Source organism: Lotus japonicus, chromosome 3 (genome assembly GCF_012489685.1).
Source record: "Lotus japonicus ecotype B-129 chromosome 3, LjGifu_v1.2".
NCBI classification, from domain to species: Eukaryota; Viridiplantae; Streptophyta; class Magnoliopsida; order Fabales; family Fabaceae; genus Lotus; species Lotus japonicus.
Window position 1 is genome coordinate 69,421,750 of NC_080043.1, and position 72,089 is coordinate 69,493,838.

A 72,089-nucleotide genomic window follows, 5' to 3' on the forward strand; every position below is an offset into this window, starting at 1 on the left:
ATGTGTCGGACAATGTGAAGAATATTGAATTTCAACTCAAAGACAAACATGAGAATGATACAACCAAGGCTATTCATGTAAAGGCTCTCATTGGGAAGTGCTATTCTGATGCTGAGTCAAGTGATGGTGATGAGGAAGAACTAGTTGAAACCTACAAATTGTTGCTGGCTAAGTGGGAGGAATCATGTACGTATGGTGAGAAAATGAGAAAAGAAGTCAAGGATTTGATTGCTGAGAAGAAGCAACTTCAGAGTAATAACTCCAGTTTGCAAGAAGAAGTAAAGACCATCAGCAAGTTGCGTGAGGAGAATGAGAAACTTCAGATCACTAATGCAAAACTGCAGGAGGAGGTAACATTACTGAACTCAAAGCTTGAAGGTATGAAAAAGTCTATTCGTATGATGAATAAAAGTACTAATGTGTTAGAGGAGATTCTGGAAGTTGGGAAAACAGTTGGAGATATGGAGGGGATAGGCTTCAGCTACAAGAGTGCAAATAAGTCTGCTTCATCTGAAAAGCAAACTAAGCAACCAATGTCAGACCCAATGTCGCATCACTCTGTACGACATGTATACCCTAAGTTCAGAAAATCCAAGAAATCTACTTGGAGATGTCATCACTGTGGCAAACTTGGTCATATAAGGCCCTACTGTTACAAGCTATATGGATATCCTCAGTCTCATGATCAACCAAGGACTAATCCACAAGTAGCTTCATCAAGGAAAGAGTGGAAACCTAAAGAAGGAGCAAGAGTCAAGTTCTTCGGCGAGGAAGAGATGTCTCCACAACCATCTAGGGTGAATAGATCATATTCAAAGGATGTTGCTCTTCTTAAATCTCAGAGTTCTGGTGTAGATGTTATGAAGGAATGGAGGAAGAAATTTGTTGCTGCAAGTTCTCTTGAAGTCTCAAATGCACCAGCAACTGTTCATGCAAGCATAGGTGAATCTGTAAGTGCAGATCCTAATGTTATTGTGCCTAATGTGATTCATGAGATATCAGTTGAATCTATTTCTGTTCCCAATGTTGAACCTCATGTTGAGACATTAGTTAAGACTACTTCAGATGTGAATATGGAAACCTCTGCTGGAAATCCAAACCCCATTGTTGACACATCTGAACTTGATCTCCAAATCCATCAATCTGCCTTGGGTTCTGAACCATCTACCGTTTGTAAGAAGTCAGTTATTGAAAGTGTTCATGAATTGTTGTCATTCTGGTCTTAGAAGTGATGGTTTGTTTATGTTGTGCTACCTTTGCCAAATTTGTGTTAAAAAGGGGGAGTAGTTTGGTGAAGAATCTGTGTTTTTTCTGTTGCTGTGAAGATTATGTGTGATTTGCAAGTGTTAGCTTTGGTCTGTAATAAGTTGAAGACTCTTTCAAGACAAGGCAAGTAACTGGTTTATGTTCAAGCTGCTACTGTTCAAGTTGCTACTGGTTTTCTAGTTTACACTTGTTGGATAGTTAGTATGTTCTGTTGCTATGTTCTATGTTCCAACTATGCAAGTTGTTGGTATGGGTTCATAATTTGAGGGGGAGTTCTGCTGCTAAGGGGGAGCTTTGGTTCTCTATGTTTACCCTCTCTGATCTGTGAGTTGTTTTAGACAAAATTTGACAAAGGGGGAGATTGTTGGTACATTTTGTCATGCATTTTGTCAAAAACAACTGATTGTCGAAGCAGATGTCGTGGCATCTGGTTTCGTGAAGGTAGGACATTAGTCCTTTGCTTAAGTTTGATTTTGTGGGCCCTTGAAGATTTTATAAAGATATGTTTTTATAGTTACTTGAGGATCAAGTAGCTGTTCCAGAAGGGTTTTGATTTGTGGGTTGTTATTTGTTGAAACAATCTTTATTAAAAGATTGGTTTCTATCTTTACGTTTGAATTTTGCAACAATATCTTGGAGATTCAGTTTAGATTTGTTGTTGCAATCTGTTACTTCAGCCCAAGCAAACCCTAGTGCCTACCTGCTGCTGTTGAAGTCTATAAAAAGGATGAAGACCTAAAGCTTGAAGACCACTGAAGCTAATAGAGAGAGATCAAGTGTTTTAGGGTTGTTCATTGTTCTTTATCCTTGTTTCTTGTGAACAAACTTTGCTCCCTGATTCTATAAAGCAAAGTTGTGTTCTGTGTTCTTTAATTCTTCAAACTCTGATTGTTGATTGTTTGTTACCAATCACTGTGGCAGTGATTGAGAGAAAGGGAGAGAGGCTCTCATACTTAGGTTGAGATACTAAGTAGAAATACACTTGGGTAGATTAGGAAGTGAACTATGAACTGTGGTGTTCATGAGTGTCTGTAATTCCTGAATCTTGAGATAGTGGATTTCCTTTCTTTGGGTGCAAACCCTCCAGACGTAGGTGAAGTTTCACCGAACTGGGTTACCAATCTTCTGTGTTCTACTTTATTATTTTTCTGGTTTTGTTACTGTTAGTCAGTTGTCGAAACGGTTGTCCCAGCATCGTGTTCGACATCTGTTCTGTGCGAGAACCGTATTTACAGAATCATTAGGAAGTTTGATGATAGCCTCATATCGGGCGGTCCAGTAGAAAGGGAACTTTGGGCTTCCATCGTTGAAATAAAATACATCCTTGCACTTCTCGGTTTCGTTTAGCCTAAAGAATTTCCCTTTGAACTGTTTGTAGTGGCTTCTAAACAAGGTAAATAGGCCTTTTCCCCTAGCGGCGGCTAAAGAAAGATATTCGCCTTTTATGCTTCTACCGCTAGTTTCAAAGAAGTAGAAAAACTTATTGCTAGTGGGTTCGATACCTAACACTTGACACAGAAGTTCGAACGCCCTGAGGTATGCCCAACTATTACAATGGAGTTGTGTCGGGGCTACATTTAGTAAAGTTAAAACGGAGCAAGTGAAATCTGAGAGAGGGAGTTTATATTTTAGGTCAGAGAAGATATTTTCAAAGAAATAGGTGTGGTTTTTGCCATTAAGGTCAGGAGCCCCAAAACAACAAGGTTCAGTAGGTAAACAGGGGACTATGTCAAGGTACACATCTTGGCCATCAGAACGAAAAGTGTTTTCAGTGATTAAATCCATTACAGTTTTAACATTGCAGAATTTAGTAAACCTAGTTTTAACTTTGCTAGTAACCCATGTATCGACTGCAATGGTAGAAGTTTTAGAAGCCTTAGAGACTTTACGGGTGTGTTTTGCATCCATTTTGAAAAGAATTCCTGAAATTATAAAGGATCCAGGGTTATGAAATATAAAGGGGTAAAATTTAAGTTAGAATTGTGGGGGATAATAGATTTTAAGTAAAGATCGGTTTGGATAAGCAAGAAGATGAAGAAGGAAAAGTCTCTAGATGAGATATTTAGTGTAGAAAGAAGTAAAATTTCACGAATAGACTGAGTGAGGAGTGCTTACCAGTGAAAAAAGGATGTGATGAACTTGGTTAATCTGAAAGAGTTCTGGTAATGCGGAAGAACACTTGGAGGTAAATGCAAGAAATTTTGTAATTGCAGAGGAATGGTAGAAATTTTGAAATGCAAGAGTGAAATGGTTTGGGGGTAAGAAGGACTGCTATATATAGAGAAAGGGTAGAAGATGGAAAGGTGTGTCGAAAGGGTGTGGTTAAAAGTATTTAAGGTAAACGGCGAGCATGCGTGTGGTTTGTGTGAATCCACGCGTTCATTCAGACCACACATTTGAATTCATTGAGGCGGTGAACCAGCGCGCCATTAAGAGGCGACGCTTGGTAAAAAGTAACGCTTGAGCAGAGAGTGATGTCAGTTGGCAGGTAAAAACGTCGTTTCGAAGGGGTAGAGTCGTTTCAGAGAAAAGCTACCCTATGAGTGGGTTTTAAATGCACATCTCAATTAATGCGAATAGCATAGCTTAGGTAGACTTTATGCATTGCAAGTTTCAAGATATCTGTAGTATATTTGTGATGATTGCAGCAGGTACAAAAATCCGGAAGGGGATTGATCTGGTGCACAGTGATTGAGGTGATGGGCAAAGTGTCATTTAAACATCACGTGTCACACAGAAAGAATTGTTCTTACAATGATTAGCCTAATATATTTTTACTTTGTGGTTAGCCTTATTTCGTTGAAGCCTGCGTGCTCACAAATTTGTTCACATTGTACACGGGCGCACCAAAAGTTGTGGGCCTGAATAAGACACTATCGTTTTAATTCTAAAACATCAGTGTCTTGTGGGCCTGTGGACTGATATGGGCGGACCGAATCATTTTACTTTGGGCTTATCATTATCATGTAACAAATGGGCCGGGCAACCCATGGTCCAGCCGGGCCAAAACCCAAGCTATAAATAAAAGAGGACCGCCCAAGCGGCAGGGACCTATCATTTTATGCAATTTTCTTAGTTTTCTGCTGACTTTGTTCGTTCTCAGTTTGATTAGCCCACGTTAAGGTTCTATACCGGAACAAAGGCGGTCTCTAAAACGTCGCAGTTACGAGTGTCGACGATCATTTTATAGTGGTTTTGGCCAACTGTTGGAATAACTGTCAGTAGACATGTCGAAGCAGTTGATAACCGTTGTAGAATGTATATACTTCATTTCACTTCTATTGTGCGGCAATTTTAACCGCTGCAATATGCTAAAGTAAATTTTTTTTGCCCCTAAACAGTTCAAAACACGTAAGGTGAATACGACTTAGGGTTCGCATTGTCCCCTTCAAAATTTTAAAATCAAAACACTCAAGATGAACCGCCTCAAGTAGTTTACGAACTGCCTTTCATGTTCAAAACTTACTTCCTCTAATTGTACGCAATTTGCAGCTGTTGAGAAAAGCGTCGCCACAACCGCCTCAATATTACACTTTGCAACAATTTTTATAGAATCGTCTTGAAATGTCCGCCTCTAAATGTTATGTTCTAACTGTTACTGTTGTTCTCCGATAAAATATGAGATAGAATCGTCTTGAAGTAACAAACTAATTGATTAAAAGATAAAATTGAATTAATGATGTGCTCTTTCCACATGTAATAACAAAAAAATTTCTCTATGTGTCATATTTTTGTTGGAGAAAGAGTACCAACAAGTTAAGTAGTTATTGTATTTAAGTTCTTCTCCTGCAAAATTACTATATTACTCCCTCTGTTCCCAAATGGTTGTTGCTTTAGCTTTTCATATATATTCCAAAATAATTGCTGTTTTAGAAATTCAAGACTATTTGTTACATCTTCTTCCATATATACCACCATTTAATATTGTATCTCTCACCTACTATCTTCAATTTTCACCAATCACAATTCTCACAAATCACTTAACCAATAATCATTATTCTCTATCTTTAATAAAACTCAACTTTAAGTAGGAGTGCTTTAGTCAAATATTATATCAATTAATGAACTCTTAAACTGTGTGCATTACCTTAAACAACAACTATTTTGGAAAGGAGGAAGTTGTATAATTTCACTGTTGATTTGTGTCCCACTTTATAGTGTATTCTAGGATACCATTTTTTTCTTTCTATTTCTCTTTTGGTCACATCATCTCATATGTCACGTCAGTCGCTTATCTTTCCTATTCATATCTCTCTAGTGTTATGCACTCTAAAATAGTACACAAATCGGTGGTGTGAATATTGTGGAAAACCCTGTAGACACGAGTTGTTAGAATAACCATCAATACATTGAAATTGCAAGGAATAATAGTTCTGTCATGCTTTATTTACCATTACACTTTAGTAAAATGTGAAGAAATGAGAGAGAAATAAGTAATATATTAGATGGTGTGATAAAAAATGCAGATAAAAAGAAAAAAGAGTGAAAATGATGTAGGAAATAATTGCATACAATCCTTTGATGGAGAAGACCAGACATTGGAGGGGTAAAAACAGATTCCAACAATTTATATAAAGATAAAATGGCAATAGAACAAAAAAAGGGATATGGAAAAGGAGAAGCAGAAAGAATTATCCTCCCTCTTTTATCGTCTAAGTATTAATGTAGAGACCAGCACGTTTAGGTTTTAAGTGCTTAGTATTTTGCATGTAATTGTGTTAACTTTTGAGAGCAAATCCAACACTGAATTGCACTAGAGGTTTGACATAATTTTTGCTTTCAAGACAGTGATTCGTACACGCAATTTTTCACTCCAATAAATAAAATGAAAGAGAAATAGAAGTATGAATGAATCAGTACTTAATTGCAAGTAATATAATCACAAAGAGTAGTTATTGCCATGATAGAGTTACACAGTTATTATTGGAAACGAGAAATAGAAAATGAAGTCATAATAGAAGATTCACATTGTTTTACACTTTATTAACACCGGATGCAGTGGACCTCCCATCCATCAAAGTTGGACTCAACCTAAACATGAGAATGCAGAACTCCATTTGGTTGAGAGCACCATCTCCATCCAAATCACCTTCCATTAACATGCAAACAATTTCATCGTCCTTCACCTCCAAACCCAGCAACAAACTGTTCATCTTCAAGCTCTCGAACGTTATGAGGCCGTAGTTCACATCCATGAGCAAACGGAACCCATTGCAGAGTTCCCCGATGAACCCTTCTGCTCCTAAGCTCGCAATCATGGACGGGAAATGGTCCTCGAAGTCCAAACCGTAATCTAGTTCCATCACAAAATGTAAATGAACGAGAAGAAGAAGAAGAAGAAGAAGAAGAAGAAGAAGAAGAAGAAGAAGAAGAAGAAGAAGAAGAAGAAGGGTTGAGTTGAGGTAGCTTGTGGTAGAAGAGTGTGAACAGGAGGGGTTGAGGTGAGGGTGTTATATAAGGTTTAAGGAAGATAAGGAACCGACAAAATGTACGATAAATGATTTCTGGTGTTTCTGTAACGTAGCTTCTTGCGGCTTTCAGCACTATAAGATTCTTTTTTATTTTGCAGGAGAGTTTGAAAGATCCATTTCCTTCCTGAAACATGTGATTGCCTTTTTTGAATAATGACAAGCCAGCATCGGGATGATCAAGAGATGGAAAGTGAAGTGAGACACTAAAAAATTATCATGTGAGATATGATTTAAAAGGAAGTGGAATAAGAAACATGAAGTGAACAAAAAAAACAGGAAAATGAGGATTAGACCGTTACAAATATTTTGTAAAAGGAATGGTCTAAATTAGCATGCCAGTATAACAGAGACATTCAAGATCAATAGGTTTACTATGATGATGTTAAGATAACGCACAGTGACAGAGACATGAATTAGGACTAAAGAAGCCGATAAGATTAAAGAATATAATAGGTCTACACTCTACAGTGATTTATGCAGCTCACATTTATATGTATAACATGTAATAAGAAAATCAAAATTGAAAGGGGAGCCATGACTTGCCTATAGCTGTCAATATAGGTTCCAACTCGCGGGTCAGCTCGATAGGTTGGCTAAATGAGTCGGGTTGGGTTGGTTAAATTCCAACTCGAAAAAAACATGAGTTAGTGCAACTCGGCTCGTTTTACCCGCGGGTTAGACGGGCCAACCCGCGGGTCAAGCGAGCTAACCCCGCGGGTTAGAGTTAATTTTTATTAAAAAATTTATTTTATTTGTCTATAATTCAAGGTTAGTTTTATGGATTATTTTTAGTTAGAAAAATGGAAATTTTCATTTCTTTTAATTTTAGACTATTTTTTGCGTTTTATTTATCGTTATCCTATTATTTATCTCATTTTAAATGTGACAGTAAAATAATTGTGTTCTTAAATCTTGTAAATTAAATTCTTTTACTATATTTCAAATGTGACATAAAAATAATTGCGTTGACAAACCTCTTTCTTATGAGTTGATACCAATTTCTATAAGTATTTTTTTTGAAATTATTTTTATGTTGGAGGTCCCTCTAAAATAGGAGTCATTTGGTTAAGGCCCCTACAAAATTTTTAGGGTGGAATAAGTCCCTAATGTGAAAATAATTTATAGTGATAAGCCCCTGCCGTGAGGTTCCGTTTAATTTTTGATGATTCTGCAAACGGCGATGACGTGGATTATATTTTGTGAAAATTATTCGGGTGCCACGTAAGTAAATTAGGGTTGAAAAAAATAAAAAAATAAAAACTCAAAGTAAAAAACTCAAGTAAAATCCTTAAACGTACTTGGGTTTTTTACTTTGGATTTTTATTTTTATTTTTTTCAACCCTCATTTACTTACGTAACACCCTCTTTAATTGAATAATTTTCACAAAATATAATCCACGTCAGCGTCGTTTGCAGAATCATCAGAAATTAAACAGAAACTCACGGCAGGGGCTTATCGATCAGTATATATTATTTTCACATTAAGAGCTTATTTCACCCAAAACATTTTGTAGGGGCCTTAACCAAAGGACCCCTATTTTAAAGGGACCTCCAACATATTTAAGCCTATTTTTTATATTTATTTCACTCAACCCGCGAGCCAGCCCGCCAACCCGCGAGCTCGTAGCGAGCCGGATTGGGTACATATTTTCCTGGCTCGTTAAGACCCCGGGTTGACACAACTCAACCCGTTTTCAACTCAACCCATACGGGCTGACTCATATGGACCGGGCTGGCTCATATTAACAGCTATACGCATGAGTGTTAATTAGACAATCCTTTAATAAAATGTTTCTATCACATCCATTCTACCTCCACTTTTATGCTATATTTCTTATGGTAGAAAAAGAACCGAGAGAGATAAAAGAGAAAGAGAATGTCGGGAGAGAGGAGAACTTCTTATGTTTGGTTAGAAAGAGAGAAATTGGAAAAGGAGATAAGGGTGGTCCCGATTTATCTGATATGCCACACTTAATTATATGCTCTGTTTGGATGATAATTGAAAATGAGAGAAAAGGAAATTGAAGGAAGAAACAATAAATTAAAAGAGAAAATGAAATGATTTTATAGTTATGTGAATTTTATAATTCTTATTGAAATATCCCACAAGAGTGACATTTTTTATAGGCCAATTTAATTGTTAATTGTTAGGAAATTAGTTCATTCGTCAGGATTCGAATCTTGACTCTTCACCCTGCAAATCCCTTCATTCCCGTAGCTCACTAACCCCCTCCCCCCCAAACAAATGTTGTTAAAGAGATTCGAACACGGGACTAGAGGGGCACATTTTCAAAGGTCGACCACTACACCAGCGTGTGGTAAAACATGAAGAATAAAATGGGCGACGTACAAAATTGAACGACCCATATTAAGTGAGATATGAAGATGAATTTACAATTATTTCTCTTGTTGTGCGCATCTCCAATTGTCCTTCTTCCTCACGCCTCTGTGCTAAGTTGGACCGTCATATGAGCATATGGCTGAGCTCGTCGTTGTTGGTGTGACCTCAGCTCCTCCCATGACACAGACAAACAATATGCATCACCAACGCATTATGAGAATAAGGATTCCTATTAATGTAATATCATCATGTATTACCTGAAAATATATGTTATATGGACGTATATATTTACACATGATTCCTTTTAGGTTTGTTACAACCTTACAACTATAAGTATATATTCGTAATGAGGATGCATATCTCATATACTGATATACACATTATCTATCTAACTCTAATAACAATTCTCTATTAGCCTTATCGACTTGATGAGCGTCAGAATTCCTTTGCAAGTACCCAACTCTAGGTGCACATTTGATCGCTCGATATGAGAATAAGGAGACGTTTCATAAAGAGCGTGAAAGAACACACTGGACATATAAATAACCTTTCTCGGGAAAGTAATTTGTTGAAAGAGAGTCAACTACAAAAAGTTAGTATGTTAAACTTATAAGAGCATCTGCAATGCTAGGTACTTAGTTCTTAGCACTATTCATGTGGGCCACATGTGCTTAAGCAACTCTTAAACAAATTTTGCAGATTTTGCTCAAATCATGAGTTCTTAGTTCTTAGCACTATCCATCTGGTCCCACCATACCACATTAATTATACTTTTTATTTTCGTAAAGCAATAAAACAAAAGGCATACAGTAATAAAGCAATTTGAATGAGAGAATTTTTTTTAATGCAAATAACTCATATAGCAAAGTTGCTTAAAATGTGAGTTCTTAAGTTAAGAACTAAGAACTGAGTTCTTAAGCATTGGAGATGGATGGCGTGGAGTTCTTAGTTCTTAAAAGAAAGAACAAGTTCTTATATAAGAATATCTCCAATGCTAGGTTCTTATTTCTTAGTTCTTAGCACTATTCATGTGGACCCGTACTGCCACATGTGCTTAAGCAACTCTTTGCAGATTTGGACCAACCATGAGTTCTTAGTTCTTAGCATTATTCATTTGGTCCCACAATACCATTATATTAATATTTTTTCCATATAATTTGATTTAAATTTAAATGCTAATTCAATACATAGATTATGTACCCAAAAAAAAATACTTAAATTAAATATTAGTTGATGAATGAGAGAGAAAAAAATAATTTTTTATGCTGAGAATTTAAAAAGTAAAACTTCTTACATAAGAACTAGTTTTTATTTTTAAGAACTAAGAACTCCACGTCAGCACCCTCCAATGGTTAAGAACTCAGTTCTTAGTTTTCTTAGCTCAGAAATAAGAACTAAGAATCTTGCATTGGAGATGCTCGAGTATCTCCAATGGTAGGTTCTTGGTTTTTAGTTCTTAGCACTATTCATGTGGGCCTGTACTGCCACATGTGTTTAAGCAACTATTTGCAGATTTTGCTCCAAACAAGAGTTCTTAGTTCTTAGTTCTTAGCACTATTCTTCTGATCTTACAATACCATTATATTAATATTTTTTATTTTCATATAATTTTGATTTGAATTTAAATGCTAATTCAATATTTAAATTAAATGAAAGAGAGAAAAAAAATTAATTTGTTATGCTAAGAACTCAAAAAGTAAAACTCCTTAGAGCATCTCCAATGCTAGGTTCTTAGTTCTTAGCACTATTCATGTGGGCCCGTACTGCCACATGTGCTTAAGCAACTCTTAAGTAATTTTTGCAGATGTTGCTACAACCAGGAGTTCTTAGTTCTTAGCAACTCTCAAGGAATTTTGCTCCAACCATAGTTCTTAGTACTATTCATTTGGTCTCACAAACCACATTATTTATACTTTTTATTTTCATAAAGCAATAAATTAAAACTCATAAAGTGATAAAGAAATTTGGATGAGAGAGAAAAAAATATTTTTTTATGCTAAGAACCCAAAAGTAAAACTCCTTATATAGGAACTGAGTTCTTATTTTTAAGAACTAAGAACTTCACGTCAGCCCCCCTAATGGTTAAGAACTCAGTTCTTAGTTCTTAACTAAAAAATAAGAATTAAGAACCTTGCATTGGAGATGCTCTTATATAAGAACTAGTTCTTATTTTTAAGAATTAAGAACTTCACGTCATCCCCCTCAAACATCTCCAATGCGAGGTTTTTAATTCTTATTTCTGAGCTAAGAACTAAGAACTGAGTTCTTAACCATTGGAGGGGGCTGACGTGGAGTTATTAGTTCTTAAAAATAAGAACTAGTTCTTATATAAGGAGTTTTACTTTTTGAGTTCTTAGCATAAAAAATTAATTTTTTTCTCGCTCATTTATCAACTAATGTTTAATTTAAGTATTGAATTAGCATTTAAATTTAAATCAAAATTATATGAAAATAAAAAATATTAATATAATGCTATTGTGAGACCAGATGAATAGTGCTAAGAACTAAGAACTCGTGGTTGGAGCAAAATTTGCAAAGAGTTGCTTAAGCACATGTGGCAGTACGGGTCCACATGAATAGTGCTAAGAACTAAGAACTAAAAATCTAGCATTGGAGCTCTAAGAACTAGCATTGGAGATGCTCTGAACTTGGTCTTTTTTTTTAAGTAAACGAGCCTTTAAAAATTCTAAACGTATTTTGTTTGTTTATTAATTTGGCATTTCCTATCTCAAGTATTGATCATATTTTTCTATGTGAGACCCAAATTTTTAAGCTTAGAATAAACCGAATAAAATTCCTATTCACGATTAGTTTCGATGTAACGTGAAGGAAAAACCTGAACAAGTGTTTATCAAATGGAATGAATTTATGAAGGAGAAAGTTCAGGAAAAGGCTAAGGATTGTATTAAAGTCAATATAAGTTATAGTACAAGTAGTATTCGCTTATACCTAGGACGAGAGCGTTAGTAAACGACTAATTTGCACTAAAAGACATGATGGAAACTAATTTCAAAAATCTTCAGAGAAATGTTAAAACTTCTCTTAATCCTTCAAGGACAAGCGTTTCGATGCGAAACCCTAGAATGTACGAACGTCTGATTCCAATTCTCGGAGGTTTGCCGAAACTAAAACCCTGATAGCTCAAGAAACCTAAAATGAACGGTTGATGAAGACTTTTTCTATTCGGAGCTTCAAACGAAGATTCCACACGCGTACACCCATTTCTCTTGATGTTTCCAATCTTTCCTCAGAAGGAAGTTTTCTCATCCGACATCCACTGCAAAAAGTAGTTTTTCGGGTAAAATAGATTTACACCGACTTTGAATCGTTTGTTTTAATTCCAAGAAACCTATTTTGAGTTCTGGAATTCTGTCGATAGAACCTATCTTAGAATTCACGGAGGATGGCACAGGAAAAATCGGAATCGCGAAATTTTCATTTTTCCGCATTTTCCATCCCCTATAAATAGGAGAAAAACCAAAAACTCTTCACCATTTCACCATCAAACCCGCGAGCAAGAGGAGAAGGAGGGGAGAAAAGATTTTCGCCGTTTCTTGCTTGATCGTTGCATCGACAGTTGCTACTTGAAGATCTCGAGGTATAGATGCTATTCCTTACTTCTGATCGTCAATTCTGTCGTTTTTCTCTATGTCTTTCTGTGCTCTAAGTTTTGAGCTTTTTGTAAAACTGTCCAAATAACTTCATCTTTCTATCTAAACCTCTTCCCTGCGTGCCCAAGAGCATGTTTAGCGGATTACATTTCGCCGATTCTCGCCGAACTGCCGCCGAGTTTCAATTCTGCTTGAAAAACCCATTTTTGGCTAAAGTTTCACCCTTTAGGCTTAAAACTCTCGACTGAGCTTAGCGCCAATAGGATTAGCTGTCATAAACGTCGTTGGTGACGTCCCCATCCAATTTGTTTTTCGAATTTCCAATTTTGAAATTCTGAGCTAAAAATATTGACCAAAATACCCCTGCGATAGTTTTCGATCCGATAATTTTTCCGAGTTTTGATTCGCCTTAGTTACGACTAATGATAACCTAGGAACCAAGTTTGATCAAAGAAAAATCGGCGCACACAATTAGTGTGTGTGGCCGAGAGCACTCCAAGGGGGGGGGAGGAGAAAATTTCTCTTTTCAAAAACTTGTCCTATCGCGTTTGATTATCGTACTCCGGAGTATATGCTGCTTCGTGTAACCTTAGTAAGTAGTGGTTGCTGAGTTTCTGATTGATTGTGATTGAATTCTGTGGTTTTTGCTCTAAGGTTCATTTGAGGAATTTCAAGGAGAGGAAGGAGGAGATTGTGAAGGAACGTTGCAGGATAACACTGCAGGAGTTTCAGGTGAGGGCTACTCACTGAATACTAGCTAATGCTTTAGGTGTCGACGAATTCGACTTGATTTATTGTTTATGCACTTGATTGTGATTGACTGGGAAATGTTTTCTGAGGCTTCGGCTGACAATGATGATTATTCATCTCTGGATTGTTTTTGAGATTGATTCACATGCTATGTGCTAAGTGGTTAATTTAGGATGTGTTGATATTAATCTACTTGCTATGTGCTAAATGGTTAATCTAGGATGTGTTGATATATGTGCCATGACTGTTGGATTGTGCTAACTTGATTATGCAATTACACATATATCTGTTGTACGTCAGAGTGAGGATAACGGGCAGTTATGCCACACTTATCATGAGATTTTGGGAAAGTTTGACGGGACGAACGGAGGTTCGGGCCTTGTTATTGTTTTAGTGGATCGAGACCTTCTTTGGGAGTTACTTGGGATTATGGGATCTTTTAAACTTATAAGATTAGAGATAAAACTAAATGGAAACTATTTTACAAGGAAAATTCATAAGACACTAAACAACCTCTGAACCTTTAAATAACGATAACAATCTCGGATGAAAGCTTAGGATTTGAATATTAGTTTTGGAAAAAGAGAAGTGTCGTCGAATCCAAGTTTTGGGGAAACTCATAGGTTTCCGAGTATGTCGATACTCGTTTGCTCGAGGAGCAGTTTTGTTGTTTGGCTATCTGAAAGATAAGCCGGGAAACGGGTAGTTTCCGAGTATGTTGATACTCTTTGCTCGCTGAGCAGTTTTGACCATCGGATGGAGATGAGTCGGATGATTCGAGAAGTCATCATGAGATAATACCTTTTTATAATTAATTGTCTTTTGTCGCAGAATCGACATTTACCTTAGGGTATTCTTTTTAGAGACAATAAGTTAGCTAGAACACGTGGCGACGTGTCGAGTGCGGTCGGAGACGTTGTTTGGCTAATCACTTTGCATTCATGCACACATTTCTGGGGTTAATACACGGTGGGATGCCGGACCTCGGTGGATTCCAAAATGGTCATAAGACCCGGATTTCCACATAAGAACACTGCGGTGATTCTTAGTAGCAGACGGAAATGGCAGGCCTTCGGGGTTTACTGCTGATCTGACTACCTTTTGTTTGGTATAAGAGACACGCGAGGAGAAATGGTCCCACCGTGGCTGGTGTTAGGGCTGACTCGTTGATGCCCATCCTTCCGGATTGCATCTTGTTCCTCGTCATCTCATTCATGCAACATGCATACTGACTTAGTTGCCGAGTGCGATTGATACTCGTTAATCTTACTTGACGCATGTTAATTGTTATTATTGTCTTTTATATTCATTGGAAGATATACAATTTTATGATGCTATCACTAACTTACAAGCCTAAGTAGCTATCCCTTAAACTTTATCTATTGGAGTTATTACTTATGTAATTCTTTGGAGTTGACCCTCGCGTCTTCTGTGTGTGCTCTGGCGGACTACGCCTATTGTCAGATGTCCATGGCGGATTGGTTCACGATGGTTCACCCTTCTGGGGGGACTAGGTTTGAGATGCTTGATCAGGAGGACCCCGACTCATGGGTGGTCGACCCTGCTGGCCACCGAGCGACTTACTCGGGGAGAATAATGGAAGACTGTGTCGACAGTCTGTGACACTTGACGGAAGGAGTTTTGAGGAGATGTACTGTCAGCTTCAACCTGCCACCTGGCGTGCACTGCGGACCCGGTGTAGGAGTACCACCACCACTGTCATCTTCGGATGATGAGGACCCCTCGGAGGAGGAGCCTGTGGGAGGGACTTCTTCGGACTCTAGCTCACCTATTGTTGCCGTCATTGATGACCTTGGCTCGGGCCCTAAACCCGTAAGACCAGCACAGGAGCGTGTCGCAGTAGCGAGAGGGGGAAGGATGGTGTACATTGACCTAGTCGTTCTGGATTCCGATTCGGACGATGATCACGCTAGCATGTAGTTGTGAGTGCTGGAGTGAACTCCTCTAGACAGGATTAGTGTAGGAGTAGAGTCATAGCTCTGACTGTCATGTTTCATTTGGGGACATGGTAGTTTCCTGACCGTTAGCTTTTTGTGTGGTTTTCTCTACGGAAATCACAGAGAGTTGGTTGGACTAGGAGGTCTTGTTTAGGCTGTTTTGGGCTGACTTATTCTCGTTTTTGGAGGACTGTGTTGCGAACACTTGACCTTTTACTTTGGTTTGTACATATTGCCTGCGGGGGCCACTTTCAGTTACTTCCCGTCACTGGAGGATACTCGTGACGTGGTTCACTACTTACAGCGGGGGCTGTAAATATATATTGTACATTAGTTATATTGTCTTTTGTCGTAGAGCCTTTACTTCATTAAGTCTTTAGTTTTATTAGTTAAACAAATCGAAAAAAAAATATTCACGATTTTCCGCTTTATTTTCTTTTTGGTTACTAAAGTGACGCCACCGAAATCGGGTGTTACACTCTAGGTGGAGATGAAAAGAATAATCGATAAGATTCAGTATAAGGTATTGTTGTGGCTGAATATAAAAGAAAGGTGCTTCACGGCTTCTCTGTTCGGATGGATTGGAAATCCGAGGGTATGCTTTAATTTTCTGTCAAAAGATTAATGGGGTTGCAACAGAACTCTTAAAGAGACCTTCTATTGAGGGGGATGATTCACTACTAGAATACACGGGATTTAGCGGCGGTTGAATAAACCACCGCTAAATGTTTTCCTTGGAGGCGGTTGGGCCCGATGGAAAATGAAGTTGGTTGTTTTGACTTACCGGCGGTTTTAACTGCTAGCAAATTATTTATAGTTAAAAAAAACTAAAAAAACTAAACCTATTATTTTCATATCCATTTCTCACTCCTCACTCATTCATTTCTTGACAAATCCAACCGCCGCTAAATAGCGCATTTTGGTGTAGTGATTGTTCCAATTGTTATGATTATTTGGTGAGTAAACAGCCATTTTGGTCCTTGACTGTGTTCACTTGAGACGGAGTGGTCCTCATACTTTCAAAATGGTCGTTTTTCATCCTTCAATGTGTCGCCGTCGGTCAAGTTAGTCCTTGGTTCAGTTTTTCGTTAGTCCCTGAGACGATAAATGTCAAATATCACTATTTTTGCCACATTGGCTTGACACATCATCAATGACCCACATCTTTTTATGTCAATTTAGTCCCCTCAGAAAATAAAAAGATAAAAAACTCTGAATTTATTAATACAAATTACAAAAAATCACCAACCCCATCTTCATCTCAATCCTCAATCTCACCTCTTTTATTATCATTTCCAAATAATAAAACACAAAATCACCAAATCTTCATCTCCATGAAAATAAACTAAACTAGATCAGCAAAATTAAAAACATAAAAAATTGTATCCAAATCTCAAAAACTCACGAATGCAATGTTTGCCCCAAGTTTTTTTTTTATTAAGCCAATATGTATATATGAAAAAATTAAGCACAAGGAAGTGCAAATAAAGATTTCAGTACAGACTCAAGGAAAAAGAAAGAAAAAGAAACACTGCTCTCTGCCTCCTTCTTTTCTTTTACTCTCTCTTTTCAACCGTAACCTCTTCCATGTCTGTGTAAGACCATTTACAATGGATAGTTGAATTGGGTGTTGAAAATTGTTGAATTTTGTTGATAGGTTGTAGTGGTTGTTGAAGTTTGTTGAGAGTGATGAGAGAGAGGAAAAATGTTGAACATTTTCAACAAAGTTGGACAGCCTGCGGTGTGCCACGTGGGGCGAGGCCAGTGGCCACCGCTGGCGCGTGCACGCCACGCGCAGACAAGGCGCGTGACGCGCCTTGTCTGCAGGAAAGAGAAACCTTTTTTTTTCTTTGCCACGTGTCAGCTTCTGATTCGTGGCTCCGGATTTCTTTTGCCCTTATCTTTTGAACTCAATAATTTCATCAAAAAAAATATTTTCTGAAAAAAAAAATTATACCAAAATTCATGATTTTTTTTTTCTCTATAAATAGAGACTTGGTTCGTTTGATTTGGACACAGAAAAAAAAACCAAGTTTTTCACCCTCTTATTATCTCTCTCACCATCTTATTTATCTATCTATTAGCATTTGTTAAGAAAAAAAAAAATTATAGTCTATATTTTAAAAAAAATTAAATTGTTAAGTGTTTATTGTTTTAATTTAATTTAAATCGATAATTGTAATTTTATGTAATTATAAAAACAAAAATATAAAATTAAATAAAAATGTGAAATAAAAAAGTGGTGGGGTAGGGTGAGTGGTGAGTGGTGGGGTAGGGTGTTGAGAGTTAAGTAAAACCATTGGAGTGGGTAATTGTTGAGAGAGTGTTGAATTGGAGAGAGAAGATGATGTGGAGTGTTGGGAAGAGAAAAAATGGGGTAGAAAAGGGGTAAACAAAACATTTTTTGTTTAACCATTGTATATGGTCTAATGTGTTTGTTTCTGAGATCTGGTAACTGTTAGCTTTTGAAACCTCGCAAGCTTTGATTTTTTTGGCTTCACTCTCAAACTCGTCCTCACCACCCACTGTCACTGGTAAATAGGTGAAAATCGTGAATCTGGAAATGGAAATCGAAAATCCTAGTGCTAGAGAATCGATTCGTACATGTATCGGTTCATGCCGCTTTGCTTGAGATCGACGACTTGGTCAATGATTTCGGGGAGATCTGAGGAAGAGTCAGGGGATGGCGTTTGGGCTGATGGATTTCGCCATTGCAGGAGAGAGAGGGAGAGGGATTAGGGTTTTTTTAGGGAAGAAAGGGGGAAGTGGTGATAGAGAAGAAGAGGGAGAGAGTGAGGGTTTTGCACGCAGGGTGAGGGTTTCTGGGTTCTTCCTTAGTTTTTCTTGGGTTTTCTCTTTTTCTCTTGAAGTTTTGTGTATCTGGTTTCTGTATTTTCAATGTTGAAAGTGCTAGAAATTTCAAGAGGATGAGTGAATGATTTGTTTCTGGGTTCTTGTTTTGAAGGATGAAGATGATGAAAGGTTGTTGAAGATGAGGATGAATAAATGTGATTTTCTGGGATTTTATTTTTATTTTTCTTACCCATTTTATTGTTGAAGATGATGATGAAAGGTTGTTGAATTTAATTATGTATTCATATTCATTAGAATTGGAATAGGCGTCTGGAATGAGATGAATTTTTTTTAAGTGGAAAGTTTTTTTTTTGTTTAATTTTATGAGGGGACTAAATTGACATAATAAGATATGGGTCATTGATGACGTGTCAAGCCAATGTGACAAAAATGGTGACATTTGGCATTTTCCGTCTTAGGGACTAACGGAAAACTGGACCAATGACTAACTTGACCGACAGCGACACATTGAGGGATGAAAAACGACCATTTTGAAAGTATGAGGACCACTCCGTCTCAAGTGAACACAGTTAAGGACCAAAATGACTGTTTACTCATTATTTGGTACTCAACTTCGTGGAGTAGCTCCTTTTTCAAGCTCAATGGGTGCATGTGTTGGAAGAACGGATATTGGTGAATTATGCAGTTGGAATGCTGGATTTATTTATATAGGTGAATCATGGACATTTCACCCTTCATCCCACCCAACCCTTATGTCCCCACCTCTTACCACTTAAGCTATCATTCGGAGACGGAATGCTAGATTAGATATGTTTGGTGGACTTGGCGTTGGAGGAACGATGCAGTTTTCAATAGTGAAGGCCTTTGAGCTATGTGCTAAGGCAGGTGCTACTGGATGTGACGACGTGGAGAAATGGCATGGCAAGTATGCCTCTGCAAACCCCGCAGCAGCTGGGTCCTCCACGACAGCCTCCAAGACAGCCACCGGGTTTCTTCCAGATCTTTGTGGACGACAGTTGGAGCTTGCGAACTTCAAGGATAGGTTGCGACGTGGTTGTTAGAGATGCGTTAGGCGGTTGGGTGTGGGGTACGTCGATGAGCAATGGCACAGGATCAACATTCTTAGTAGAGGTTTTGGCTTTGGAACTTGGTCTCACTCATGGTTGGGAGCTTGGTTTACGCAACTTGGTTTGTTGCACAGATTGTTCCAGCTTGGTGGGTGCCTTGCAGGAGGAGAACAATATTGAGTTTTATTGGGCTAGAGAGGACATTACCCGAGTGCGGAGGATGCTTCATTGGGATTGACGGGTAACGATAGAACTTGTCCCACGAGCGAAGAACTTGGTTGCGGACTGGTTGGCCCGTCAAGCGGCTATGGATGGTGCAACTCGTCGTGTGTGGAGACAACCACCCTCGACCTTGATTCCACTTTTGGTAAAGGATGCTTTAGCTTAGTTTTGTTTCTTGTTTTTCTTTTCTCATGTTTCCATGTTTTCTTGTCTTTAAGACCGCTGCAACTAATTAATGCAGTATAGTCTGTTTTTCTTGCTTTGGTTTTCCTCTATTGGATTTTTATAAATTTTTCTATTGTATTATGGGTTAGGCATCCCTCTGCTTATCTTTAATGCAATTGTTTGGCTTATAAAAAAAATAGATACCACTCTCCCCACTATCAATTTACTGGTGTGTGAGACCCTCAATTTTTTGGGGAAAATTTATTTTTAGTCTTGTGCACTGCAAGTTGTCTTGCCTGACAATATATTACGTCATTCTTCGATCCAAGCATGTTTCATGTGAGAAGCTCCTTCGACATTGGAGTAACATTTCTAAAAACAAATAAGCAATTATAAGGGCCTTTTTTCTACCCTTGTGTACTGCATGAGGCAATAACTTGATTACTTAAATAGCTAGCACATGCAACACAAGCATCAATGTAAAACAAAAAGGAAACGAAAAAGAAAGTGATGTTGCATGGAAAGAAAACGAAAACGTACGTTTAATTTTTAGCTTTATGTTTAAACAGTCTTGTTTCCTTCAAATTCCAAAAAGAAACAATGTAAACTCCATAGTGTAGTGTACCTGGGATGGAGCAATTTTTTCCTGAATCCCCCACAGCTTCCTCTTACCCACCTCCTACGTCAAAGTGTTACAACTTTATTTCCGCATGATTGTGACTTCTTAATTTTTTTGTAACAACAAAGTTCATTGATCAATATGATTGGAAATTACATCAGCGGGCAAACATTAACTACACAACCATAGAACTACCCAAAAAGAAATTGTTGATATATTGAAAATTCAATTAATTATATATATATTCCTAGCTAGAGTACTTTAGCTAGTGGACATTGTAATAGAGCACGAAATAGCACTTAACGCCCTAATGTATGCAAAAATCAGTCACATTGGCCACTAGGTTTTTATCCGTTCATCCCTAGGTTTTTTTTTAAGAAAGCGAAAACTTTATTAGATGAAAATGTCGATAATACAAACAGCACCCATCAAAGTGAGTATAATCCCTAGGTTTTTTTCTCAGTTCATTTTCTGTTAGATAGTGCATCTTTTTTTTTAGATAAGCCAAAATGATATATATAGGAAGTACTAAGGGTACTTCAACATATTACAAATGAATAAGATTAGCAAAAAGCTAAGCTAACCTCTAATAAAGAAGAAAAGATAAACAGTCTGATCTAACTAATAAACTAGAAAAACAAGTGTTCATACATAAGAGTGGAATCAATCAGAACAGCAGAACATTAGAGACAGTGAGTAAATAACTCAACTTCCAATCTAATTCATTCCAGCCAAATCTTCAGCAGCAAAGCAACAGAACACAAGGGTCATTAAGTGGCCAATTCCAAATAGAAATCTACTCAAATAATTCAGATGTAGCATCCAATAATTAAGAAAATGAACTTCCTGCATAATCTGGTCTTGTTTATCTACTATTTATTTTATGAGCATGCAGTTGTTTTTCTTTGTTCAGGGGTGCTAAGGCCTCTCAAGCCACAGAAACATTGTTTAGATTATTTTTCATAACAAAACTTCAACTAAACAAAGAGTTAGCAAAAATTAACTACATGGATGTATAAGTATTCATATCCATAAATAATTTATACCCCACATTAATTGATGTATGTAAAGCAGCTTCATAAAATTTTGGCTGTATTTACTCCAACAAGTGGTAGGAAACTTCAGTGAAAGTTCCTCCATACTAGATGAGTAATCTATTGTTTAGTGGTTAGCTTTTCCCTTTTATTTTCTTTTCAATTTTGAATATTCCACTCCTTTTTTTTTTCTTTTCTATTGAGATGAATGTTTAATGAGACTTTAATTACTTATCAACATATTGATTACATATAAGTACAATAAATTATATGATACTCCCTCTGTTCTTAAAATATAAATTAGTGTTTTTTTTTTGAAAGAAGAATATATATATATATACCAAGAGGGGGTCGAAAGCAGAAGGAGGGGGATGAGAAGAGGATTAAGAGAAGTAGGACGCCACCCAAGAGGGGGTCGGAAGCAGAAGGAGGGGGATGAGAAGAGGATTAAGAGAAGTAGGACGCCACCACGGAGGGGCTTTTTGCAGAAAATTAAATTGCAGAAATTAAAAACAGGAATTAAAACAGGAGGCTCAGCCTTCCATAAACAGGAAAATAAAACTTGAACAAGATATATATTACATAAACATAGATTACAAAACTGAAACTTAAAAACTGAAAAACTGAAACTTAAAAACAGAAAAGATTGAAAGAAAGGAAAACTGAAGGAGAACTTACAGAAGGAATTCTCTCAGTGTTTATCTCTCTAGACTCTCTATCTAAGCTCTACCAAACTCTGCTTAACAAAGCTCAGAAGATGCCTATTTAAAGGGAAAAATTGGTCACTGTTTAAATAGTTCCGGTTGAATAGTTCCGGTAGACGGTACTATTTGACTGGCACTATTTGCTACAGTAAAAAGTCAATTTTACTGTTGCTACAGTACAAATTATTACAGAATAAAATGATTACAAGACGACAAATTTAGCAGAAGTCATCATCATCTGATTCTGTGGTTTGGACAAAATCTGACGACCCAAGAGAGGATGGCTCGGAGACTTTGTGTTGAGGGGCCTTTGAAGATGAGGCCTGCTCAATTGGCTCCTTCAATAATTGAAGAGCAGATTGAAGGTTTCTCAGCAAGTCTTCTTCTGTTGAAGCTCCTGCAAGGGCCGCTGTGATGTGGGCCTTTTGGTTTAGCAAGAGACTAGTATGTGGACTTGCATGCTTGAGATATTTCTGATTGGTTTTGAACCATTGGCTCACATTTTCTTTGTGGGCTTTTGTCGCATCAAAGATTTTCCACCATTTGATGAGAGCCTGTTTGTAAAGGATTGGCTGGGTTTTGGTCTTAAGACCATAACGCCAAGAGAACACCCAAGAGAGGGAAAAGATTGTAAAAAAGTTTAAACAATCTGGATAATTGTTCAATTCTTTGTTCCAGTGTTTAATGAAGTGATTGTATCCCTCAAGAACTTCAGAGGGGAAAATTTCAGCTGTAGGTCCAAAGAAGCTCCACCATGAATGAAACCAATTTGGAAAAGAATATTTGTTGGTCCATTTAAAATAAATGAGTCAAGAATGTTTGAAACTTTTGTTTTGCAGACCAAGGATTATATTATCCCAAGCCCTGATATAGTCCCAATAATTAAAACCAACTGGGTCGAAATTCTGGGAGAACTTTTTGTAACTGTTTGGATTTGGTCCAAAGTCCTTGGGACGAAGGACACGGAGGATTTGTAGTGTAGAATGGGTAAGTAGGGAATTATCATTTTTATCCCTAAAATGTTTGATTTCCACACTGTTTGTGTCAACCAAAATAAACTCATAGAATCTTTGGTTTTTGATTGGGTGAGTGGGATCAAGATGACTTGGGAAGAGCTTGGTACCAATTTTATTGGCCAGGTTAACTCCTCCAGAATTGTCCCACCATTCTGGTTCGATGAAGGTTTGGAATTTCATATCTGCTTTAGCCAAGTAACCTGAATTTGGGCTAGGTCGGGCAACTGGGCTAGGTTGGGCAACAACAACAGGTTTTTTCCCATCATAAGTTGCTAAGCTTCTGGTTCTATCAATAAAAGCTTGGAGGGATTGAATTTCTTGGTCATCATCTTTGTCGGCGATGCTGGCCCAAGATTTATTTGGAAGTTTGGTGAGGCCTTGAGGTATTTCATCTAAGCCTGCTTGTTTGAAGGCAAGGAGTGTTGGGATGGATAAAGCATAATCTGCTTTAGTTTGTTTTGGTTGGGAAGATTGGGTCTGAGCAGTGGGCTCAATTTTTTGGACAGTGGGTCCAGATCGGTGAGCAGTGGGCTCAGATAAGATTAAAGGATCAGAGATTACAATACCTTTATTCCTGTCTCTGCTTTTGCCTCTTCCTCGTGAGGAGGAGGAGGAGGGGCCTCTGGAGGCCATGTTAGGTTCTTCCCTGCAAATATTCACGAGTAAGAAAATCAGGGAGAGAATTGTTAGATCCTTTTATATATTCAATATCGAAGTCAAAAACGCTTAAAATAGCTTGCCATCTGGCAAAGATATGTTTTGAAGCTAAGTTTTTGACATCTTTTTGTAAGATTTCTTTCGCAGATTTGCAGTCCACACGAACTAAGAATTTTTGATTAATCAAATCAGATTGAAATTTTGAAATAGATAAAACGATTGCTAAAACTTCTTTTTTGACAGTAGAATAATTCTGCTGAGCAGGATTCCAATGTTTTGAAGTAAAAGCAATAATTTGTTCCTTGTCAAAAACCTTTTGTTTCAAAATACTGTTAGATCAAGATTTGGTCATGTGGTACAACTCTATGTTTTGATGATAACAAGTATTTATTTGTGGATGAACAACTATGATACTCTAATGTTTGTCTTGAGTGTTTTGACAAACAGGTTCTGATTCTGACACCAGAAGATATATTCGTCAGAAGTTCAGAAGATCAGAGGATCTGAAGATCAGAGGATCTGAGGATCAGAGGATCTGAAGATCAGAGGATCTGAAGATCAGAGGATCAGAAGATCAGAGGATCAGAAGATCTGAAGACCAGAAGCTCTGAGGGACCAGAGGCTCTGAAGGTTCAGAAGCTCTGAAGGTCCAGAAGCAGAAGTTACGAAGGTCAGAGGATCCAAGCATCCCTCTGACTCTGATCACCAAGCTTCACAAGTTCCAACACGAAGCATAACTCTGATCAGAGGTCAATGGTTAAAGGCAAAGGTCTCTATCGAGAAGTACAAGAGCAGTGTACTATTCTGAAATGCCTACCTACCAAGGTTCAGCCACAGCAGGTTCTGGAAGTTCCAGAAATGCCCTCCAACGGTCATATTCTCTCAACAGAAATATCCTTTGCACCTTGGACTATAAAAGGCTGAAGAAAAGAAGAAAGACCAAGAGAGCGAGAAGAGCGAGAGAAAACAAAGAGCTGCAATACAAGAGAAGATTCAAGCCTCTACTTTCTTCATCTATTCTTATTTGGTTTACACTCAGCTTATTTAGAAGCAAACCTTTGTAAACACCAACCTCAAACAGTTGTTTGATTTTCCTTAAGGGACCGGGTAGGTCAGTATCCTTAAGAAGACTAAGAGAGTGAATCTTAGTGGTGATTCCTTTAGGAGATCAAGGTTGATCGGATCCTAGAGAAGACTAAGAGAGTGAATCTTAGTGATAGCTAAGTCAGTGTATTGTTAGTCACTTGTAGGTTTCAAGTGCAGTTGTAACAATTATCTGATTAGTGGATTGCCTTCATTCTAAGAAGGAAGAAATCACCTTAACGGGTGGACTGGATTAGCTTGAGGGATTTATCAAGTGAACCAGGATAAAATACTTGTGTGCTTTTCTCTTCTCTCTATCTTTATCCGCTGCACCATCTATCTTAGAGAAACCGAAAAGATTTACTTTAAATCTTAAAGGGAAAGTTTTTATATTGAAAACGCTATTCAACCCCCCCCTTCTAGTCGTTTTTCAAACCTTCAATTGGTATCAGAGCGCAAGTTCTGATTACCACACTTAACAGTGTTCAGTAGATCCGGGCCAGTGTGAAAAACTCATGGATGCCACCACTACTACAAGCAAATATCAATACAGTGCAAGACCACCTATCTTTGATGGTCAGAGATTTGATTTCTGGAAAGACAGAATCAAAAGCTTCTTTCTTGGCTTTGATCCTGATCTTTGGGATTTTGTTGTTGATGGCTACACCCCTCCTGTCGATGAACATGGTGTAAAGATCCCAAGGAAGAAGATGAGTGAAGATCAAAAGAAGGAATTCAGAGATCATCACAGATCAAGATCTATTCTGCAAAGTGCCATTTCATATGAAGAATATGAGAAAATTACTGATCGTGATTCCGCCAAGGGCATCTTTGAATCCTTGCAGATGTCTCATGAAGGAAACAAGAAAGTGAAAGAGACAAAAGCGTTGTCTCTAATCAAGCAGTATGAATCCTTCCAAATGGAACCTGACGAATCCATTGAGGATATGTTTTCCAGATTTCAGTTGCTCGTAGCTGGAATAAGACCCCTCAGCAACAGCTACACCACTGCGGATCATGTCATGAGGATCCTTAGAGGTCTTCCTGAAAGCTGGATGCCTTTGATAACTTCCTTAGAGCTAACTAGAGATGTTGAGCAGATGAGTTTGGAAGAACTCATAAGCATACTGAAGTGTCATGAATTAAAGCGTGCTGAACATCAAGATCACAAGAAGAAGTCTATTGCCTTGAAATCCAAATCTGAAAAGGCTAAGACTCTCCAAGCTGGAACAGAAGAATCCGAAGAAGCATCAGAAGATTCTGATGAAGATGAACTGACTCTGATATCCAGAAAGTTCAACTGCATCTGGAAGCACAGGCAGAGCAAATACAAAGGTTCATCAAAGGACGAAAAGTCAAAGAAGCATTTCAAACCAAAGAAAAGTCTGATGGTGACTTTTGATGAATCAGAATCAGAGGATGTTGACTCTGATGGTAAAGTCCAAGGACTCGTGGCTATTGTCAAAGACAAAGGAGCAGAGTCAAAGGAAGCTGTTGACTCTGACTCAGAATCAGAAGGAGATCCAGACTCTGACGATGAAAATGAGGTATTTGATTCTTTCTCAACTTCTGAACTTAAAGATGCTTTGTCTGAAATTATGGATAAATATAACTCTCTCTTGACTAAGCATAAAAGGTTGAAAAAGAATTTCTCTGCTGCCTCTGAAACTTCTTCTGAACATGAGAAAATCATATCTGATTTGAAAAATGATAACCATGCTTTAGTTAATTCTAACTCTGTGCTTAAGAATCAAATCGCAAAGTTAGAAGAAGTTATTGCCTGCGATGCCTCTGATAGTAAGCATGAATCTAAGTATGAAAAATCTTTTCAAAGATTCCTAGCTAAAAGCGTAGATAGAAGCTTAATGGCTTCTATGATCTATGGCGTAAGCAGAAATGGAATGCATGGCATTGGCTATTCTAAACCAATTAGAAATGAGCCCTCTGTGCCTAAAGCTAAATCTTTGTATGAATGCTTTGTTCCCTCTAGTACCATATTGCCTGACCCTGTACCTGCTGAAGCTGCTAAACCTCCTCTTATAAAAGGAACTTTCTCTATGTCAAAATATCATGCTAAAATTCCTTTATATTATCCTGTTGAAAGACCCAAAGTTGTCAGAACTTCTGGGCTAACTAACAAGAAAGGACCCAGAAAGTGGGTACCTAGGGATAGGATTATATATGTTGCAGATATCTTCAATAGGTCCATCGAAACTCCAACCGTGGAACCTGGACAGTGGATGCAAGCAACACATGACGGGAGAAAGGCATATGTCCCAAGATCCAAAACTTGAACCTGAAGGTGAAGTTGATCTTGGAGGCATCAGTAGAGCAAGATTTGGTCAAGGAATCATTGGTTTTTGATATGAACCCCTCTGTTGATATTCTGAACGCTATTCATGTTAGAATTAATGATAAGCTTGACTCTGACAAGTCAAAGCTAGCTGAAAAAGCTTGCAGAGATGAGCATGACCGTTTCAGAAAGAAACAAAGACTCAGAACTTGACGAACCAGAAGCAACAACATCAGAAGATGCTACTACAACTTCTGACTTGCGTCATCAGAAGAAGAGTAGGTTCCTAGCTTCTCATTCTGAAGTATCTGAAGATGAAATTTTGTCCAGAACGGAGATGTCACCAGAACCACACTTCTGCTCTCATCAGAAGATATGCTAATCAGAAGCCAAGTATCCCTTGGTATTACTTCTGAGGGGGAGTATTTCGTCTTTTACTCTTACTATTTTTTTTCCACCTTCATTCTTTTTGCTTATGACAAAAAAGGGGGAGAACTTATAGTATCTTGACAACTCAACTCCTACATCATTTAGCTCAGAATCTAGACTTTACTAACGTTGATATTAAGTATTAGATTCAGGGGGAGCTTAGCTCAGAATCAAGCACGAGACTTGGATTCAGAAGGAGCAAGATAAACTATACACATCAGGATAAGTTTTAACTCTGATACCTTATACTCTGAGTGTATTCAGTTTATTTGTTTAGAGTTGTTCATCAAAATACATGGTTTTGTCATCATCAAAAAGGGGGAGATTGTTAGATCAAGATTTGGTCATGTGGTACAACTCTATGTTTTGATGATAACAAGTATTTATTTGTGGATGAACAACTATGATACTCTAATGTTTGTCTTGAGTGTTTTGACAAACAGGTTCTGATTCTGACACCAGAAGATATATTCGTCAGAAGTTCAGAAGATCAGAGGATCTGAAGATCAGAGGATCTGAGGATCAGAGGATCTGAAGATCAGAGGATCTGAAGATCAGAGGATCAGAAGATCAGAGGATCAGAAGATCTGAGGATCAGAAGATCTGAAGACCAGAAGCTCTGAGGGACCAGAGGCTCTGAAGGTTCAGAAGCTCTGAAGGTCCAGAAGCAGAAGTTACGAAGGTCAGAGGATCCAAGCATCCCTCTGACTCTGATCACCAAGCTTCACAAGTTCCAACACGAAGCATAACTCTGATCAGAGGTCAATGGTTAAAGGCAAAGGTCTCTATCGAGAAGTACAAGAGCAGTGTACTATTCTGAAATGCCTACCTACCAAGGTTCAGCCACAGCAGGTTCTGGAAGTTCCAGAAATGCCCTCCAACGGTCATATTCTCTCAACAGAAATATCCTTTGCACCTTGGACTATAAAAGGCTGAAGAAAAGAAGAAAGACCAAGAGAGCGAGAAGAGCGAGAGAAAACAAAGAGCTGCAATACAAGAGAAGATTCAAGCCTCTACTTTCTTCATCTATTCTTATTTGGTTTACACTCAGCTTATTTAGAAGCAAACCTTTGTAAACACCAACCTCAAACAGTTGTTTGATTTTCCTTAAGGGACCGGGTAGGTCAGTATCCTTAAGAAGACTAAGAGAGTGAATCTTAGTGGTGATTCCTTTAGGAGATCAAGGTTGATCGGATCCTAGAGAAGACTAAGAGAGTGAATCTTAGTGATAGCTAAGTCAGTGTATTGTTAGTCACTTGTAGGTTTCAAGTGCAGTTGTAACAATTATCTGATTAGTGGATTGCCTTCATTCTAAGAAGGAAGAAATCACCTTAACGGGTGGACTGGATTAGCTTGAGGGATTTATCAAGTGAACCAGGATAAAATACTTGTGTGCTTTTCTCTTCTCTCTATCTTTATCCGCTGCACCATCTATCTTAGAGAAACCGAAAAGATTTACTTTAAATCTTAAAGGGAAAGTTTTTATATTGAAAACGCTATTCAACCCCCCCCTTCTAGTCGTTTTTCACACCTTCAAATACCACCAAAGCCAATATCAGAGGCATCAGTTTCAATAATTTTGAAAGCTTGAGGATTAGGGAGATAAAGACAAGGGAGATTCTTGACACGAAGTTTGATTTGTTTGACCACATTGGTATGAATATCGGACCAAGGTGGAGGATCCTTCTTGAGTCTATCATGAAGGGGTTTGATTATGGTACTGAGTTGAGGACAGAAGTCCGCAACATAATTGAGACAACCCAGGAATCTTTGTAGTTGGGTTTTGTCAATGATTTGATCAGGGAATTTATCCGTGAACTCGATGGCTCTATTGATAGGAATGATGGTTCCTTGGTGGATGTTGTGACCAAGGAATCTGATTTTGGTTTGGAACAAACTGACCTTTGTCTTGGATACAGCCAAGCCATTCCTTTTGATTACAGAGATGAACGTATTGAGATGTTTGAAATGTTGATCTAAAGTTTGGGAAAAGATTAGAACATCGTCAATGTAGACAATAGTGAATTTGGAATAAGGATTGAAGATTTCGTTCATAATCCTTTGGAATTCAGATGGGGCGTTCTTTAGCCCAAAAGGCATAACGTTCCACTCATACTGCCCAAAAGGAACAGTAAAAGCAGTTTTATACCTATCCTTCTCTTGCAATTGGATTTGCCAGAATCCAGATTTCATGTCGAATTTTGAAAAGACCTTAGCATCATGCAGTCTGGCTAAGAGATCTTTCTTGTTGGGGATAGGATATCTAATCCAACAAAGGGCTTGATTGAGAGGTTTGTAGTTAATAACCAGCCTAGGGGTTCCCCGTTCTATCTCAGCTTGTTTGTTGACATAGAAGGCTGCACAGGACCAAGGGCTCTTACTCCTGCGAATAAGTTTCTTTTCAAGGAGATCATTGATTTCCTTTTGGCAGAAATGAAGAAGTTCTTCATTCATTTGAATAGGCCTAGCCTTGGTTGGAATCTGTTTGTCTGAAAAATCTTTTTCATAAGGAAGTTCCACCATATGGCTCCTCCTTTCCCAAAAAGCGTTGGGTAGATCAGAACAGATGCTGGATTGAATATTTTCCAAAATATTCTCAATCCTTGATTTAACAGAAGGTTGTTGCAATTGATCCTCAATGGTTCTGTAAGAGATTTCTTCCCTGAGAAAGTTGATCTGCTTCTCCTTGTAGGATATGACGTTCAAAGTCTTATCTATGGGAGGTTCAGAGAATTTGAACAAGATAGGCTGTCCAAGATGCTGAACAGTGATGCCGTTTTCGTCAGTATTATAGGGGAAGAGCTTCTTAATGAAAGGGGTCCCTATAATGATTTTTTGACTCAAATTTCTGACTAACAGAAATGGAGTTTCGATTTCAAGACTACCATTTTTGATGATAGCTGAGGGGATTTTATACTTGATCTTTAGTCTAGATCCTTCAGCAGCGCTGAGCTTCTCAGTAGTTTTCTCAAAATATCTGGTGGGAATGAGTCCCTCCGAGATACAACTGGAATCTGCTCCTGTGTCAAAGAGGGCAGGGATTTCGAGAATAAAATCTCCTATGAGGATTTTGACATGGATGAAGAATTTCTGAATGGTGACCTGGTTAATATTTTCCAGAAAATCTTCGCAATTGTTGTTAGGGGCAGGATTGGAATCAGGTACAGAAGAATCATCTTCCTCATAATTTCTAGTCAGTTTTTCCAAGATAAGCTGCTGACTATTTTGGATTTGTTTGAGACTTTTAACCTCAGTCTTGAGGGAATTGACTTCAGATTGAAGGTCTTGAATAGTGACGGGTTTGACCGTAGATTTCTCAAGACGCTTGAAAGTATCTCTAAGATTGAATTTATTGGTGGTTATAGGACTTTTGGGAGGCCTATCTTCAAGAGTAGATCTGAGGCGTTCCAAATAAATTTTCTTTTCCTCAGGATCAGGGATAGAATTAATGGCCCTGAAGAGAAGATCTTGTTCATTGGTCAAAGTGTTGATGGACAAGGTATTGACGGAAGATGATGATTGAGAATCATCATTCTGAATTTGATTCAGGTCTTCAGAGACCTCAGAATCCGAAGGATTAGATTCTTCTTCATCAGAAGTTTGAATGAGGAGATTGTTGATCTTGTCCTCGATCTCAGGTTCAAGATGAAGCTCAGAGATTCTCCTTTTGAGTCTGCAATACCTGCTAATATGGCCCGGCTTGCCGCAGTTGTAGCAGGTAACATCTTTTCCTTGAGAGGGTCTAGTCTCAGGAGGGTTCTTTGGAATTTGCGAAGATTGGGGTTTTGATCTAGGCTTGGGTTTCCTATGATCATTCCTGCTAGATCTCTTTCTCCATTGTTGTTTGGGAGGAGGATCTTGCTTTCTGGGTTTAGGTTTCTTGGGACAACCTTGAATTCCGAATTGTTCGCAGAAAGTACCCAAATCCCTGCGATTCTGAGACTTCTCCTTCGTGAGTTGCTGTTGGATTTTGTCATCCTGACAGATTTTGAGAGCAACTCTTTGAATGATAGCTATGAGCTGTCCATAACTAAGGGTGTGATATGGGATTTCTCCCCCCGGATTTTGGCTTCTAAGTTTCTCACGAACTTTGTCGCCAAAAGATTTAGGAAGACCGGCCAGGAATTTCTCTTTCCAGAAGGCTTGTTGGCTGTCTTCACGGGTGTAAACCCTGGTCAGGAAGGTATCCTTATACCATCTGAAATCACCCAAAGATTTGCACTTAAGATTGGACAAAAGATCACCAGATCTGTCCTTGATGATGGAAGGATCTCCAACAAAATGTTGGGCTATGGTAAAGATTAAGGAGTTGACAGCATCAGAGATGAATTTGCCATCTTCCATGATAGGATTACCTTCTTCATCAGTCTTGACAGCGGTCAAGATCTGATCCTTCTCGTCTTGAGTGAGATAATTATCCCACCAACCTTTGAGCTGGCCACAGAAACCAGCAACCAAGACTTCAACGATAAGAGATTCAGGACAATTGTTGGCGGTAACATAGGCAGTGGCTACCATAGTCATATTTTGGAGGATTTTGGTGATGCCATACTCGTTTTCACCATCAATATTCCATTCATAGACATTGTTGGCACTGAAGCTTTTGAAGTTTGAAGATTCTTCTAAAAGAAGATCAGGAGCAGTAGCTCTAGGATAGTAGAGCTTGGTTTCTTTACTCCACTGATTCTTAGAATTGTGAATGACAGTATTGACCGGAATACTTTTGATAGATTGAACGTCAGACTTCATAGATTGAATATCAGAATCAGACTCAACCTTACCATCTTCAATATTATTTAAAGAAGTAGAGGTATTACGAGTAGAAGTACGAGTTTTTGGAGGAGGAGGAGCAGTAATAGTGGGATTAGAAACTGCTTCCGGAGTAGGTTCCGGAGTCTCAGGAGGTTCCGGAGTCTCAGGAATAACTTGTTTGAGAAGCTGAAGTTGCTCTACCACCTTTTGGAGGAGCTCATTGTCAGATTCCTTTTTTGCTCGAAGAGTTTGAGCCGAGTGTCTGGAACGGCTACTGATTTGAAAAGGTTTGAAAAGAGGTTTTTCAAGTTGACATCCTTTAGGGATATCAAGATTAGAAGAGGAAGGTTCAATCTTGACCTTTTCTTTTCCTTTCCTGGAAGAGGAATCCTGCACTTGGGATTCTCCAAGAATTTGAAGATACTTATTGGTATAATTGGATTGTTCCATGAGGTCTTTGATGTCTTTACCAGTGACATCACCTTCTTCTTTCCTAGTTTTGAAGGGAGAAGCTAGGACAGGTGTAGATTGAGCTCCTTTAAGATGGAAAGGAGTTTTAGGTGGCAGGTTAGAAAGGGTTTCTTTTCCATCCTTATGCTGCCATTTAACCATGTCAATTTGGAAGGGGTAAGATTTCCAATTCTTGTTGGCATAATCTTGAAACCATTCAAAAAAGAAGATGTTTTGCTGGGTTTTCTCAAGGAACCCATAGAATTTTTCTTGGATCTTCTTTCTCTTTTCACCCTGATACTTTGCAAAGAACCATTTTCTTTGCTGAGTCCATCGGTCAGAGTAGAAATCTGCCTTGATACTTCCTTTGTCGATGACGAATTCAGTAGTGATTGCTCCAATGAAATCAGAAGTTTCTCCAGGGGTTTCTAGAGAAGAATAAGTTGGAGATAAGGTGGATTGATGATCTTCATCACCCTTGTCATAGGTAGTCTTGACAGGAGTGGTATTGACATATCCATCCAAATGGATAGTAGATCCGTCATGAGAGAGGGAAGGTCGAGCGCTAGACTCGGGTTGGTTCCTTCTAGTCATAGAAAAAGATCTTCTAGACATGGCGGATTGGAAATCATTTAAGGATGTCCTAATAGATCTAGGGATAGAGAAGGAATTTCTCCTATCAAAGATGAGATCAACTTGGCCAGATTGGTGTTGGATGATTTCACGAAACTCAGGAGTTTCAACAGGTTGGGCTGGAGTAGCCTTTTCCAAAGACCATTTCTCTGGAAGGGTGATATCACTCCATTGGATGGTTTTGGGAACAATAACATAAGCCTTATCATAATCTGTAAGGAAAAGAGTTGTTTCTCCAGATTTCTCACAATTGGTTCGCAAGAAATAAGATTTGATAGAGTTCATTACCTTGTATTGAACCCTGTAGATTAAGGAGATGGGAATGGAATCCTCCTTCATATCAAGGCCGTGAAACTTGATATTTAGGAAGAGGACATCAAGGATGTTTTTATCTTCCAGACTAACAGTTAGATCTGGGAAGCAATTGAAAAAGATTGGTCCATTACTCAGGCTGGTTTCAACCGTTCCTAAGAGGGAGTCATGGAATTGATTATGTCTAACATCCCTAAGACAAAGGAGTACAGCGATGTCAAGAGATTTCCTGGTTAGGGGTTTAAGACCAACTTGAACACTACCTATATGAAGATAGTTGAAGTTCTTGCTGATATGTTCTTTGATGCTTTTCTCAGAAAGCAGATGGATTTCTTCATCATCAGATCTGAGCTTGTAGGTTTGCTCAACGGTTTTGATAATGAAATCTGATCGTTTGAAAAAGGATCCGTTTGGTTTGTAGATCTCAGCATGAGAAATTTTTGGAATTTCCCAGTTGTCAAGATCTTGATTTATATCTTCAAAATGAATTTCTTCTTTGAAGACAGATTTGGATAATTGATTGGATTGATGAGGATGATCGATAGAAGAAGAAGAGGGTTGGGAAGATCTGAAAGAAAGCTTAGAAGAGAAAGAGCGAAGCATCAAGAAAGATAGATCTTCCTCACCCGTAAGTATCATCGCCATCACCTGGTTCTATAGAAACAGATAAATAAATTAGAAATATAAGTTATGTTCTGTATTGTTCTTAATAGTTGAGCAGTATAGATCTGGATCAGACTTAAGCCACCACAAAAAGAAACTAAACAAGGACATTAAAAATATTCAGAACTTAATAACATGTCTGTAGTATGGCCAATATAGACTTACTGCCACACAGGGACTTACTGCCTTCAACGCCTCCGCTGCAGAGATGATCATAAGTCTGAATAGTAATAATCCTAGAAGGTGTTCAAAAGAGCTTTCATTTTAGTTTAGTTCAAAGTGTACTACCAGTCCAGATCCCGACCATAGTGCTTAATTATATAAGAACAGAACAGAGAAACAACTTATACCTAACATATTTAGCATGTTCCTACGACCCCTCAGGCTATATATATATATATATATATATATATATATATATATATATATATATATATATATATAATAAGAGCATCCAGTAGCAAAGAACAAGAGAAACAAAAGGGCTTAAGAAAGCCCCCAAAGTAGCAGCGAATAACAGGAAATACAGAGAACAGAAAAAGAAAGAAAAAGAACAGCCAATAACAAGACACAGAGCAGCTGCAGGCAGAAACAAAACACCACAGGCAACACCACGGAACAGAGGCCACGACACCGCATCGAAGGATCCAAAACCAGCACATGAAGGGGAATCTCGAATGCACAGCACCCAACAAAACAGCATGTCAAACTAGGCCGGATCCAGAACAGAAGATCTGAGTTCAAAAAACGGGGTGCTTCGATCACAGCCCTCTTTTTCTAAGGTGTCGGCAATAGTGTTAGCTTCACGGAAGATATGATAAACGCCAGTGCATGCTACTTCCGTCATGAGGCGATCAATCAAGTTCAAGTCATTAAGTAGCTTCCAAGGCCGATTCAGTTTGGACATCACCCACCCGACAGCAAGGGATGAGTCGCTCTCGACAATAATATTTTTGAACCCATGATTTTTGCAGAAGACGAGAGCCAGAAGAATGGCCTGTACTTCAGCCACATAGGCCCAAGTGCAACCCACAGAGATGGAAAATTTACCCAGGGTCGTCTCTTGAGAATCCCTCAGAACTCCACCAGCACCACTCACACCCGGGTTCCCACAGGACGAACCATCGACGTTGAATTTCAGCATCCCAGCAGGGGGAGGGGACCAATCCACCAAACGCACTTTCTGAGCTGCTGATTTGATCCTAATCTTTTCAAAGTGTTGAGAAAAATCAAAGGTTGAGAAAGGGCATTCCTTCCACCAAGCTTTGATCCACCATTGGACTCTCATGATATGAATATCCCACACGGTTTCAAAGGTGAACAGTTTCTGGTTGAAAACAAGATCATTACGGGCTCGCCAAATGGACCAGAACAAGGCATACGGGATAATTTCCCACAAAAGTGGATCAGATTTTGATCTTAGGAACTGCCATTCAGACATTAGCTCTTGAACAGAAGAAGGAATGCAAAACAGAACTTCTTCCCTTGCCAATATTGCACCCCAAAGCTGCCATATTTTATGGCAACGTAACATAAGATGATTCTCCGATTCCCCCTCCAATCCACAAATATCACAGAGGCCCCCATTCTCTATGACAATACCCCTTCTAATCAAGCTTTCTTTTACCGCTATATTGCCTTCCATTAGCTGCCAAGTGAATAGAACCACCTTCGGAGGGACTACTTTTCGGATTCTTTTGGGGACCAGCCATGAGTGTTCCCCAAAAATTCTCAATTCCATAGCAGCACAAAAACCTTTGACCGAGAACATACCATTTGGATCACCAGTCCATATTATAGAGTCCGGCCCCTCACAAGGAACAATCAAATTCATAAGCCCCAAGAGTTGCCTCTGTTGGTCAATTTCCCAATCAAACAATCGTCGACGCAAATTTAGATTCCATGACCATTTACCATTGGCATAAGAACCCACAGAGCCAAGAAAGGCATTCTTGTCTTGTGATAATGCAAAAAGACGAGGAAACCTGATGTAGATTGGTGAAGAATCTAGCCATGGATCGAGCCAAAACCTAATATTTTGACCCTCACCAACACAACAGAAACAGCCCTCTTTGAACACTTTTGATATGACCGAATCAGCCTTCAGCACTTTGAATATATCTTGAGCATAAACAGATAGATGAGAAGAAGGTACCTGCATCTCATGGAGTAACATCAGCTGTGGGTTACAATTGTATTTGGCACACAAGACCTTCCTCCATAGTGCATTTCTCTCGGTCCCGAACCTCCAAAACCATTTGATTAACATGGCTTTATTTTTCCAGCTTAAAAAACCAAGACCCAAGCCTCCAAGTTGCAATCTTTTACAAATTTGAGTCCATGCAATCCACGATATTCGTCGGCCACCTTCTCTTCTTCCCCATAAAAAAGATCTCGTCAATTTTTCCACATCACCAATCACCCCAACGGGGGCCAAGAATACAGCCATTTGATATATAGGGACAGCACTCATTACGGATTTCAGCATCACCAATCTGCCACTCAATGACAGCCATTTAGAGCTCCATAGCCCCAATTTGCATCTCATTTTGTCCAAAACCGGTGCCCAAAAGTTTTTCCTTCGAGGGTTATCCCCCAAGGCAGCCCCCAAATAGGATATTGGCAAGGATCCTACATTGACATCCATGAGAGCAGCCAAGGAACTCAACGTGTCATTGTCTACATTGCAGCCCAAAAGCAAGGATTTCGAGTAATTCACCCTTAGACCCGAGATTGCAAGGAAAATTTCCAGAATGGCTCCAATGTTCTTAATATGTTCTGGGTCACTTTTGCAGAAAATGAGTGTGTCATCCGCAAACTGAAGGTGATTAATGATCAGAGATTCACCAATTTGATAACCACAAGGGTTAGGTAAGGAGAGTAGTTTATTCAGCATGCACGAGAATCCATTGACACAAATGTTGAATAGTAGCGGGGAGAGAGGGTCCCCTTGGCGGAGGCCTTTTTCAATCTTGAAAAAATCAGTAGGAGACCCGTTTACGAGCACTGCAAGAGCCGCTGTAGAGACACATTCTTCCATCCACTTTATCCACCGAGTCCCAAAGCCCATTTCTTCAAGAAGATTCAGCAGGAAAGCCCAATTAATATTGTCATAGGCTTTAGCAAAATCCAATTTCAAAAGTACGCCACCTTCACGATTTTTCTTCATGGCATCCACAATCTCATTTGCCACTAAAATGCAATCCGCAATTTGTCTTCCTTTGGTGAAAGCAAATTGATTTTCCGATAGGATGGAGGGCATAACACCTTGAAGCCGGGTAGCTAAAACTTTGGATATTAGTTTGTATATGCTCCCAATTAGACTAATAGGGCGAAAATCGGATATGGAGGCCGGAGTAGGGAATTTTGGGATAAGAGCTATAAAGGCCGCATTGATGCCTTTAACTAGTTTTCCATGCTCATAGAAGTCATTGAAAACCTTCATTATGTCATTTTTTATCACTCCCCAGAATTCCTTATAGAAAGCAAGATTAAAACCATCCGGTCCCGGAGCTCGACTTCCATCACAAGCTTGGATGGTTGCCCAAATTTCTTCCTCTGTAAAAGCTTTTTCCAGTTCAGATCTGGTCACCCTCCCTAGCTTAGCAAGATTGTCACACCTCAGTTTTGCAGATACCTTTCTTCCCCCTTTGAAAAAGGATTGGAAATGGTTAAATACAGCGTGTTTGATTGCGAGGGGTGCCGTGAGCGTTTCTCCGTCGAATGATAGAGAGCTCAAGCTGCATCTAGACTCCTTCACTTTTGAAACCTTATGGAAATATTGAGAATTTTTATCCCCATAATTCAGCCATCGCACTCGAGACTTCTGAACCCACATGCTTTCTTCTTTGCGATATTCCAGCCATAAGTTATTTAGGATTTGGAGTCTATCCTTCCTCAGGTCATCAGAAGCACCCTCCCTCTCCATTCTAGATACAATCTCATGTAATTGTTCTTCCAGGGATTTAATTTTCTCTGAGCCCCAAACCCCCCTGTTTTTCTGCCAGGTTCTAATTTTTCCCCTCAACTCATTTAATTTGCATTGCAAGCTATACCCAGACCAGCCCTCAACCACAGTCGACGACCACCAGCTCTGAACTAGCTCTTTAAAACCAACCTCCATCAGCCAATAATTATAGAAAGAAAAAGGTTTTGGACCAAAATCCAGTGCGCCTAGGACAAGGGAGATTGCTCTATGGTCCGAAACACCCCAATCCTCTGCTGATTGGCACGCGCCATCAAAATGTAGTATAGATTCAGTATTGAGTAGCCATCTGTCTAGCTTGCTATTTAGTCCACCATTCCTGGAGCTCGTCCAAGTAAACTCTCCATTATGCAGTGGCATGTCAACTAGGGACCAGTCATCAACAAAGGATTTGAAAATAGGATCACCCAAGCAATTTAGGCCGCTCCCTTTCCGTTCTCCATCATTCAAAATTGTGTTAAAATCACCTCCTATAAGAAACCGACCTGGAACCAATTCCAGAATATCCCCAATGGCTCTGAACACAGTTTCTCTCTGGTTGTCGTCATGGGGACCATAAATGTTCCCCACAGTAAAGGAATTTCCAGTTTTCACAATAATAAAAGAAATCAAAATGAATCTTTGATTTTTCCATACCTGAGAAACTTGGTAAATAGACTGCTTCCATAGAGTAGCAAGCCCTCCAGCGGAGCCCACAGCAGGTACCATCTCAATACCCATATCCAAGGAAGATGCCCAGCCAAGCAGGACCTTATTACGATGCTCATCCATTTTGGTTTCTTGTAGGATAACCAGTTCAGCCTTGGAACTTTTAATTTTCTGTTTAACCACCATTCTTTTCGTAGACTTCCCCATCCCCCTCACGTTCCAAGAAACCCAATTTCGCTTCATTTCAGGGATTGGAGATGTGAGAAGAAATCTGTTCGCACAAGCCTGCTAAGGCCACTTCTTCAGAGCATTCGATCACTACACCAACCTCAACTCCCAAGGCAAGAGCACGACGGACCCTTGTGAGGATTCTGTATGAGCTTTGCTGGTCAGATTGGGCAGGGAGAGTAGTAGGTTCCACGCGAGCTGCAGAAGGAGTCCCCCGCGTCGATCCTTTGCCAGCGGATTTTTTCTGGGAGCCACCCCTTCGTTTTGACGCACCCTGTTTTGGTCTCCCACTTCTGTCAAGGTTACCGTTTGGGGCTGTTGGGGAGATAGACTTGATGGGGGAAACAAGTTCTGCAGCTTGGGAAGAGATAGGATTCTGGAGATAAGAAACCCCCTCCTCTATTTCATGTTCAAGGGTCCCACTAGAGTCAATAATTATCTCTTTTCCTTTGACTATATCATGCTGACTTTGAAGAGGTGGAATAACTTGCACTCGACCCAAATCCACATAGAGGGAAAAGTTGGGCTCAGCCAAGGTTTCATGGCCCAAAAGAAGTGGGCTAGCGCTGGTAATCATAGGCCCACCAGAGATCGGGTTTCTTTTGGGATTGTTAACTGCTAATGAATTTCCAACCCTAGCCACCAAATCCATTGACCTTTTAGCAAACTGGTGCTTTATCAACCATTGGTTGATAGCAAAATCCCTGAACGTTTCTTGTACCATGTCAGGCAAAAAAGGTAGATGATTTAAGACTATGTTCAGGGTAGGTTGTGAGCTAGAGGAGAGGGAGTTGGGTTTGGGGCCCCCCTATGGGGCTCCGCGCCCCACCTCTTTTTTTTTAACCCATAAATGCCCTACGGAACTTAAACTTCCGTATTCTATAAAATAGAATACGGAAGTTAAAATTCCGTATTATAACTCTGACAGTCATCACCTTTTCCACCATTACTCCTCCCTTCACCAACCCCTCCACCATTACTCCTCCGTCACCAACCCCTCACCAGCCCCCTTAACCCCCTCAATGCCTCCAGACCACCCTCTCTCTCACCCTCTCCTACCTCACTTTCATCCTCACTTCCATTCTTCCTACCACCACCACCAACTCCTTCATTGGCAAGCTCTCCACCATTGGATGCAAAAAGATAGCATTTGAGGTAAGTGTTGTTAGTTGTTTGTTGTATGTTGTTAGTTTAAGTAGTTGAAGTTGTTAGATTAAGTAGTTAGATTAAGTAGATTAAGTAGTTAGAATGATGATTTTCTGAATTCTGAGATGTGTTAAAATACGGAATATAAAGTTTCGGAGTCTATACGAAAATTAATATACCGTATTCAATACGAATTATAAATTTCCGTATTAAATACATTAACGACATTGCATGATTGGAACTCGCCCCAAAGACCAATTTATACAATTTCAGCCAACCTAACATCTACTTAAGCATAAATCGACTATCCTAGGGTTGAAAGATTCCATAATTTCAAGTTAAATGGTGAATTCAAGTTGAAATCCAAACTTACTTACCTCTAGGTTCAATGCAATGAATGGGGAGAATGGGGTTGATGATGGAGACGATGGTACCCTGTCCAGATGATGATTGAAGCAAGGAGAGCGTCGGTCTCGAAGATTGCAGAGCAAGGGTTGGGAATGGTTTGGAGCGCTGAAATGGGTTTTGAAAAAACCCCTGTCGATTACATAGTAATATAATACGGAACTTTATATTCCGTATTGAATACGAAATTTAATATTCCGTATTCTTGTAAAGGGGGTTTTTCCGTAATTTCCCCACTTTAAGTGGGGCGCGGAGCCCCATAGGGGGCCCCAAACCCAACTCCCTAGAGGAGATGGTGCCAGAGTTTAGACACTAAACAAGGCATCCCAAGTCAGTCCTTTTCAACAGAGATTTGAAAATAGACCTAGGATAGGTAAGCTGGATATCTGCAATTTTGAGTCCTCCAATAGGTACTATTGTTTGCAGAGTGTCAGACTGTACTTCTGACTGAACGGGATTGGACCCAACGAGAGGGTCGTCGGTTACCACCACCCCTTTGCCTGAGATCTCCTCTGACTCTGCCGATTCTTCAACAATGGTTTCGGAGGCTCGATTTGATCGATTTGAGTCCACAGCCTCCGATTGGGAGGTAGTGTATCCAGAGAATCCTTGTGATTCAACGTTTGGCTGGTGTTCGTTCGAGCAAGCTTCCATCTGAACCGATACCGGAACAACCTTGTCGTCAACCATTACTCTGATGACACAGTCGTCAATGGAAGGTCGAGATGTCGATATTAGCACTCTGGCATGATCCAGGCTCGTCCTCTCCCATGTGATCTCATCCAGTCTCACAAAAGTCCCCCAAAAGGTCACAAATCCTGAGAAGAATCTGGGATTCCAGGCACCCAGGGGAACATTCTTGATTCTCAACCATACGAGATGTCTGGTAGGGACTGAATGCAAGGTTGCTTGCTGAAAGATTTCGAATTTTCTCGCCATTGTTGCATCTGTTCTTTGAAGGAAATAGTTCATGTCAGCTCTTTCGTGAAATTCCATGGCCATCTCAAGTGCCCCCAAGGGCATAACTTTTACGTTCTGTACTCCATTTGCTGTTAGAAAATCTTGAATTGCTTGGTGGTTTTGAGGCTCCTTAAGGGTCACAATAAGAGTCCTATCCACTCTGTCTTGATCTTCTGTGGATGGGAGGAAGTGGAAATCATAGGCTAATGGGTTTCCAGAATGGGGGGGCACCTTTTTTTCCTTCCATACCTTCCTCACTGTCTTTTGTGGTAGTTTTGCCGGTTTTAACCAAGATCTCGAAGCATGATTACCATGGCTGGTTCCTGGGTTTTGATTACCATGACTGCCTACTATATTTTGAGCTAGTTTGCGTGGACCCTGGGCTTCTCGAGCCAACGAGACCGAAATGGTTTCCCCATTAAGACGAGTACCATTCATATGTTTCAGAGCGGCCTCTGCATCTGCTTCAAAATCGAATCTAACGAATCCAAATTTTCTCCTTCGTTGCCACCGTCTAGTGTGTTGAACGAAGACACTATAAATTCTGCCAAATCTAGAGAAAGCATTCTTTACATGTTGGTGGGAAGTACGATCAGCTAACCCATCTACAAACAGGGCTTTCCCAATTCTTCTACGAACCCCTTCAGGTCTTCTTCTGCTATCAGACCCTGTTCTATTGTGTCTGTTGTTTCTTGATTGGGTGGCCGCCGGGGTGGGTATCCTCTCCATAACCTGATATACTAAATGTGATTTATATGTATGCCTCGCTTTGTGTTTTTAACTAACTTCAATAGATATTCAGCGTCTTAACTAAATTAGTGTTTTTTTTATTGGAGTGTGAAACTATTGTGAGTTATTACTCTCACAATCAGGTTGTCCTCAACATTTTCTATTCTATAAATGGAGAGTGAATTTCACATATTAATTAAGAGGTTGTAATTCTTTTAAGGTGTAACTTTTCTTTTGAAATTCAAATTTAAAACATTTTACTATATTTATTTTAATTAATATTTTTAATCTGAACTTGAATTTCATTTTATCAATTTTTTTGGGTTGCACCAAGGTATTCTCAAGTCGGCAGCCTTGAGATAATTGCCCTTGAGTGAGGCTCACAATAAATGGATATGGATATGTATCTCCCAATAAGTTCTCCAAATGCATCGTCCAACAACCGAATCTTGGACTAGATGTTGAAGGGGTCCAATTATCTATTAGCTGTGTTAGACTTTGTTGGTAATCATTTCAATTTTTTATAATAAACTTAATATCAAATTTAAATACTTAAATTAAATAATTACACTAAATTATTTCAAAAAATGATTTTAATTTCAATTTATATTACTTATCCATTTTTTATTTTAATTTTTTCATCACTATGGTTTTGTTTATCTTTTCATCTTTATTTTTACTTTATTTCTATGATCATTATTATCACATTAGCATAAAACTTTTAGTTCTTATCTGAGCTCATTTCAATAAATACTTTATATTTATATATTAAATTTCAAAAAATATTGTAACAAAAACATCTAAATGTTAAATTTATCTATTTTATTTTAAAATCTATAATATTTAGAAAATTATTTTCCTCATGCATTTGATGGGAGCTAAATCTTTAGTTAAGAAGAAAGTGGTTTTCCGACCTCTTCACCCGCAATTTAAAGAAAAATATGTCAATTATATGTATATAAAAAATCATGACCCTTAAGGAATTTTCGGTCATCTATGATATTACAAAACGGTCTAATGAGAGACACGCAAGCTATGAGCCACCTAGTCGTTGGGGCCCATTTTCAAATATGTCTCATTTGGTTTCATTAATTAGCACGTCGAAACGATGTCCTCCCCACATAATTGTAATCACGCAATTCGCTCTTCTCGATATCATTGTAATCATAATCATTGCCCTCACAATAATCGTCATTTATGAAGTTGTAATTGTATAAAAAATGATAGACATATTCATTTATATTCTTAAGACAAAGTATTTTCTTTTTGTAACCAAAAACAAAATTCTTAGACAAAGCAGTATACTTATTCACTGACTTTGTAGTTAGAGTTTTTCCTATGAACAAAAATCAATTCTTTGCAAGGTTGTATAACTTACCTCATGGTTGTTTAACATCATTCTTCTAGACTAATTAAATTATTTATAACAATATGTGTAAATTATGAATTTTTTACTCATCATTTATATTAAATATTATCAGTCTAACCTATATCGAGTAAGTTAAACAACCTTTTACATGCATGGAAACTTTGCGAACGTACATATATATATGAGCAATCATTTGTATCACTTGTATCAACTTTGGCTGGTTCAAGTACCAAATATTTTTATAGTACTGCATCAGCAAAAGGTTCAATTATATTGCATGTCCAATAATCATTTAAATAAGTCTACTTTACTTGATTTTGTTTAATAATCTGGATATGCAATATGATTCTTCTTTTGGGTGTATCCAATACGATTTCTTGATACTCGTACATTAAAAAAAAACATGTGCGCCATGCAGAGACGTTCTATATGATCTATCGATATCCTATTGCTTTCTCTTTTTATAAAGTTATTTTTAAAGTTGTTGAAGATTAGGACCTTGTAGACTTTTGCAATTGGCATCCATGCATGGAGTTCTCTACTCAGAGACAAACCTAAGTGAAACAAAAACAACTTTAATTTGCTTGTCTCTATATAGCACACATAGAGAATAATTATTCATATATGACTATAATTGAGGATTGCACTTACATAAAATTAGTAATGCATGTGTTTTAACTGTTCATTGAAGAATTTTGTCGCCGTGTAGGGTTATATGGGATAAAAGTCGACCTAACTTGGAATTATGCCGGCTATGAAGCGCAATCCATTAATGCACGTGAGTTTATGCAATTTCCCTGCATTTCTTTCATAAAGTAACTCAACTACAGTATGTAGTTTGAATTATGGACTTAAACAAGCTTCTAGAATTGTCGTTTGGTGCCTACTGCTCTTTTGTTTTCTTGGTTTCTGTCGTCGTTCCTCTCATTGTCGGGATGAGGGTTTGTGTGACCCGTTTTGATCCTCGGATCTCTTCATTGCATCTCGGGCCCCGATGGAGTTCCCTTTCATCTGATTTTGGGTTGCGGGGTTTAGGTTATTAGGCTTTAGATGCTTTTTATCAGGATTGTGATCCATACGTTTTTTCTAGGCATTTTGGATTATTATGCATTTTATCTTTCATGGTTGGGGTGTTATTCAATCTTCGCGGCAGATTGAATCTTGATGGAGCGTTGGTTTTTGTCCGTCTTTTGGTTGGCTAGGTAATTGTACCCATGTTGTTGAGAGGGGTTGTTTCTCAACATTTTATATATATATTAATATATTTCTCCTTTTAAAAAAAGAATTGGGTATGAAAGGCTAAAAAAACTAAAGTGTGTTAAAATTAAAAGGCTTTGAAAATAGAAAAATGGATGCTACTTTGTTCATTGAAAAGGTTAATCACCAAACACCATTTATTAGTTCAAATTTATGTTGATGGAATCATGTTTAATTTGAATCCACTATAGCGAGTCTTTGTGCAATCTATATACTTTAGAAAAGAGGAAGATTGTGAGTCCCACCTCCATGACTTGGCACTCCAAAAATTACTCTTAACCTCCCCCCTCTTTGCAGGACAAGTGTCACCTTCTCATTGTTTTGGACCAAAATAGTAGAAGCCCACATTAATTTCAGTTTTTTTATGGAGGCCTATTAATCAAAGTCATTTAAACGATGATTTTGTTTTATTGTTTTATAACCCCTAATTAATTGCATTCAAAAATATTCGAATTCTTTGTAGGCATGGAAAAGGTAATTTAGTTTTTGAATATGAATCTTCAAACTATTTTTAAAATGGATATTCGCAGCCTTCAATTTGAGATTCAGCACCTGCACTGAATGAGTATTTAATTGTGTTCATTCTGTTAACGAAAAAAAGTCAAGAAATTTGAAGTGTGTTAATTCTGCTCAGCAAGTCACGAACAGGGTGAGCAATTCTGCTGGGGAAGTAAAGAAAATAAAGAAATTAATTCTTGAAAGAAATTAATATGATTTGCAAAAAATGTCAAACCTTAAATACTGTAATAACACAATTAAAAGCGTTTTTCCTATTTTTCTTTAATAGCTCATCAGAATGAGTAGTTCACATGAAACGCAAGGTACTTAGTGCATTTAATTGGTGTTAATTTTGCTTATAAAAAAATATACAAATTGGTGTTAATTTTGCTTACAAAAAAGTCAAGAATTAAAATGAATTAAAACAATTCAAACCTAATGAATTTAATTCACGTGCAGCCTTCAATTTTGGTCTATAATAATTAATTTATATACAGAACATTGAGATGGAAAAAAAAAAAGTTGAAACTTTGATTACGCATATTTCAAATACAATCCATCGTTTTTTTTCCTTTTTTAAGATGAATATACCAGTAACCCTAATTCTCAAATTCCTATATAAATCACCTCATGCTATTCTTCAACTTCATCATTTATTCCCACCAACTATTAGCTTTGAAATATACTTTGTTCTAATGGCAATCGACGATCTCGCCACCATCGATGCCTCAAAAGAGAACTGGTCTATTGTTTCAAAGGTGAACCGTTTGTGGCTAAGTCCGAGCTTATATGGATCCAAGCTTCCATTTTCCATGGACATGATTCTTATGGATGACAAGGTAAATCACTTTTTCACATAAACCTCTTTGCTTAAACTATAAATCGCTTACGTTCTCCTTTTATTGATTTTCAGGGTTGTAAGATTCATGTTTCGGTTAGGAAGACTCTGATATACCGATTCCAATCTTTGCTAAGTGAAGGACGTGTATATCAGATTTCGTTCTTTGGTGTTGGTGAAAGCGTTCGTGATTTCCGACCAACCTCGCATCCATTCAAGATCAACTTTGATATTCATACATATGTGCGCTTGGTTCCCAACAAGGCCATCAACTTAAGCCCGTACATTTTTGTGTCAATATATAATATAATGTTCAAGGATCTTGATACGTCTTTTCTTATAGGTATATACTCTTTTTTAGCCTTTTGATTTTTAAATTACTGTTCTGGGTTTTGGATTAATGTTTCTATGATTTTGCATATGTGATTGGAATTCTCACTGGTGCAAGTGCTGAACAAGAGTTTGAAAAAGATGGTGGGAAGCAGAAAAAAATTACTATTGAACTTGACCAAGATGGGTACACCCAATGTTCAAAGCTTATTCATATATTAGACATCTTTAATTATTAAGTTTTTAAGGTTTTATAATTTCTCATGCGTCTTAATAGGGCTCGGGTTTTATGCGCCATCTTGGATCTGTTGATGCAACTAATGTTGTTGTTGTTGTGAGTTGTGTCAAAATAAAGCCCTTTAAAGGTATTTTAAAGTTTCATCTGGTGTCAAATAATTAAAGTGCAGTGACAAATTTTTTTAAAACATTCCTAATTTTTATTTTACAGGTAAGACAAGTCTCCAAAATGTTTATGGAGCTACAAAGGTTCTTTCTAATCCTCTCATAGAAGAAGCTGCCCCTCTCCGAACTCGGTGAGTTCGGTTCTGATTTTTAAATTACTCTTTTTTTTTCTATTTATATCAAATTATATAATCGCCTATCTTCTAGGTTCTTGAAATCACATGATAATGCGGTGCATGTCATTAGTCCGCTGCTAGATTCTGCAAAGAAATCTACCCCTGAAGATGATTTTCTAAAGCAGAATGATGGGAAAACCATCGAGCAACTCAAAGATCTTGCACAGGTATAGATATGAGTTCATAGCTTTTTATTTTTAAACTTAGTATTTGCATGAAATCAATGCCTGCAATAAAAACCCAATATATTTTCAAAGGGCTCATGAAATTTTTTAATTTTTGAAATCTCATCCGTTTAAATTATTAATAACTTATGTTCGATTCCATATCTTTTATACTTACTGAAAAGAGTCTAAAAGTTAAAACACATTACTACTGATTCATCTTTACAATAAATTTAATCGCCGTGCAACGCACGGGTAAAGAACACTAGTGTAACGTGAATTTAAGATGTTTATGTTGGGTAGACTTAACTTATTCTTTGGGCTACAAATAAAAGAAATGGAGAATGGAATCTTCGTTAATCAATCCAAATATTGAAAGCAGTTACTTAAAAAATTTGGCATGGATGATTGCATGTCTATGGGAATTTGACGAAGACGAATTTGGCATATCTATTGATACAACAATATTTTGAGAAATGATTGAATTACTATGGCCCCGTTTGGAAAAACAGCTTAATTAAGCGCTTATGACCGCTTATGACATAAGCGCTTATTCATACGCTATTTTAAAAAATTTATTGAAATAAATTAAAAATAAGTTGTATATAAGCATAAGCTGTTTCTCATAAGCTATCCTGAGTAGCTTATGAAAATAAGCTGAAAATAGCTTATGGTGGGCCATAAGCTGTTTGCATAAGCCCTCCCAAACACTGGCATAAGAATTTATGCTGTCAGACAAGCTTAAATAAGCTCTTCCAAACTGGGTCTTTATCTAACTGCTAGTTGATGTGATATAATGTTTAGGAATTGTTATTGGTGTCACCCTTATATTTAATTATATCACCTCTAAAGTGGTGAAAATACCAAAATATTTTAAAAAATACTAATTTCAATTCCCCATCACCCACCTTTACCCCTTGGCATCCTCCCCCTCCTTCACCCACCGTCACAAACTTTTCGGTCTCTAAATCGGTCACTACCATTCAGATTTGGAGGGAGTAAAAAAAAATCTTAATTCGATCACAAAATCAAACACAACTGTGACTGAAATAATTCGATCACTAAATCAGTCCCTAAACAGCAAGTTTCTGGTAGTGTCTCACCTACACCACCCAAATCCATACTCATATCCATCTCCATACCCTTCTCCCTCGTTGTACGTTCCTCACCGTCGCTCATTGTTGCTTTCATTGCCGGTAAGCTCATCGTTATTCATACCAATATTTATTTTGCAATTAAACGCGCTTTAAAGTGTATCACTTGCGCTCTTTAAAGTACACTTTAAATCGCGGTAGTAATGCACTTTAAAGTTAGAACGTTACACACTTTAAACTTGCAACACTAAAATTTTAAAAAGGCTTAAAGGATCCAAAGGCCCCTGAAATTACAAAGGGAATCAAATCCAGGACCTAGAAAATTATTTCATCAAATTGGGTCCCTAAAAAAACTTTTTTAATTCAATTAAGGCCAAATGTTGCCACAGCTCAATTTTGTCCTAGTCACCTTTACCACGTGGCTTATTTATTTATTTTTTTAATTCCAACTCATAAATTAAAAATAAAACTTTAATAAAATCCTAATATAAACCTAAACTTAAATAAATCCCTGAACTAAATTCAAATTAAACACATAATCTTCATCACTCTTCTTTCAATCTCCATCTCAAGAACAAAACCCAGACAAAATGGTCTTCATCTTCTTCAGCCTCTTCTTCTTCCTTTCTTAACTGTAAACCCACACCCAAATCCAGAAATGTAAACCCACACCCAAATCTCAAAGGCTAAATTTGTTTTCCACTTAAAACAGTACAGAGCTTCAAATAGAGAGTCTTCCCAATCGGAAATCAAAACTACATAACTTTTCCAGATCAGAACAATGTCATATGAATTTACCTCACTCTTTGATCCCTCAACATCAACCCTTCTCTTCCACTCTTTGGGGTTGCCGTGACTAGTGGGTGGTGTTGGTGTGTGGTGGTTCGATTTTTGCAGATCTGGTGATGGTGGTGGTGGTGAGAGAGAAGAAGATAGTGGTGTTGGAGGTGGAGAAAGGAGGGGACGGTTTCAGATCTGGGAAAAGGAAGGGGTAGAGACGGTGGTTGTGGTCTGAGGTGATGGTTGCAGCAGATGGTTGATTTCAGGCCACACACAACCACCACCAAGATATGTGTTTCCTTCCTTCCATTGATTTAGGGTTTCCTTCCGGCCGGAGTTGTGGTCGATGCTTTGAGGAAGAAGAAGCAGATACGGTTAATGTTTCAATGGATCTAGGTTTTTGTTGTATATCATGAAGAAGATTAGGTTTAGGTTTAGGGGAAAGAGTTAGAATAGGTGCTGAAGAGGGTTGAGGATGCAGAGGGTTGGATTTGGGGCTGAATTGAGGGGAATTAGATTAGGGATTTAATATTATTAGTTTAGGTTATTGTTTAGATTAGAGATTTTATTCAGATTATGATTTTATTAAATTTTTTTCTGCTTACTTAACTGATTTGGAATTAAAATTTTATTTTTAATTAATTTTTCTAATTAAAAAAATAAAAAAACCACGTGGTAAAGGTGACTAGGACAAAATTGGGCTGTGGCAACATTTGGCCTTAATCGAATTAAAAAAGTTTTTTTAGGGACCCAATTTAATGAAATAATTTTCTAGGTCCTGAATTTGATTCCCTTTGTAATCTCAGGGGCCTTTGGACCCTTTAAGCCTTTTAAAAATCTCTACAATAATCAATAAGTAACCAGTGGTGGAGAAACCAGTTTGCGTGTTGCTTCTTTCTCTTTTATGAGATTTCCCAGTTAGAAAGTTCCAATCAACAAAAGATGAAAAGTTCTTGGGGGCCGTTTAACGTGAACCACCTTGCACCACCTAATTAGGTGGTGTACGCGTGCTTCAACAAAAAAAATCATTGGATATATTAATAAACTATCCGACGGACGAGATGCAGAGTTTCACTGTGCACTATTAACTGGTCAGTATAGGTTTATTAAAAATTGCAATGTAGTACGCCGAAGTTATAGTATAACATTTTGGGTCCCCTACTGTACACAAGGAAAAAATTGTGCATTAATTTCTAGGTTCCTGAACCGTTTTCATCATTCTTCTTCCTCTTTATTCTCCCTATTTTCTCCTCCCTCCCACAGCCACAACCACCGCCCTCTACCTCCACCACCGCAACCTCTCCGAAGCCGTGCGCCGCCGTCATCATCTCCTCTTCCTCTGAAACTTCCAGTAACAGCAGTAATATAGGGACTTTGGTCTTTGGGAAAAAAATGTATTTGTAACCCACTTTTTAAATGTTTATGGAATTTTTTTACTCAATCTCATCATTCATTCACTGGAAAACTTTCTTTCTTCTCTTTTTCTTTTCAAACCCCATCATTCATTCACTGGAACCCAGAAGAAAGAAAGAAACCCCAACTCCCCAACCCATCAACAACGGAGCCGCACTGCCATAGCTACAAGAATTAGATCTAAAATGGTGAAACCCTAACAAGGGTAACAGTGGAGAGAAAAATAGCAGATTTCTCTTTGCAGATCTGTGGTTCCTTCTTATTTTGTTATTTTTTCTGATAAAGTGGAATAAATTTTTGGGTGATGGTGGTGGGTAGGTTGGGGTTGGCGTGGAGAAAGATTGTTGATGGTGGTGGCTGGGTTGGGGGTGGATTATGGGTTTCTGGGTGATGACTTGAATCTGGCTTTTGTGTTCAATTTGGAGTTTTGATGAATAAATTATAAAAATGATAAAGATAGTAAATGAGAAATTTGTTCCTAGTTTGTATGCGACTTTCTGGGAAATTTTTTTTTTCCCCAAAGTGATGTTCTTGAATGGGTCAACAATTAATGCTATGGAGTTCCCTGGAGTTATGAACAAACTACAAGCTGCTTCAATAATTTATTTTGTGAGTTGTGTTGGGTTTTATTTTCTGAACTATTGTTGGCTTTTTTCAATGTTGAGTAATAGGAGAGAGGAAGAATAAGATGATGATGACGAGATTGAGGATGGTGGTGGGTTGATGATGAATAATTTCTTTTGTTCAGAAAACCAAAAATGATTTTAAAAATAAAATAAGAGAAGGGACCCATGTGTAGTGTTAGTTTTTTTCATAGGTTAACAGATGAGATATTTACGAGGCCTACCCTTGTACGAGGCCTACCCTTGCAAATATGAAAAAAACAAATAAAACCGGCTAAACTGATTGCACTAGGTCATTTTGTTGGAGCACGCTTACACCACCTAATTAGGAAGGTTTATAGATGAATCCCACCTTATAACTGGTGTCTCAAACTCTGCACTCTCATTTGCTTCGGTTTTGGGGTTGACAGTTCTAAAAGTATAACCGTGGGTTTTGAAATTAAGGTGGGAGCCGTATAGCTAAGTGCCTTTGATGGGTAGACTTCAGAATTTTTGCTGACTGGAATTTAGAATAAGTTGCTGGTTGCATTCGATTGGGTTGCTAGCTAAACAGTGGGTGTTTTGGCTTTGTTTTTGGGACTGGTTGCTATTTAGTTTGTGTTTTGGCTTTGCTGCTTGTATTTGCTTTTATGCTTTTATTTTCCTTCTACTTTATATTAAGGGTTGAAGTCCCTTATACTCCCTTTTAATGAATTCTTTGGCTTATTAAAAAAAACCATATGAAACATCCCTCAACCAACATGAAAGTACAGGTATCCCACTCATACACCTTAATCCACAACCACAAGATATAACCCCATCTGAAAAAGAAATAAAATTTAACACATGGGCAAGAGAAAAATTACCACTGTAAGAGGAAGAGAATCGTCGAAGCTCAGCATTTCCATGTGCGTAGGACGCACATATTGAATTGGCCTCACACTTTAAAGTGCGTTAGTCGGTAATAACACATTTTAAAGTCGCACTTTGAAAGTGCGAATGTGACGCACTTTGAAAGTCACATTTCAGACGTTAAGACTCTAAATTCTGTTACACGGTTATTTTGTAAACACATTGTACATAACACGTACTCAATAATGAAATGCCTCGGACTTTCTATTTCACTAGTTTAACACATTGAACAGAGTAATGATATATACACACCTCATTTTTAAAACACTTCATTTTCATCTCTTTTTATTTCTATCTCTCTCATCTTATCATCTATCACATCTCATATTTTCTCTCTCTTACTTTTTCTTTTCTTCCTATCTCTCTCACAATTCCACCTCTCCACCTCAAAAGAGAGGTGTGGATGAAACATTACTCAACCAGATTGCTTCATCATCAATTACTCACGAGAAATTGTTTCTAAGCATTACAATTGAAGCCAAGGTACAAGTTAAATCGACCAAAAAAAAAAAGGTACAAGTTAAATTCAGAAATTTTATGAAAAAACAATACAAACATCCACATGTAGATTTGAGTAAGAGTAGGATAATAGTTAGACTAGAAATTAATGGACAACATTCTAATTTTTTCAGTAATAGTAAGTGTCACACACTATTATCATGATTACTTTCTTCCTCAAGTAAATATCTATCACATAAATAACACATTCAAGAGGAAAATATAAGGCCTGGAAAAAATCATCTACATTCTCTGACGGCTCATCCGAAATCTAAGTTCTAAAAGATTGCCTTTGAGACAACAAATGAATAGATGAAATCACAATTGGCACAGAAGAAAAGAGAACAACATCATTTAGTAACTATTACTAACCATTACATCGGTATCTCAGCTAAGTCATCAGCAAATAATTTCAATCAAGCTGCGGGCACATACCAGACTCAAAACACTTCAATCAGTATGTAAATGGATGGATTAAATACTATACACATCCAGGGGCTTTTATTAAAAAGCTCATGCACAATCCTTAATGGTTTAGCTTTCATCAATTAATTATATTTATACAGCACGGGTTGATAAGGAACTGCACAACTTCTCAATGATTTTGATACAATCAATAAATCAATGGTTAGAGAAAATATATGTAGTAAAGGAACCCAGCTTTACCCTGATTCTGCCTCTGGTTTTCCATCCTTTTTCTGTTTTCAGTGCTCTGTTCCTCTTCCCTATTCATGTTCTAACATCTTCAAACTGAGATGCAGTGCCTCAACAGATCCCTTCTTCACAGTAGTGGATGCGAGTCAAGATTTATGTAGAGGCTCCCTTGTGACGTGCAGCAAGGACATGTAGTGCAAAAGCATAATACTGCAACACAAACCAAGCTGAAAAAAAAACCTGAGTTCACAGGTTTGGACGTGCAGGGCGATCTTCTATTGCCGATCTTTTACCTCAGAAGGTTGCAAAGAAGACTCTCTAGCAGGTGCAGGCCTGCAGCCAATCATTTGATTTGTTCTGAAACCTATTCCATTTCATTTAAGTTTAATAACTATTTACAAAAATTACCATTAACAAGAATCTTTCAGAAAAGGAATAAAAAGAAAAATGAAAACAACAACAGCTTTCATGTTCTGAGAACCTAAAAACAAGAATCTGTTTCTGAAACCTATTATGATAAAATAGCTGCATCAAACAAGTTTTTTTTAAAAGAAAATATAAAACAGTTTTCAAAAGCAGCGATCAAACAGTCCCCAAGTCTTTGTTTCTTCTAGTTTGTCTTTCTCTGATTCTTTCTCTTTAATCCTTTCATCTCCATTTTCTTTTCTGTGTCCTCTCCTCTGATACTTTCCTTTCATTTTCCACATCTATATCTTTAGCCAGTTTTCATTGAAATATGGGCTTTGTTTTCTTAATTCTCATATCATTGTTACAGTAATATCGACTCATGAACCCTTGTCTTCCCACCACCCTCCATTTCCATCATATTCACGTGTTCTTTCCTAATTCCAGTCCCATTGTTTTCCAATTTACCCTTATCTTCTTCCTTTTTGGCAGACCTCAATTGGAGGACCATCACACTTCCTCTTTTGGAAGTGCTGAAGTACACCCTAAATTAAGCTGCTAGCTGCAAAAAGTTCAAAAGAATGACTTCAGTGTCTTGAGAAGTAGTCTGACAATTGGCTGTTACATGAGTAAAAGAACCCTTTTAAAAATCTTATGGTTTTATTCTCAGTTGTAACTCCCCTGTAGTTTCTTGTGTGGTTAGTTTCAATAAACTGACAAATTTGTTTCTTTTGTATCGTCCATGAAATATGGAACTGATCAATGCACCAGACCAAAGAAATAACAAACAGGAAAAAGAGAAAGGAAAACTTCCCATTGCCATTTCTTACACGGTGAGGGTTTCATTTCAGAGAGAAAATGAGTAGTTATAGTCACTGATTGGAAAATTTGTAGTACTTTAAACAACTTTATGGTTTGCTCTACATGTCCATGCATCTAGTCACAATCCCAACCATTGACTATAACTCCTCATTGTTCCTTATGAAGTGAATTCATAATCATAACTTAAAAAAGCCAAATCCCTCAACTCTCGTATCTTCCGTCACATCTTGCCAAACTACACAGCTGTGTAGTCAATCCTGGTTAGCGCCGCATGGTGGCCGACCCAAAAAATGCTAAAGCGGTGAAGAGCGTAGCAGGGTGACCGCTGCTGAAATCTCCTATACAGCTTATATATATAATTATATACCTATATAAATGCTCAAAAATGATAGAAACTACTCAAAATTCATAGCATTCAGAATTAACCATAAAAAGTACTAGGTGTCTTAAACAAAACATACAAGCACCAACAAAAGTACCAAGAAGTTTAAGCCTCTTATACTTGAAGTCTTGAACTACACTGCCTAAAAACATGAAAATTCAAATAGAAGTTTCCTAGACAGGAACTCTTTTAGATCCAACTCTTTCTCTTAATCACTTTCACTAATATCACATTTCTTTACCACTTCCTCCTCAAACTGTAGCCTTTCGGAAAAAAAACCAACATACCCCCCAAAAGTACCCTGCATTAAATTTTTGAGAGAATTTTTATGGGTTTTTATTGGTTCTACCAAATAGCGCCTCTATGACCGCTAGTTCCTCTGCTATAACAACCGCACTAGCTGCTACACCGAACTGCACCGCTATGCTACAACTAGGAGAGACAAAGGGACCCTACGCACCGCTACCGCGGTATAGCGCGCAATTGACAACTCTGCTAGATAGACAATTGGGCAAAAAATTACAGCTTTAAACTTTAGAGAAGCAAATTGCTCACCAAAATAACTTTAAAAACCTGTTTCTCAAAAGAAGAAATGAAAAATAACAATCGGAGCGAGATATTTTGCAAAGCTGAAAGACTTTTGACTTGAAAACTAAAAATAAACACTGAAAACATCTGAAATGTTTTAGCATTTTAGTTTTTAAAACTGGAAACAAGAGCTGATTTCTAAAATGTTTTATATCAAACATGTTATTTATCTATTAAAAACTGTTTCACAAAACAGTAATCGAACAGAACCTAAATCTATTTGTTATAAATTGTTAGCAATCAAATGGCATGTTTAGGAACACTTCTTTAAAAGCATTTCTAGTCTCAAATAAAGTTAAAAAATGGAACAGGCAGACAGATATAGAAGGTTCAAACGATAAAAATGCTTTCCAGCAAACATGCAGATATAGAAGTGCAGTCTGAAAGAAGATAGAGACATAAATAAGTAAACACTAAAGCTTTCTACTGAAGAATTGACATCCAACATTTCATACCTAGGTTTCAGTAATATGAAGATAATTTGTATCTGTAAAGAAAATTAATTTGCATAACCCATTTAACCAGGCCAAAGAAGCTGATAACACTAGTACACTACTGAAACAACAGCGCACCGGATATATAATTAAGTTCAGACAAAAAACTCAGCAGTACCTTATATGCAATGACTCATCTCCTATATGGCTTCAATTGATAATTTTGAAACTCTGAGCCAAATGATATGGATTCTTCATCAAGCTTCTTCTTCAATCTCCTCCAAGTTCTCAACATATCAGACTGAATTAGGCCCCTGTAAAGGGTCTCAAAGGTAACTTTCTGAGGAAGAAACCCTTTCTCTATCATCTCAACAAAAAATTGGCAAGCCTCCCTCCACTTTTTCCTCTCACACAATCCATGTATCAACAACGTGTACAAATCCAAATCCGGTCCAACCCCGCTCTCCTTCATATCCCTCCATATTTCCTTCACAACCCCAATCATATCTGCTTTCAAAAACATCTGAAGCAAAACACCATAAGTATGCGCGGTCGGCGAGCACAAACCATCCTCCTTCATCTTCTTAAACAATTTCAAAGCACTGTCCGCGTCTTTTCTCCCTCTATACTCCTTAAAGAAGCAGTTGTATGTCGCAGCACACGGGCTCACTCCACTCCGCACCATCTCATCGAACAAACCCTCAGCATCCTCAAGCCTCCCACACGAGGCAAGACACTTGATAACCGAAGTGTACGACGCCACCGTGGGGCATATCCCTTGCTCCTTCATCATCCTAAATTTATCAAGCGACAACTGCGGCTTATGCGCCCTGCTATAAACATGAAGAACAATGGAAAAACTAGTAACATCAGGCTCAATCCCCCTCTCACGCATTTCATCAAACACCTTATCCGCATCCCGTATAGTCCTCTCAAACCTCTCCTCCGGGTGAAGACTCACCTTTCTGCAAACCCCATTCAACAAAACATTATATGTAACAACATTCGGCTCAATCCCTCGCTCCACCATCTCATTCAAGAACGATTGAGCAGTTTCAACTCTACCAAGCTTGCACCACCCGTATATCAAAACCGTGTACATTTTCACGTCGGGGTTGAACCTGCAATGCCTCTTGTTCCCGTTGAAGACCTCGGCGGCGAGCTTCACGTAGCCGTATTTACAGAGCGTGTCGAGCAAAACGGTGAAATGCTCGGATGTCGTTTTGGTGTCGGAGAAGGCGTCGATGTCGTTGAAGGCTCTGACGGCCTGGCGAGTGAGTCCGGCGGAGACGAGGCGGCGGATTAAGACGAGGAAGGTGGAGGGGTTCGGGGTGAGGCTGCGCTGGTCCATTTCGGTGATGAGTTGCCACGCGAGGTCGAATTGGCGAACCTTGGCCATGGTGTCGATGAGGAGGTGGAAGGAGGAGTGGGAGAGAGGGGGGTTAGGGAGGGATTTGGCGTAGTTGAAGAGGGAGAGTGCGATTTTGGAGTGGTGTTTGAGGCGGAGGAGGGTTTGGGTGAGGAGGTTTGGGGTGAGGGTGATGCCGTGGAGTTGGAGGGAGGATTCCATGGCGTGGAAAGGGTTGTGGTGTTGGAGGAGGATCTTTGAGACCAGCTCGGCGTCGGTTTCGTCGGTGGAGGAGGTGAAATGGCGGAGAGCGAGGCGCGGAGGGAGGAACGCGGCGGAGCGAGGACAGTGTCGTCGGAGTTTGAGAAACTCCATCGGTTTGGTTTACTTCACCACCACTGTGGTTCAGAGTTCAGACATCCATGATCATGTAGCAACTAGCAAGTATTTTGAAACTGAACCGGTCATACACTTGGTTGGTATTGAACGGTTGAACCGGACTGTCACGGTGTTCGAGAATTTGTTCTAGCCAGTTATGGACATGGTTGAGCTAAGGGTAATTGCAGGTGAAGGGTCAGGGTTCGAACCTTGAGGAAGACTAATTTACTAACATTACTAACAATTAACATTTGCCTATAAAAAAATGGAAGTTGTCTTGGAGGTTTGCTGGGACTTGGATGTTAAGTTGCGAGGCAAACCAGATTCTCTTGATATTGTTGTATGAGAGAAGGGCATGGGTGGTAGTTTCTTCGTCTTCACCACAACAAAGGCGGGTAGGGTAGAAATCAATTCCTCTTCATTTCAGATTGACATTAACCGGCAAAACACACTTACAAGCTCTCTAAATAAACTATTTGCCGCTTGGTAGCACATCAACTGCCCCAATTTTTTTACATAGGTGGATCCTTGAGTTTGAAGGCCCTGCGTCTTTTTTCTTCATGTTTGTGGTCCTGAGAAGCCTATACCATGTTTTGATAGTATATTGTCCATTTGTGCTTGCCTTCTAGATCAACTAGTATATCTAGGGGTAAAAAACGTGATATGTTTGGATTGAGGAGATTCCTAACCTTTGAGACTTTGGAAGCAACACCTCTTGTCGTTGTAATCTTCCCACTGTTTGAGTTTGGTAGCTAGACATCATATCATATATCAATTTTTATTCCATTCCCCACTTTCCACATGCTGCCTTTGCATATAACCTCTTTTGTTACATACATGCTTTCCACAAATCGCTCGAGTTTGTTCCTCTTGCCGTCTCTATTAAGTTTATAAGATGATTAACTACTAACTGACTGCCTAACTATTTCAGTTCTAACAAACTGTCAGCTCATCAAACTAACTATTAATTATTTACAATGTGGTCCTCATACTATTCCTGCTCACTAAATGTGATCCTTGTATTTATAGAGTCACATACTAGTATTCTAATATATTAGAAATTGGGAGGCTTATACTCAACTGCAAAAGATAGCTCGAGAGTTAAGGTTTGCACTACCCTTATAAAGGCTATCTATGCTCTATCTCTAGCCAATGTGGGACTTCTAACACACCCCTCACGTCCAGGACTGAACAAACTGGAACGTGGAATCAACAACAACAGGTGACTCAAATATGGGAGGTCTCCACAACAAACAACAAACGGAGGCTCTGATACCGTATTAGAAACTGGGAGGTCTATACTCAACCACAAAAACTAGCTCAAGAGTTAAGGTTTGCACTACCCTTATAAAGGCTATCTATGCTCTATCTCTAGCCAAGGTGGGACTACTAACAATTGCTTCCCCTTTGGGAAATACCTTGCTTTTAGCACCAGAGCCATGAGTTATTTATCTTTGGTTCAGTAGTCTCCACCATTGCTTTCCTAGCATTGCCTTGTTGAAGTCATGGAAAGATCTGAAACCCTGTTCGCCTATGTTTTTTGGAGTTGCTAGTGTATCCCACTTGATCCAATTCATTTTCCTATTATCTAGATTCCCCCTAGTAGAACTCGTTTACCATCTTCTCTATGTGGGAGCAGAGTGTTGTGGGTAAGAGGAACAACCCCATCACGAAAGTAGGTATAGCGTGTATGATAGACTTGATTAGGACTTCTGTACCAGCTCTCGAAATTGCATTTTCCTTCCACCCTTTGAGTTTTTTCCAGATTCTATATTGAACAAAGCTGAAAACTTGGGTTTTTGTTCTTCCCACAAAAATAAGCAGGTATTTCTTGTGCCTCTCCATTGCCTTAACTCCAATAAGTTGCTCAAGCTCAATAACACAAACACTAGGTAGATTTTGACTAAGGGAGAGTTTAGTTTTGTCGAAATTGATTCTTATACCGAACAAAGTCTTTCATTCTTTCAGGATAAATTTTAGAGTTGATGCCTCATTGGTTGTGGCTCTTGTTAGGATAATGGTATAATAAGCGAAGAGCAAGTGTGATATCTCAGACGCAGAGGGAGTGATTTTAATGCCATGGAGACCGCCATCAGCAACTTTTGATTTTATCATTGCCAAGAAACCCCATAACACATGATGAAGAGGTATGGGGAGAAGGGGTCCCCTTATGAGAGACCTCGTTCAGGTTTGAAACTCTTACACTGTTGTCCATTTAGCATTACTTGAAAAGAGACTATGTTAACACACCCCATAGTCGAGTTGACCCACTTTGTAGAGAAACTCATTTGTTCTAAAGTACTCTTCAAGAAAGGCCACTCCACGTGGTCATAGGCTTTTGATATATCAGATTTTAGTGCCATAACCCCTTTAACACCTCTTGTCTTCCTTCTCGTATAAAGGAAACACCCATGGGCTATAATGGCTTGTCTTTGATCAATCTTCCTAGCATGAACGCACTTTGTGTTTCTTCCACTATATCTTTTCGTATGCCTTTCAACCGATTTTATACTGCTTTTGTTACTAATTTGGAAATCATACCATTGATGAGAAAGTTTAATGCTTCAAAAGATGATAGTTGACAAATAAGATAAGATGGTGATCCAAGAAAGTTGGGGCAAATTGTACAACCTATAGTGTCCCTCATTAATGAAGGATTGATGATGCTCTGTTAAGCCAGCCTAGAACAAAGGAAGCTCTAGAAGGTACACTTTGAACCAACTAACCATGCCACCACGCTCCACTTGGGCTTCAAGATTCAGAAAAGATTATACCGTTGAAGACTGAGTTTAATGCAATTATTTTAAGTTGCAAGATGGAATGAAGGATTAACAGAAAATATTATAACACCGACATGTTTGATTATTTGAACACAACATATCTAAGGATGGTGATGCTATCAAGGAGGCGATGGAGTGCAATAATATTCAAATACATGATGATGTATGCACATTCAAAACACACAAAGGTACTTTATCATCTCTATGTCATGATCTCTCTTAGGTGCTGTGAACTTTGCTCTCGGTCTGAGTTTCCAATTCATTACTTCGTCGCTTATCAAGGGCTATGGAAAAATTATTTCAGCATCCTTATTGTTCTTCCTGAACGCATGTTTCTTTTTGTTCTTTATGCTATGGAAAAGAGCATATTTGTCCAGGAAAACGGCATTCAGGATTAGGATGATGGCAAGCCGAGCTTTCAGAGTGACTGTCAAAGTCTTTTTTTACTTAGAGTCTGTCTTTGTAACGATGGCTCTTGATAGACTTTCTGTCAGCCATGCCAATCTCACAACAAAAGTCCTGAACCGGGTTTCCTATGGTCTAACTGTAATAATCTATGGTTTGGTCATGTATTTCGGCAGGAAGTTCCGAACGGGTTATGAAGGAAATCTACTTTCCTTCATACTCGGTGTTGCGTATGTTTTTGCTGTTAAGGAATCAATTGTTAGATAGAATTGAATTTGTATTAGATACTAAGATTTATTAGTTTCTTAAAATAGAGAATGTGCATTCCTAAATACAAGGTATTCTTGGAAGTTATTTCCATTTGAGTGGGTCTTGAAAATACATAATGACTCTTCCTCACTAAATCCTCTGTATCTAGACGAAAAGAATAGAGAAAACAACATTTCTCAAGACATAGTTTACTTTGATTTGTGTTGTTAGGTGCTTCTTAAACTAGTTTTAAAACTGTTTGCTTTGCTAGTGTTTGAAAACTTAACTTCTGCCCAAATGTGTTCTCACACACAATCTTTTCATCTTGAACTAGTCTTAAAATTGCTTGCTTTGCAGGTATTTGGAAACTTGACTTATTCCCAAATATGTTCTCACACACAACCATGTCTCTTGGTCAAGGGTAACAATCCCCTATTCGAAAAGAAAAAGTTAGAATAAACTTAAGTTTTTGAACGTGAAACTTGATGTGTAAATATAAACAACAGAATGTATTGCAGAGAAGTAACTTGTATTAGAATTTCAATTAAATCCTTTGAGTTGTATAGCTTCAACTTTTATATGCATTGAAGAACTAGTAAAGTTACCACAAACTTAATTAGCTCATTCATGCTCAATAAAACTACCTTTGTATTTCTGCTTGCTAGATTTTATCTCTATTTATTTTATGTTCTTTTATTTCTTTTTTCTCATATGAAGACTAGGTGGCATATTTATTTCAGGGAATACCTTAAAATTGTGACGACATTTACTGAGAGATTGTTTGGCGTAGACAATCAATAAGAAGCAGAACAAATAGTCATATACACTAAAACGAAACTATTGTGGGAATTAGAGTGCTAGAAGACTATTGTATATTTAGAAAACCAAGGAGCCTTGGACAAGATCACAGGTAAAATGATTGCTTAATGAGAACCACAGAACGGATAGGAGACTTCACAGAAATTAGGTTTTAGAAAATATCATTTGAAAGATTAAGAGAGTGAAAAGAGATAGAAAGTTCACAAGGTACTCGAAATAGTTAATCATTTCAAAGGGTATTATAAATAACTTAGGAAAATAATAGGATTTTTACTTTTTTAAAATTCTAAATTTTGTCTTTTATAAAAAACATACACAACTAACATAAGAAATACATATGTGAGGTACATAGTATTTAATGTTTGTGTTTTATTAAAATTACTAATTAATTTCCTGCTATACCCTTTATCTTTTATTAATTCTGACTATTCAATTTTCCTCCCACCATTAAGTTAAGGGTACAATTGGTAAAGCGTAAGGGAGTACCATAATAGAAATAAAACTTTTTAAAATAGAAAAATGAGGACGTTGGATGGTTTTGAATGCTCCAATAGGGTTTTGAATACACAAATTCGTTGAAATACTGAAGAAACTTGGGTCTGTTTGAGTACAGTTCTTAAAAACTATTTTCTGTTTTTAAAAACCGAAAATTTAAAAACCCGTTTGTTTTCAAAAATTATTTTCGAAAACAGTTCTCAATTTTAATTTTTAAAACTTTGTAATGGTAACACTCTTTAAGAAGATCTCTAGACAATCCTACCGAGAAGTGGATCTCTGCTGGTTTCTGCAACGTGCCAAAGATCTTCTACCTGGTGGTCTGAAGGTGTTTCATCTCCGTTCTACTAGTATTTTAATAAAAATGTTGTTTAGTTTGACATAACTTTGTTTGAGATGTATTGAAAATGTGAGCAAATTAATAAATATCTTTTGTTTTTCTGATTCATTGTTGCCAAAACATTAACAATTATTATATCTTCTCTAGAAAATCACGGACGTCAAAAGGATGCATACAACACTCTTGCTATGACTCGGTTTGCAGCGAAAATTCTTTGAAAAATGTTAGCAATACTCACTTTACAACATTGTCGCATTTATTGGTTTAAATTCATGTGAGATCTATTAAAAATATGAGCCTCGCTTTAAATTAAGTGGAACTTAGGTGAATTTCAATCAATTAATGAGAGAATGTTAGGGTGTTGACAAAATTTCTCTCTTTCTTAATGGTCTAATGTATCCACTGTATTTGTAATTAGGGTAGTTAAGTTTGAGTACGTATGACACATGTAATTAAGTTAGAATGTCGGTACCGGCTTCGGACACAGTGGGAGGTGAAGGTCGAGTTGTATGTCAATGTTCACCTAATCTAGGTGACAGTAGATGTAGAGGTAATCAAGATGATGATAGAGGTGGAGGTAATCAAGGTGACTGTGAGGGATATGGGTTATCGATGGACTATTATTGTCAATGCTTCATGACACAACTACGTCCGGGGTGGGGGAGCGACGACCAGACCCCTACTGTTGTAATTGTTGCCTCTATGAGCCGGAGGGGCCTAAGCGATCTACGTTGGAAACAGAGTCGTGCCTCAACTGCTTTAGGGTGTTTTAATTTGCAGCGGATATGGGACTGTTTAAAAAGGATCTAGGTGTGGTTGGTTGTGGCGCAAATGGTTTGAGTGTCTGAGAGACTAAGCGAAGAAGCTAGGGTTTTAAATTGTTGAATGATGGGAGAAGGAGAAGAGAAGTTGTGCGGCGCAAGGAGAAGAAGGCTAGAGTTATTGAGTGATGAGAGAACGAGAAGAGAAGTGTAGGCGCAAGGAAAAGAAAACGCTAGGGATCCAGTTTTTTTTTTTTTATTTAGACAGAGAGAGATAGAAGAGGTAGTGCTAGGGTTAAGTGAATGAATGAGAGAAAATGAGTAGCTAGGTTAAATGTGAGGGAGATGCTTTTCTTTTTAGACCATTCCTCAGTGGGTTTGGGCTAGTATGTTTTTAATATAGTTACTTCGGTCAGGCTTTAGCCCAATCTGAAACCGACCGCTCAAACCTATACGAAACCCATTCAATTGGCCGGCCCAAAGACGCGCCCACCCTGTATCAACCGATTAAATAAAAAAAACAGTTAGTTTGCTCTAGTTCGACACTTCATGGACACCCCTACTAAGGATTAGAAAATCATCTATACCTTTTGGTATCCACATATGTGCATACCCAGAGCTAGGGGACTCATATTCGGTCTTGCCCCCAAACAATATCGCATTTGGTTACCTATATCAAAGCTTCCTCTCTTGTGAGGCCTGAAGCAAGATCCCATCAAACGATGGGAATCATACTTAAGCAATCCAAATCTATTCGCTGCAATTGACGACATCTTTCATCCGACCCTGTATGTCCGCCATAATCGATTGCATCTTGCGTCCGACCGTGCATAGGCTACTCAGTCCTATTGCGTCCCTCATAAACATACTACATCCCCACAACCATCCGCCTTAACTGACGCATACATGCGACGTGTCCTGTAACACCCCCTTTTTTCCCATTGTTTTATTTAAAAACGTTTATCAGAGTTTAAAAACATATCAAGGGAGTATTACACTTCTTCACGAAAACTCATTAAAATTAACACTGATTGTGTTTGAAAATTTATAAGTTCATATGCTTTCCAAAGAATGAATTATTCCTGCCAATAAAATTTCTAAACCAGCCAGATAATCCTAAGATGCATAAAATCACTTATCTAAATAGGTTTATCTTCCATGATATTCCAATAAAATTGATCATACTCAGAACTTAATTTCATAAGCACTTCGGCCATCAACAGTACGACATCGCCATAATTTAGAAAATTATTCAACAACTTCCATAAGGAGAGGTTATAAAATCCTCTCAACAAAAGTGTAAAAGTAACGTAAAATATCTACCCAGTGTTACATTACAGAGCAAGACACTTATTTTATAATAATAATAATAATAATAATAATAATAATAATAATAATAACATAAGCTAAGACTCTCCGAAGCTACTCCTCATGAGCCACATCTCTACCTCCAGTACCTGAGCGATGTCGCATAGAACATCATTCCACAGAAGGGTAAGAACTTACATTGTATAAAATATAGCATAACAAAGAGCAAGTAAACAATTTAGATTTTGCTTTATAAACTCTACACCTTTTCTTTAAAATCTGAGTGATTATAATATTTGCTCTCAAGACAGTTTCACAGATCTTATTAACATTTCGGAAAATTATAAGCTTTAAGAAGAATAATAACTCAACTTTACCACAACAGCAAAACAATTCACCAAACACATAAAACCACTGAAAACGTGAAACTTAGTGTGTGAGACTCTAATGTATGCATGTGGTACCAATTGTTAACCTTAGCGGTATCACCGCGTCCACTCCAGACAGTTAACCACCAATGAAGTCCACTCCAGACTTCCAGAACCACGCCAGTTCTGGGACAAACCTCAGTTTTCCGATGAAAACCGACACGTTGCCTCTTGACTAAATGAAGTGTATTTCGTGCAAAAACTCATAAATTAAAACATGCAATTTGAGACCACTCCAGCCCCAAATATATAACATATTTTCTCACCAAATTCCATAACGGAAATCACACCAAAATTGCACAAAATATCACTTCAATATAATTATCAAATCATTCACTATTCCACCAACATACTAGCAACACAAAATCATCAAATGTTTAACATCAATTACCAGAATCAGTTTCAGAATCAATCCCAGAAATAAGCAGAAACATAGCAAACTTGCAAATGATTCTGGTATTGAACCAACACTCGAAAAATTATGAAAATATTACCCAACATAGCCCTATGAGTTAGCTTTCATACAAAATTGGTTTCACTCAATTTGGAATTTTGTAGAGAGAGTTATGCTCTTTACAACACAGACGGTTAGGATATCTGCGGGCAGAACAGAACAGAACCCAATTTTCCCCCAAAACCTCAATTTCGCTCAGAATCAATTTTGCTCACCACATGCTAACACTCAACACAGTCTCTCAATTCTGAATTTTCAAAGAAGATGGGGGTTCCTTCATGTTAAACTCAACTTCTGTTATTCTACAATTATACAAGGTAAATTCAAACTCTTACCTTCTATGACACCGGTACAAAACCTCCTAGACCATTTTCTTCTTGAAGATCAAATTCTAGGTTTTCTCCACCTTTTCTCCTCTCCTTCCCCTTTCACGTGTTTCTCTATTCTGCTGCTTCTCTAATCCTAATTTTCTGATTTCTCTCATTTTAATTCTCATAACCCTTAAATAATCTTACAATGGGCCCCACTCCCAACTACTCACTAAAAACCTAAAACCCTTATTTATCTATATCACATAATTATTTAATAAAATAACTTAATGACCTTATCATCTAATTAAATCACATAATCACATAATCATCAAATTAAATCACATAACTTATCAAATTACCATATAACATAATAGTTAAAATAAAATAATAAATAACCTAATAACGAAAAGTGGGGTGTTACATGTCCCACCCATCACGTCCCATCCGAAGTCAGCGGCCCTCTGATCAAGGAGCAAACATGGAACTCAAAGCCCTCAATAAAGTATGCAAACGTGCCCCCACCCATTTGATTAAGCAGCGTGTTAGAAGATCCAATGACTCCCCTCATTAGTAGTACCGATTAATGATCTTGACATTCCAAAACCTCAATGCCCTTAAAACTCAACCCTATAAAGGCGGGTCTAGCATCCTTGAAGGGTTGTTTAATATTCTGGTTCAACTCTGTTGTTGGGCAAAAATGAAGACCATCGCTATGTTTTATGAAGACATTCCTTATACTGGATGTTATATTTTTATCATTCCATACCCTGATAAACTGATTTTTACTGTAGTGGTTTTGCACTTAAAATAATATCACTATTGTTCATATATGAACTTTTTTATGTAATGTGTTGGAGTGTCAGAGAAGCTCAATGAAAATTTTGACCAATACATTAAATAATAAACAGTTTTTGTTCAAAAAAAAGTGAATTTGGTACCACTAATAGTAACTACAATAATTAAAAGATGTTTAAGCGACCATTACTTAAATGCAATAAAACGTCGTTGTAAAGGTCTTCCATTAAGTCATAACGGCTAATTAAGGTTATAACTAATTTATGAGCCGCAACTCCACACTTCTGGGGAAACGGATCACGATTTGTCATTTTCTTCTTGCTTTGCTGGTATTTGAAAACTTGACTTATTCTCAAATATGTTCTCACACACAACCTTGTATCTTGACCAGGGGTAACAATCTCCTATTTGAAAAGAAAAAGTTAGAATGAACTTAAATTTTTTAATGTGAAACTTGATGACATCTTTTACTGGCTTGAAGCAGAAGCTATGTTTTGCCATTGCATCCGCCATAAGGGTGGGTTCAAGGACTTACTTTTCATCGGGAGCAGCATGGGGATTTGTGGCATTTTCGCTCTTTTTCCCTTCAGACCCATTTGTCATAGCTCGAAGTGAGGAAAACCAATGAAATCCTGGCACATTCCTCCAGCAGACAAAAGAGAGCACATTGGGGAGCGGTGGTTGACACTGTTCCTGATGCAATTCCTGACGCATGACTGCAATGGCTCCAAGACGAAGACCTCTCACTCTCAGACGAAACATAGTAGCTATTTTGGGGCTTAGGGTTTTAGTGTTCCCTATTTATAGGGTAATAAATAGAGATAATCATTTTTATAATTGTTAAATGCAATTAACTTGTTTTCCCAAAAAAAATATAAACAACATAATGTATTGCAAAGAAGTAAGTTGTATTAGAATTTCAACTAAATCATTTGAGTTGTATAGCTTCCACTTTTATATGCATTGAAGATCTAATAAAGTTGCAGCAAAGTTAATTAGCTCATTCATGCTCAATAAACCTACCTCTGTATTTTTGCTTGCTAGATTAGCTCATTCATGCAAATTTAAATAGCTCATTCATCCTGAGCTGTTCTTTTATTTCTTTTTTCACAGGTGAAGATATTTCCTGATTTTGGTGTATAGATTTTGTAAATAGAAGCACTTGCACTCTTTGATTTTTCAATTTGAAAAATTAGATAAGCCAAAATCTCTTTAGTCATTGTTCCCAATTTAAAAATATATAATAAATTAGATAAGCCAAAATCTCTTTAGTCATTGTTCCCAATTTAAAAATATATAATATATAACCAGATTTCTAATCTACGCCTTTGTCACTGTCTAGAGTTATCAAAATATTTAAAACATTTGTTATTGCTCAGACCGATTATAATCATCGACACTATTGTTGTTATGGCTGCTAGGAGTGTTTTATGTTGTATTAAATTAACTAACTCCTAATGTAATTGTTAGGAGATGTTAAGTGAAGAAAAGATTGAATTTAAGAATGCAAGCGTCGTGGAAGAAGGTGCAGAAAATAAGGGAATTACGATGGTGAAGTGACTAATGCCACCGCCAGGATTTATAAGCTGCTATGTAGATGCAGCCATCAAATTTGCACAACACACGGAAAAAAGGAGGGTAGGAATAGGTGACATACTTATTTCAATGAATACCTTAAACATTGTGACAACATTTACTGAGAGGCTATTTGGCATAGACAATCAGTTAGAAGCAGAACAAATAGTCATTGGCACAAGGAGCCTTGGACAAGATCGTAGAAGAAGGTGCAGAAAATAAGGGAATTACAATGGTGAAGTGAATAATGTCACCGCTAGGATTTATAAGCTGCTATGTAGATGCAGCCATCAAATTGGCACAAGATGCCATCAAAGTGAGCGTTGCTACACAAATTTGTTGAAATACTCAAGAAACTTGGGCCTTGTTTGAGTTTAGTTCTCAAAAACTATTTTCTGTTTTTAAAACTACAATTTTTAAGCACTTTTTTAGAGTGTGTTTGATTCAACTTATTATAGAAAAAAATCACTTCTTTAATCAAATACTAGCTTAGAAATCACTTTTTAAGCAATGGAAAATACTAGCTTACAGTCTAAACTTTGCACATTAACTAGTTTGATTACAGTTGTTGAAACCTATTATCTTTTTTTAACTAATGAAAATCTGTTTTTGAAAACAGTTTTCAATTTTAGTTTTAAAAACTAAAACACCGCAACAGCTAAAAGATGTTTTCTGTTTTAGTTTCTAGTTTTTAGATTACTACTTTTTTAATTTTGGAAAACATCTAATTCAAAAAGTTTTTTTCTTAAAAACAGTTTTCAAAAAAAGTTTCTAAAAATAATTTTTAAATATAGTTTTCAAAAACTACAAACAAAGATGCCGTATTCTTGTGAGTTTTCTGCTTTTATGATAAAATTTCTATTGACGCATTTATTTTAAAAGAAAAAAAACTCTTAAAAGGAAAATGCGCACTTTTGTTCACGACCGGAATGTCGGCACCAGCTTCGGACACAGTGGAAGGTGAAGGTCGAGTTGTAGGTCAACATCCACCTAATCTATGGGACGGTAGAGGTGGAGGTAATCAAGGTGACAATGAGGGATATGAGTTACCGATGAGCTATTATTGTCAATGCTTCATGAGGCTACTTCGTTAGGGGGTAGAGGAGCAACGACCGGACCCCTAATGATTTAAGTGTTGCCTCTCTGATTTGGAGGGCCCTAAGCGATATAAGTTGGAGATAGAGTCGTGCCTCAGTTGCTTTAGGGAGTTTCTATTTGCAGCAACTATGAGACTGTTTTAAAAGGATCAAGTTGTGGTTGGTTGTGGCGCAAAGGCTTTGAGTATCAGAGGCTAAGAGAATAGGCTAGGGTTTTAAACTGTTGAGTGATGAGAGGGGGAGAAGAGAAGTGTAGGCGCAAGGAGAAGAAAAGGCTAGGGATCCAGTTTTTTTTTTATTTGGATCGAGAGAGAAAGAAGAGGTAGTGCTAGGGTTAAGTAAAGTGAATGAGAGAAAATGAGTGGTCTGGCTAGGTTAAATGTGTGTGTGTGTGAGAGAGAGGCTTTTCTTTTTGGACCATCCCTTAGTAGGCTTGAGCTAGTATGTTTTTAATATAGTTACTTCGGTCGGACTTTAGCCCAATCTGAAACCGACCACTCAAACCCACACGAACCCATTCAATTGGTCAGCCCAAAGTCGCACCCACCCCGTATCCACCCATTCAATTACAAAATAGTGAGTCTGCTCTGGTTCGGTTTGGTTCGGCACTTCATGGACACCCCTACTCAAGATTAACAAGCCGCATATACCTCTTGGTATCCATATATGTGCATACCCAAAGCTAGGGGACTCCTATTCGGTCTTGCCCCCAAATAGTGTCGTATTCAGTTACCTTGATTCAAGATGCCTCTCTTGTGCGGGCCCGAAGCAAGATCCCATCGGACGGTGAGCATCATACTTAAGCAATTCAAATCCATTCCCCACAATTGACGACATCTTACATTCGACCGTGTATGTCCACCATAATCGATTGCATCTCGCGTCCGATCGCGCATAGGCTACTCAAACCTATTGTGTCCCTCATAAACCGACAATATCCCCATAACCATCCGCCTTGACCGAGGCATACATGCCACGTGTCCCACCCATCACGTCCCATCCGAAATCAGCGGCCCTTTGATCAAGGAGCAAACATTGAACTCAAAGCCCTCCCTAAAGTATGCAAATGTGCCCCACCCATTTGATTAAATAACGTGTCAGAAGATCCAATAACTCCCCTCATTAGTAGTACCGATTACTCATCTTGACATTCCAAAACCTCAGGCAGGTCTAGCATCACTGAAGGATTGTTTAATATTCTGGCTCTACTATGCGGTTATGCGAAAATGAAGACCATCGCTATGTTTTATGAAGACATTCCTTATACTGGAGGTTATATTTTTATCATTCCACACCGTGATAAACTGATTTTTACTGTAGTGGCTTTGCACTTAAAATGATATCACTATTGTTCCTATTTGAATTTTTTAATGTAACTGACTTCTATTGTTGAGTGTGTTGGACTATTAGAGAAGCTCAGTGAAAATTTTGGCCAATACATTAAATAATAAACAGTTTTTGTTAAAATAAGGTGAATTTGGAACCACTAATAGTAACTACAATAATTAAAAGATGTTTAAACGACCATTACATAAATGCAGTAAAACGTCGTCGTAAAGGTCTTCCATTAGGTTATTATTGCTAATTGAGGTTATAACTCATTTATGCACCGCAACTCCACACTTCTAGGGAAACAGATCAGGATCTGACATTTTCTTCTTCAAGGTAGGTGACCGAAGCTTCTATTCAATACTATTATACTGATGTTCACTATTCATTACTATTCTTGATTTCTTTCTTTTACTATTTTTCCATATATTCATAAAGATGATGATTTTCGAGGCAATGTTGGTATTCTATGATACCCAAATTTGTCAAGTTATGACACTCGAAGGTATGTATTTTAATTACCCTGAGATGACCAACAAATGAGATTTGGAATCATTAATTAGTGAATCTTTTGTATGTATTTTATTTACACTCAGCACCGGCAAATATGATAAATTACTTTTTTGTTTCTAAACCTAGAGGAAAACCCAGATAAGATTAACAGTGGCAAAAATGATTAAAAAGGGAGATCAAATAGACCCCTTCACACTTAAGACTCACATGTTCCAAACAAGCACAAACACGTGTTAAAGAACATGAGGCAATTGCCCCCACTAACTAATCTACTTCTACTTCATTATGTAAATGTAATAATATATTTGTACTACAATTCTAGTTGGTTCTTATATCTCCATTAATTACCCCCACGACCAAGAAATTCACGTATGTACACTTATATATTGTAGTATTACAATTCTACTTAATATGTTTATTTCTACTTAATAACTTTATTGGTGATAAATACTAGCATTCAATCTAAGCTTTGCACATTAACTTGTTTTATTACAGTTTTGGAAAAGTGTTTTCTTTTTTTAACAAATGAAAATTTTAAAACTTGTTTGTTTTCAAAAACTGTTTTCGAAAACAATTCTCAATTTCAGTTTTTAAAACTAAAATGCCAGAACAGCTAAAAGATGTTTCCTGTTTCAATTTTTAGTTTTCATATTACAATCTTTTAATGTTGAAAAA

The 72,089-nt window shown here is 37.9% G+C and overlaps 2 protein-coding genes across 4 annotated transcripts; one reads left to right on the forward strand and one right to left on the reverse strand.

The window, feature by feature from the left end:
* The first annotated feature begins 860 nt into the window (after positions 1-860).
* On the forward strand, positions 861-1,226 carry LOC130748777 (uncharacterized). Its single transcript, XM_057602021.1, has one exon. The coding sequence runs from the start codon at positions 861-863 to the stop codon at positions 1,224-1,226; it is 366 nt and encodes a 121-aa protein (XP_057458004.1).
* Positions 1,227-53,081: 51,855 nt separating this feature from the next.
* LOC130745507 (pentatricopeptide repeat-containing protein At2g13420, mitochondrial-like) lies at positions 53,082-58,399 on the reverse strand. 3 transcript variants are annotated; one of them, XM_057597804.1, is made up of 2 exons: positions 56,208-58,399; positions 53,082-53,731 (listed from the first exon to the last, which is right to left on the reverse strand). In XM_057597804.1, exon 1 carries the CDS (start codon positions 57,750-57,752, stop codon positions 56,223-56,225), a length of 1,530 nt encoding a protein of 509 aa, XP_057453787.1. In that variant the 5' UTR covers positions 57,753-58,399; the 3' UTR covers positions 53,082-53,731; positions 56,208-56,222. The 3 variants fall into 3 exon arrangements, with proteins under 3 accessions (XP_057453787.1, XP_057453786.1, XP_057453785.1); XM_057597803.1 differs by having other exon boundaries at positions 53,082-53,762; XM_057597802.1 differs by having other exon boundaries at positions 53,082-54,365; positions 56,208-58,397.
* Positions 58,400-72,089: the final 13,690 nt, after the last annotated feature.

Bases quoted from the DNA above. Each gene is read 5' to 3' on its own strand.
- LOC130748777 (XM_057602021.1), top strand. From the start codon at position 861: ATGAAGGAATGGAGGAAGAAATTTGTTGCTGCAAGTTCTCTTGAAGTC.
- LOC130745507 (XM_057597804.1), bottom strand. From the start codon at position 57,752: ATGGAGTTTCTCAAACTCCGACGACACTGTCCTCGCTCCGCCGCGTTC.